Source organism: Herpailurus yagouaroundi, unplaced genomic scaffold (genome assembly GCF_014898765.1).
Source record: "Herpailurus yagouaroundi ecotype Mexico unplaced genomic scaffold, PumYag 210, whole genome shotgun sequence".
Taxonomy (NCBI): Eukaryota; Metazoa; Chordata; class Mammalia; order Carnivora; family Felidae; genus Herpailurus; species Herpailurus yagouaroundi.
In genome coordinates this window covers 27,549,068-27,621,156 of record NW_024412441.1, presented here as the reverse complement: position 1 = coordinate 27,621,156, position 72,089 = coordinate 27,549,068, and the positions used below count along the sequence as shown (strand labels likewise).

The window sequence follows — 72,089 nt, the reverse complement described above, 5'->3', positions numbered from 1 at the left end:
CATCACCTTTGTGTTCCGACATATCCACATGAGGATATGCTACCATGGGTCTTGGGGGGGGGCCGCCAGAACAAACCAACCAAGGGGGAATGGCAGATGACCTTGATGGGGGGTACAGGCAAGGAAAGTTTTCTGTTCCTCCTCCTCACCACTGTTCACTGGTTATGATGAGACTGATGGATGTCAGATTCAGATTGCCTGATGAGCTTATCAGTGTTATGCCTACTGTCCACCCAATGTTCATGCCTACCATCCATGCATTTTCTCTAATAAGACTCTTTCCAGTAGTCTCAGGAATGATGGAAAGTGGTAGAGGTGGAATTATCCACACAGAGGGTAGAAAGAATTGAGGTAAATCTTCATGGCACAGTACCATCATTGGTGCATGTAAGACCTTTCTTTCTTATTTTTTTTTCTTAGACCTCATCTCCATTGCCCTCTTCCCATAGAATTTATGACACTTAACATGTACCTTTTGGGTGTATGTGTTCTTGCAAAATGAATATTTTTGGTTTGAGTGTGTGTATTTTTTAATTTATATAATCAGTATTGGTTTATATGTATCTCATTTGGTTACTTTTTTTCCTCTAAGCACAGTATTTTAGAGATATCTATATACAGCTGTGGGTAAATCTATTGCTTATAATTAATTGTTTTCTGATATCCCAGAATGTGCATCACCACATTTTACCCTATTTACTTTCCTGGAAATGGGCACCCAGATAACCTTCAACTCCCAGCCAGGAAAAATAAGGCCACAAGGACCATGAACATGAGTATCCTTATGCACATCCTTTATGAAATCGCTTATGCATTCATTTGGGGTATATACTAACAGTGGAACTTCTGGGTCAAACAATATTTGTTTACTTATTTTGCATAGGTATTGCCAAATTGCTCTTCTAGGTAGCTGCACTTGTGTACATTTCACCAGCAGTATGTTATCTAACTTTCTAATTTTTGCTTGTTTAATAGATATGAAGTGGTAGCTCATTGTTTTCATTTGTATTGATTCTTGTTTACTAATAATTTTGAGCATCTGTTCAAATGCTTATTAATTTTTTTACTTTCTCTTCTGAAAATTGCCCTCCTCTGGTCTCCTTTGCTCATTTTTCTATTTAGGTTTTATCTTTTTCTTTCTGGTTTGGTAGTTTTATGTATATTGTGACTATTGGTCTTTTTGGTTTTAGATATTACAAATAACTTTTCTCATTCTGTTCTCTTTTTATTAAGCTAAGTTAAAATTTTGATGTATCAAATTTATTAAATTTTTTTTGCCTTACATCTTGTTTCAGTCTCAGAGTTCTTTGTGAATTAAATGAACTTCTATCCTTAGACTTTTACCATTCTTTCACATTTAGTCTTTAATATGCCCAGAGCCTACACTTGAATAAGTTGTTAGATAGGAATTCAGTCTTTTCTTGTCCATGTAGTAAGCCATTTTCCCTACTGTCACCTATTTACCATGAATCCTTTTCCTCTTGATTTGTAATGTCCCCTCCAAGTTCCCATATATTCATCATCAGCCTCTGAGCATTCTGTTCTGTTCCATCAGGCTGTTTTTCTGGTCTGGTGACAATACCATCCAGTGTCATTGCTTTGTCTCTGCAGTTGACCTCTAGTTTGGTCTGGCAGATGCTCCTTTTATAGCTTCTTTTTAAGGTCATTTGTGAGCCTTTTATTTCTTCCTGTACATTTACATAAGATTTTTTAAGTTTGACTGGGGTAATGTTGAATTTTAAATCAATTTTAGAACTGTGCTAGTAGATGTGGTTCTCTTTTTTATAATTCTTAAAATACATTTAGAATTTCTCTTTGGCTGTGTTGTTAAACATGTAGGTTTTTCTCCACATAGGTTTTTCCATCTTTATCCTGTCCAACTCTCTGTGACAGAGCCTTTTCAATTTCACATCCTTTTCTTTAATTTTGGGAACTTTATCTCTACTACTTCATTGAACAATTCTTCCTGTCCATCTTTACTTCTTCCTCATTGTGCAGATATTAGCCCTTTCTACTTCTCTCCTTATCTCAGCTTTTCTTTACACTTTCTATCATTTCCTGCTGTTGTTTGTCTGGGAGAATTCCTCAATTTGATCTTGTATCTCCTTGATAATTTGTTCTTTGGATGTAGCTTATTATACTATTTATTCCATCTGTTGTGTTCTTTACCTCAATTATTCTATTTTTCATAGTTAATTTTTGTTTGCACATGATTTCTCACTTTGTGTGTTCTCATACTTTAGTAAATGCTGTCTGATTGTCTTCCTTTTGAAGTGGCTATATTCCTCAGATATCTGATTATCATGGTCAGTGAGTTCCTGTTCACAGGACTCTGTGTGTGTGTGTGTGTGTGTGTGTGTGTGTGTGTGTGTGTTTGAGCTCTATTGTCTAATGACTGGCACTGTGTTGAGAATGGCTGTAGGCCCTTCTGGGCCTGGGCTCTGTCAACCCCAGTGAGTTTTAGGAGAGGAATCCAAGCTCGGAGCATCTTAAGCTACCTCTAAACTATTGATCCCTCCTATTTACTGACTCCCTTCCATCTTCAGTTTTAAAAAATTCTTCAAAATGCTTTAATTTTATTTTCTTTATGACAAAAAGGGAACTATTTATTTCCCTTATTTCAAAAAGAAATTACATCGGTTAAGAAAATCATAGAGAAATACAAACATACAAACAAATGAGAAAGAAAAGTTGAAAGTCAGGCCTTATCTTAGAAGCCCTCACAGAGAAGCAGCCCGTGGAGGAGGCAGTCTATTTCTGATCACCCAGCAACTCTGGGGGTTTGAAGGCATGGAGGAATGACACGCAAGGGACACTGATCTGTCTGTAGATATTTTCATCAACAACTCACTGCAGCCAGCTTGTGGGCTGTCCTGTGACTTGAAAGATACTGGCATGGTGGTCTGATTGTCACTCTTGAGAGGTAGGCAATGATGGTCTCTGGGCAAAACACAAGAAAGACCAATGCAAAAGATTAGCAGCTTTCCTCTACCAGTTCTTCCCTGTCATTGCTTCCTCCAGCCACCCTTCTGCTCCAGGCTGCTGCCCATCCCTAATCCCTCATCCCAGCTTAAGTCAGCAGAGGGTCTCCCCAAGACTATAGAGTTTGTCCCTGTAATCCACATGCCCATTCACTTCAGTTTTCTGCAGAGTTGGTTTTGAGGGAAGCAGTTGGTGGTCTAGGAAGAACCAGAGACCTTTGGGGATAATTCCTCAGCTGATGGCCTAAGGAATTCATGGAAAAACAAGACTAAAGCTCCTTTTAAACTTAATAATAACCAACATTTTGCCAGTCTGCAAACATGCTCTTAATAAATGGTGTTAGGTCTACTTTTTTTAAATGAGGTCTTCAAAATGTGGTTTTGAATTCCAGCTTGGACACTTTCTATCTGTGAGGCCTCAAAAAAATTATTTAATCTTCTGAGCCTCAGTTTCCTTATCTGTAAAATGGGGATAATATTACCTACTATCTCATGTATTGCTGGAGATTCAAAATGCATTTGAACTTAGACATATTTAAACATCACAGTGTCCAACACATAGACCCCTTATACAATAATTCCTTTTATATGTGGTATAAAGCACATCTCTCTTCTTTCTTTAATGAGGGAGCACTTACCCTCTGTGCTGTTTTCTGTAGATGCCTTGATTATCAGAGCAGGTTTGGCTATTCTGAGCTTACTGGGATATCTGGTTGACACTTCCATGTTCTAGCTTTTATTCCCAGGACTTTCTAAGACTTCTATGAGAGAACCTCTTCAGTTGGCATTCTGTTATATTCTTTTTTTTTTTTTTTTTTTTTTTTTTTGGCATTCTGTTATATTGTTGAGCTCATCTTCAAGTTGAAGCGAATGTTTGGTTGTTATTATGTCATCAAGCCTGGCTTCTGTCAGACGTTAGAAAAATGAACATTAACCTCGTAGAGACAAAGTCTCTGGGACATATTTTCTCTCCATGAAGCATCTGCTGCTGTACTTTCCCTAACCCTGTCAAATGGGCCAGGCGAGGTTGGGAAGTCAGGTCCTATCTTAGGAGCAGAAAATGGCTACTGTGTGTGTTCTGTTTGTTTTAGATTATTATTTTTTAAAAAGTATAGCAAAAATCCATATGGATTATTAGCTGCATTGAAAACAAAATGTTCTTCAACTGCATTGTAGCTGGTTAACGTAAATAATGAGGTTGTCTTTATGACTGGTCTTGATGTTTAGCTTTACTTCTGTGAGCTCTATGCAGAAAGACAGAAAAGTACCAGCCAATTTTTTTTTTTGCAGTTTTCGTTAAATTGTTCATTCTGAACCATTAAGCAGTAATTTTTCCCTCTGCCTCCAGTAGTACCTAAGACATGCCAACAAATGATACTTTAACATGAAAATACATGTATAGAAAAACTTGAAGAATGTATTCCAAAGTGTTAAAGTTATCTCTGGGAGGTGGAATGATATATAATTTAATAGACTTCTGGAATTTTCTTTATATATATATATATATATATATATACATTTATTTATTTTTGAGACAGAGAGAGACAGACCATGAACAGGGAAGGGTCAGAGAGAGAGGGAGACACAGAATCTGAAACAGGCTCCAGGCTCTGAGCAGTCAGCACAGAGCCCGATGCACGGCTGGAACCCACAAACCGTGAGATCATGACCTGAGCCGAAGTCGGACGCTTAACCGACTGAGCCACCCAGGCGCCCCTGGAATTTTCTATAATAAGTATGCATTAGTTTACAATAAAGTTATTCAAAAGCTAAAATAGTTTATAGTTAATTACAATAGAGAAATATTTTGGAGAATTAAAGTATTTTAAAAGTTGATTTTTTCCTAATGCTTTAGTGAGAAAGGAGAAGAATTATTATTAAGTCCCTAAAACATGAAGAAGCATGGGTCAGGGACATTCTGTAACTTTGACCTGGATAAACACATGAGAGATCAGAAGAGCCTGTCATTTTGACTCCTACCTCTGTGTTAATTGGATTTATTTACAGAGGGCCTACAGTATGCCAGGCACAGTCCTGACCTCTTTATAGGAAATAACTGATCTATTCCTCACAACACCTGCTTGAAGTAGATACTAATATTCTCTCCAGTTTATGGAGGACACCACAGAGGGGCAGAGAGGTTGAGTAACTTGTCCAAGGTTATACAACCTGTCAGTGGCAGAGCTCAGATTTAAATACAAACGTTTGGCCTCAAAGATGATAGACTGCAAAATGGAAAAAGGTATATATACAAAATGACGTTCTATTATTCTGCTTTGCATGTGTTTTTGAGAGCAACAAGATGAAAAGGTATGCCTATAACTTTATTTACACTTAAAATTATGAAATGTTTATTATATGTGATATATTTTTTAAAGTTTGTTTATTTATTTATTTATTTATTTATTTATTTATTTATTTATTTAGAGAGTGCACAGAGGAGGGTCAGAGAGAGAGGGACAGAAAGAATCCCAAGCAGGCTCTGTGCTGTCAGCTCTGGGGCTGGATATCATGAATGGTGAGATCATGACCTGAGCTGAAACCAAGAGCTGGACACTTAACCAACTGAGCTACCCAGCTGCCCCTATGTTAGGTATGTTTTAAGGTAATGAGGACACAAGAAGAAGTATGTTGGCATTGCTGCCCTTGGGAAGCTCATAATGTAGTGGGGTAGGTAGCAGTGGAAACAAATAATTGAACATCATGTAATAAACACTGAATATTAAATGATATATGAAGCACATGATCTTACACAGTGACAATGAATTACCCCAAAGCAAAGAGTTTGGGTGTCCTCATGTTAAATTTCTTGGTAGATAAGGAAATAACCAAAAATAACAGTCACATATATTTGGAGTTATTTCTAGAGAGTGTATTGTAAGCCCTGGGAAGGTGAATGGGGCAATTGCTGAAACATTGGCAATGTTCTGGTTTCAAGGCTGTTGAATGTGATAGCACTAGGAGAACAGAGCCCCATGATCTCCCAGGAGCCAGTTAGGGAACAGACCCTCTGTAACTGCCTAGCAGTCCTTGAAACTGCACATCCTCCTGCATGCTTTCATGTAAACACCAGATGTGTGTTTGGTCTATGTCTGGAGGCTTTTTGTGTTTTCCTTCCATGCTTTAACATTCTTTGATGTTTATACCCGGTGAACATGAAATAAAGACTATGTGCAGTTTGATGCTGCTGTTTTACTGGCAGAGGTTGCCCTGTATGTCTGCTCAGTCTAAGTGTCTGAGAACTTTTTCTTCAGTTCATGGCTACACTTATAGTTTAGAAAAGCATTTTATAAATCCAGAAATGGTGAAGTAAATAGTGCTAATAAGAAGGATGTGACAAAAAATAATGGTAAGCCTCCTATGAGTTTATTCCTAGATGGTGGAAATTTAGTTTTTCTATATGCTGGGGAGGTTTTAAAACAATCTATTTTAAATTTATTCAGAAAAAGTAAAATTCAGACCTACTTTTTTGGCGGTGGATACCGCAAGAATGTTTTAGGTCTAAAAGGTACAATGTCAGTATGGTATTTCAGGTGGTACCAAAGGCTAAAGGGGCTGTGCTGGGTTCTTGGAACTGTTACACCAAATCGACACCCTGGGAAGGGGCAAGGCATTAAATTACATCAGCTATGATGATAAAATGTGATATTTGCCCATGTTTTCTTTCTTTCTTTGCCAGAATTCCACATCCATATAGAAAAACATGATGTCAAGGATAACACAGCAGCTACTATAGTGGCTGATCCTATCTTTCCTTGTGAGCTCTAGCTGACAGAGTTGACAGAGTCTTGTCCTATTTGGAGTATGATGAACCATTGTTCTTATAAATGGAGAACAACCATACTGAATGTGCCAGGTAATTTTCAGAGAGGCAATATTGCTGATGCTGTAAGTTGGCCTGACTCACGTTATTTGTAGGTCCTCTGGAGTATGTTGGATCACATGTCTATTAAAAGGCACTAAATGACCCCCTAGGATTTTCCAGCAGTTAATACAGTTTCATAAATAAAATAGAAATTGAACACAAAAAGTAGGATTCCATTCTGGGAAGAAAAATGGCCTATAAGATATTTGAAACATTAGGTTATATTTTATTATTTACAAAATAATGAAACAGAAACATGGAGTAAATAAAAATTTGTTCCTAGACTCTTAGAATTCTGTGACAAATCTTCATGCATCTTTTTTTTTTTTAATATGAAATTCATGCATCTTTTAAAGTTTGGTCTTGATAGTTTTAGGACAATGAAATGGAAGTGAAGAGATTGAAGAAAATGATCTCCAGGATCCATTCAGCTTTAAAATTTTGTTCTTGTGTGATTTGAGTTAGGTGGTAAAGTTCTGGAACAAATTGACTGAAGGATTGAACAGGATAATAATTGTTTTAGGAAACATTTAGATTTAATTAATCTGAAGTTGCTGACTGGATGGCAGTTTACTGAGAAAAGCTAGGGATGCTAAGTCATGTGCAGGTCATTCTTGGTTTCATAGCCATCTTTGGTTCATTCACAGCCTGAATATGGTGCTAGTGAGACAATGGGTCTGACACCTTATAGGGATTCTGAAATTCTTTCCAGGGAGAATTCGAATGTTAGGTATATTTTTTTCTCTAAACTTATCCAACAGTTGTTTTCCCACAATGATGGAAACAATTGTCACACGGGGAATGCATTGCAGGGTCCTTGGGGAAGGCAATGCATTAATTTGAAAGACACAAAAATGGTTTTGGGTTGTTGCCCTTATGTGTTTCCAAATCTGCTGGCAGAATGTGAACACTTTAGAAATCTGGCATCCCTTGGGTCATTCCTCTCATATGTATTGTAATATACTTCATTTGTGAGGCTTTAAAATAAGAATAAAATTACATAAAGAAAACCTTGGGATTTACATATAAAATACTTAATAGGTTCACTTAGTAACTTCACTTTAATAACTTCACTTTAATAACTTAAACTGGTTTTTAGTTATTTCCATCCTAGTAAAATAAAATATCTTCATAAATCTCCTGGAGAAGACAAACTGTTTATCTATCTATCTATCTATCTATCTATCATCTATCTCTCTGTCAATCATCTATCTATTTTTTGTTTGAGTAAAGTTCACAAATTGGCAGGCTACTGCCAAATCAGGTCATACATAAGATGTATCTTTGGACTTTATTAAAATTACTAATATTAAAAATTTGGACATTTTCATGTAAAACGCTGTATTTTTCAGCTCCTCCAGAAAAAAACAGATGGTCTGGGCCCATGAGCTCATGCCAATGGTTAGCTGGAATATGCTCCCCAGTTTGGCACAGCCCTCAGTATCCCCTGTGGTCCTTCATCCAATCAGCTTCATTCACTCCTATTGCTTGCCTGGCTCTTCTAGGTAGTAATATTTGAGTTTGAGAGCCCAGTTCTAGAGCATTACATTGTCTGTGAACATTACAAGTTACACTCTTAATTTTGCTTGGCCAACATAGCCAGTAACATTTTAAAGTAAACTCTAGGTTATTAAAGAATGAATTCTATAAGCTCTTTTCAAAAACAGCATTAGACACAGAAATGCAACACAAATAAATATTAGTAAATTACTTATTTTGACAAAAGTGTGTAACTTATTAAAAAATTTACACATTTTAGGGCACCTGGGTTGCTCAGTTGGCTAAGGATCCAACTCTTGATCTCAGCTCAGGTCTTGACCTCAGGGTTATGACTTTAAGCTGCACATTGGGCTCCGCACTGGGCATGAAGCCTACTTAAAAAAGAAAAAGACAAAGTTTAAACATTTCTCATTCACATTTTGTTTTCTCTTTTTTGGCATTCTTTACAGGAAATTATAGCAGATATATAATTAGGAATTGAGAAGTTTTCCTCCCATTTACATCACTTTTTATTTTATTTCCTTTTTTGTTATTTTATTTATTTATTTATTTATTTATTTATTTATTTATTATAAGCAAGAGAGCATGTGGTGTGGGGGGTGGGGAGCAGAGGGAGAAGGTGGGAGAGAATCTGAAGTAGGCTCTATGTGTAGCATGGAACCTGGCCTGGGACAATCTCAGGACTGTGAGATCATGAACTGAAACAAAATCAAGAGTTGGATGCCTAACTGATTGAGCCACCCAGGCACCCCTATTCTGATTATTGTAAAGAGGTAAGATATGATATTTACTTGTTCCAGCGCAAATTTCCTCCTGCTATTGAAGAATGCCAGATACAGTCTGCTACATGGATGACTCTGTGTGTGTGCTTGAAAATAGCATTAAACTTGGTAAGTGACAAGAAGGCAAAGGTGAAATTAAACTTTGTTCTGAGTCAGCTGTACTCCCCAGTCTTGGCAAAATTTCTACCACGACTCATGCTGTTCTCTTCAAGTTCTTTATTAATTTCCTGATTTTCAACATCATGGTATTATGTACTTTGAACATGGCCAGCCATTGCTGCTTGTACTTGGAGGACAGCCACATTGAAGTTTCCAAAGAGAATACATTGTTGATAACATACTGTAATCTTATTTACCTCACCAATGAAATACTTTTACTTTTTTAGTTTTAAGGAAGATAATGTTCACAAAAACTTTTGGCACCTGGGAAACCAGTCATCTGCTTCACAGAGAGGCAGCATTAATGATTTCTTTCAAGAAAACACTAGAAGAAAGAGCTATACGTGTAGTGAGGAATTATACATCCACTTCCTTGTATTACAAATGGACTAGAAGAAAGAGGGTGGCTTCATGGGATTTTATCATATTTTCTTCAGAAGTTCCTCACATAGGTGAGTTACCCACTTATTTAGAAGCCATTTAAGAGGATTTTGTTTATGGAATTGAATCATAGCTCCCAGGGTCACTAAAGAATGATGAATGTGAAAAAAATTCTAAGAATATTCCTTTATTCTTCTTAGTTTCTTTGCAGCTTTAAATATGGTTTACCACAGTTTCCTAAATAACTACTTCTCTTGATCTATGTGGTATTTGCATTGTCCTGGTTTCCAAAGCTAAATTCTCTTTCTCAATTTTCTCCATACAGCTGACTTCTAAATCAGGTATATTCCTAGGAGCAGACTATCTAGGTCATATGGAAACTCTATGTTTAACTTTTGAAGAACTGCCAAATTCTACTCCTAATTTTCCTTCTAAACATTCACTCAGTTGTCAAAATCCTGTCAGTTTTTCCTGTATCATGTCTCTTGAACCTCTCCTTCCTTTCAGTTTTATTGTCAAAAGCTGAATCCAGGCCCTCACTGACTTGTGACTCAATAATTGTCTTCTAATTGGCCATCATTCCTCCAAGATTTACTTTGTCCAATTCTTTGTAAAATTGTCTTGGGCACTCTGTTTATGCCTTTTTTTCTGCTCAGAAATCTTTAATATTCAGACTCATAAGACTGACATGCAGTACCTTCTGCTTTGTCTATCTTTTTATTTTGTTCATTTATATATAGGTGAAAAAGTTTTAGTTTATTTAAAAAACTTTTATAGTGTAAAATTCAGTGAGTTTTGGTATATTCACAAAGTTGTACAACCATCACCACTAATTTTTATCAACCTCTGCCTCCCCTAGCTGCCCAAACTCTACCCAATAGCAACCATTTCCCACTTTCCCTTTTCTTCCACTCTGGTAACTATTAATTTCTGTCTCTATGGATTTGCCTATTCTGGACATTTCATATAAATGGAATCATACAATATGTAACCTTTTGTGTGTATCCACTTTCATTTAGCATAATAATTTCAGAGTTTATCAATGCTATAACATCTATTTATACTTGATTACTTTTTATTGCAGAGTAGGATCTCATTGTATATAGATATATCATATTTTGTATATCCATTCCTTAGTTGATGAACATTTGGGTTTTTCCCACCTTTTAGTTATTCTAAATATGGGTACCAGTTTTTGTGGACATGTTTTTCAATTCTTTTGGGTATATTCCTAGGAGCAGAATAGCTAGGTCATATGGAAATTCTATGTTTAACATTTGAAGAACTGCCAAATTTTCCAGAACAGCTGTACTGTGGCTCTACTTACTTTGACAGTCTTGTCCTTAAACACTTTCCTTACATATGGGGTTCCCAGGTGACTCAGTCAGTTAAGCATCCGACTCTTGATTTCAGCTGGGGTCATGATCTCATGATTTGTGAGTTCGACCCTCACATCAGGCTCTGTACTGACAGTGTGGAGCCTGCTTGGGGTTCTCTCTCTCCCTCTCTCTGCCCCTCCCACTCATGCTGTCTCTTGCGCTCTCTCTCTGAAAATAAATAAACTTTAAAAAAAACCCACACCTTCCTTACAATAGGCTGTTTTTCAACATGCCAACATGCCATCTACCTGCCTAGAATTCTCTTCCCTTTCTTTATGACTCAAAGTCCCAGGTGTCCCATGAACATTTTTCTGAATGCCCCAGCCTGTGGAGGTTAGATGACTTAGTACATTCTTTCCTTCTTTAATCCAGCAAATATTCATTGAATTCTTCCTGTGTAACAGACATAGTTTTAGTACATGAGAATATCGTGATGAATAAGATAAAGTTACTTCTGTTGAATAACTCTGTGTGTGTGTGATAAGTGATAACTTAGAGGAAGTAGGAACACTAGAAGGGCTCTTGAGCCCAATTATTAAAGGATATTGATGATTTTCAGAAGTAAACTGAGTCTTGATGAAGTAAAAGGTAGCCAGATTAAGGGGAAGGGGGTATGCGAAGAAAGGGATAATAGGATGCAAGGCAGAGGTAGGAACAAGTGCAGAGGCCTGAAGGCAAGTGTCATAACTTTGTGGTCAGTGAGGAATGCCAGTGAGGGTGGTCAGTGGGGAGGGCCAGGGAATAGACTGAAGAGGTAACTACAGCCATGCTGAGGCATTTCAACTATATTCTAAGGAAAATGGGAAGCTACTGAAGGGCTGTATGTGGGAAAATGGGAAAATCAGATTTGTGATTTAGAAATATCATCCTAACTATAGTGAAAAAAATAAACTAGAATGAGGGAAGATGGAGGCAGGGTCCATTGAGAAAACACCTGTAGTGACTCAGCTGAGAGAAGGTGGTAGCAAAGTAGGTGGTGTGAAAAAATATGAAGAGGTAGAATCACCAGTTTCACCCTACACATCATGCCTCACACACTACTGATAGCATTTAAGTTTGGAGTCCTTTGTCATCTCTGAGAATCAGGAAATTTAGTGTTGGAAAGGACATTAAAGATGTTCTAATCCTAATCCTACTTCCCACATGATGTAAGAATTTCCTTTACCATATGCTACAGCTTCTGTTATACTTTTCCAGGTCTAGTAGATTACCACCTAACAAGGATGTCTATTCCATTTCATTTAGCTAGAATGTTCTTCCTTATCCTCAGCTGAAATCCTTCTCATTACAGCATACATCCATTTTCCAGTCTTGTCCTGTGGACCAATCTGCTTTCCATGAAAACTCTTTAGAGAGTTGAAGACAACCAACAGATTTCTCCCAAGTCTACTTATCTTTAAATATTTCTCATGCTATTGGATTTTAGGATCCTCCGCCATTCCAGTTACCCTCCTCTGGACATAATTTAGCAGATCAAAATCCATCTTTAAAAATTTGTTTTAATGTTTATTTATATGAGAGAGAGAGAGAGAGAGAGAGAGAGAGAGAGAGAGAGAGAACAGGCAGGGGAAGGGCAGAGAGTGAAGGAGACACAGAACTCTAAGCAGGCTCCAGGCTCTGAGCTGTCAGCATAGAGACCAACACAGGGCTCAAACCCACAAACGATGAGATCATGACCTAAGCTGAAGTCAGATGCTTAACTGAGCCACCCAGGTGCCCCCCAAACCTATCTTATTCTGAAGTGCCGAGTAAGTTCTTATTTTCTACAGTCTCATGAGGGACACTATTCCCATATTTTTCAGAAATTGAAAAGTAAGTAATTTCTTAGTAGCAAGAAAATCCATGAGGGTAATTATTAAACTATATAATGACTATTGCTCATAGTTCTAAGCTAAATTTATGTGACCATTTTGAGATTTATTATTTACATATTATTAGTCCCTTGTATTCTACTTTGAAGCTGGATGGTTTTCTTCTGCATTTACCTGAGTGATGATATTATCTACATGTATAAGTTAGAGAGAAAACCTTGCCTTCCATGACAGGAATTAAAAGACAATAATTTAGCATATTTAAGTTGGATACTTTTTAAAAACAATGTTTTTTGATTTAGTAAAAAATTTCCCCCTTAAGTATAAACCTGTCACAGACTATGAATCTGGAGTTCTCTTTTGTCCAGCAAGAGAGCAGATGCATAACTGAATATGAGGGAGGCTAATGTCTGGGAGGAGACAAGAGCCCTGAATAGGGGGCTTTGTCTCTGTATTTACTGAGCTCTCAAAATCTTACAAATGTGGTGAATATGCAGCAAAAAACACTCAGGTAGTAATCATTAATTTGTGTGTGTAAGAAGCAAAGGTCTTGTGGGGAGGGGGCAAGTGGAGTTTGAAGTTGTGATCAAAGTATATTGGCACCAGATGGAAAGTAGCTTCCTGCAGGTAATATAACAAGTTCTTGATGATCCCATTATAATATCTCACTAACTAACCTTGGGCGCTTTCACTCTGTGGTGGCAGCTTTCTGTCCTAAGCTTTTTTAACCCATTTATGTAAGTATAAGGAATTCTTGAACCTATTTCCCCACACAAAGCAGATCAGCTCAGCACGGATCAAACTGTGCCTAATTAGATACAACTGGTCTTTCAGTGTTATGCTTATTTTTTTGTGATGCTTTATATTTTTTAATGTCCTTTCCTTTCCTACTCTGCATTTTGATCCTCAATGAATGGCAGCATCAGCTGGAATGTAAAATGAATTTTAATCATTTAATGGGAAGTCATTTTATAGGGTTGTTCCACACCTATAAGATAATATCAATATCATTCAACATTACTCAAGATCTTCAACTAGAATGTGTACCTATCTTGGGTTACAAGAAACTGTGCACTGCAGCTTTCTGACAAATATGACCTTAGTCTTAAACCTATCCTAAGATATTGCTTTTTGGGTCTCATTTTTAAAAAGATTTTTAAAAAATGTTTATTTATTTTTGAGGGCGGGGGGTGGGCAGAGAGAGGGAGACAGAGAATCCAAAGCAGGCTCCACACTGTTAGCACAAAGCCCAACGTGGGGCTTGAAGTCACAAAATATGAGATCATGATGTGATTCAAAATCAAGAGTTGGATGCTTAACCAATTGAACCACCCAGGTGCCCCGGTTCTCATTTTTTAATGTTCTAAGTATATTAATCAGTAAGTTAATGAAATTACTATTCATGTAAAATGAATAAAAGTAGCAGTGTTTGAAGACGTTAAAGGATATGTCAGAACTGCTATTGTTAAGGAAGCTTAAAAAACAGATATAAAAATCGGCAGGGTAGGGAACTGTAAAATTCCAACCTTCCATGAAAGCAATGAAAAAATTGGCAAAAACAGCCACAATCAACTTTCTGGAAACTCTGAAAATTAATCAAAGCCTTGCAGCAACCAGTGAAAGTGCTTATTCAAGAAAAATTGCTGAATCTCAGAACAGCAAATTTTGTGGTGTTTTAACTAACACTAGTACCATCCTCCCTACTCCGTAGCTCAGTGGCAACCTTGAAAATAATAGTCCACATTCCTAGCACTGCTGGAAGGGGGCAGAATGGAGCTTATTTGGAAAGGTTTGTCTTATTTGTTCTGTCTGGTGGCACCCTAGAAGAAATACTCAGAAGGCTTGTCTTTATCTCACCTAAGAACTTTCCCAGTGCTAAAGCTGCAACCCAGGGAACACTAGTCAAATTTTACAGGCAAATGTTTTTAGTCAGTGCTGCCTGAGGCAACGGATAATAGTTGGGGCAAACATTATACTAACCAAACATTAAACTAACTACTAATAGTTGGGAAGGAAAGTTTGGAGAATGAGATGCACATAAGACAGATTTTCCTGGGAATCTGGAGGGCCACACATATGCCTCGGACTAAACGTATGCTCAGGAATGACACTAAGCTTTCACATCTAGCTGACCTTGAGTCTCTGGACAAGCAGGAAGTGAAGGAGAAGGCAGAATTGTAAATTGCCTGACTGAGTGTTGAATGTGTGCCTTAACACACACACACAGTCCCTCTGCAAAAACTGGGATATTTTCGGTTCCATGCATTCAAGGAAATCTCCATCCAGTCATTAGTTGACCACTAAGCTAAAGGAACAGAGATTTCAATGGTTGCACATGACAAAGAATACAGACTTTAGAGAATTATTTCAGGAAAGTCACTAAGCAAACAACAACTACAACAATGAGTAACAACAACAAACCCTGGAGAGAGGGGAGAATATGATTTCCAGAAGTTCCATGTTTTAATATTTGAAATGTTCCATTTTCAACAAAAAATGCAAGGTATGTGAGAAACAATAATGTCTGACCTGTACACTTCAACAAACAATCAATACCAATTGTCACTGTAAACCCACATGTTGGACCTACTGGACAAAGATTTGAAATTAGCTATTTTAAATATGTTTGAAGAGCTAAAGGAAACTATTTCTAAGTAAACAAAGGCAAGAGAATGGTGCCTTACCAAATAAGGAATATTAATAAAGGGATGGAAATCATAAAAAGGAATCAAATAGAAATTCTGGAGCTCAAAAGTACAACAACTGAAATGAAAAATTTACTAGAGGGTCCCAATAGCATATTTGAACAAGCAGAATATAAAACCCAACAAACTTAGGGACACCTGAGTGGCTCAGCCAGTTAAACGTTTGACTCTTGATCTCAACTCAGGTCATGATCTCACAGTTATGGGATAGAGCTCCACGTTGGGCTCCACGCTGAGCATGGAGCCTTCTTAAGATTCTCTCTCCCTCTCTCTTTGCCCCTCTCCCCTGCTATCACTCTCTCTTTCTCAAAAATGAACAAATAAACATTTAAAAAAAGAAACCTTAAAAAAACCAACAAACTTAAAGATAAATTTCTATGAATTAAGGTGTTAATTGTAATCCTCAGGGCAAACGCTAAGAAAATACTTACAGAACATATAGGAAAAGAAATGATAAGGCAATCACAATATCTGCTTAACAAAATAGAAGACAGTGCAGGAGAAATGATAATTCATGCTAACAGCAGCCAAAAGAGAGCTGAAGTGGCTATACTGATATCAGACAAAATAGACTTTAAGAAAAAATTTGTTATGAGAAACAAGGAAGGATATTCCATAATGATAAGAGATCAGGAATATAAGAATAAACATATTAGCACCTGATAAGACTGCTACCAAACTTGCCAGAATTGAATAAATTTTTGCAATTGAAGGGAGAAATAATTCAATAATAATAGTAGCTTAAATATCCCACTTTTAATAATGGATAGAAAAATTAGATCAGCAAAGAAATGGATGGCTTGATGAACACTACAAATCAACTAGATCTAACATATCTGTAGACACTATAGCAAACTGTGACATAGTACACATTGTTCTCAGGTGCACATGGAGCATTCTCAAAGATAGACCATATAGTAGACCCCCCCCCCCACAATCTCAATAAATTTAAGAGGATTGAAGTAACACAAAGTGTGTTCTTCAACCACCATGAAATGATACTAGAAATCAATAAAATTCACAAATATGTGGAAATTAAACAAAACGTGTCTAAACAACCAATGGTTCAATGAAAAAAATCACAAGGAAAATTAGAAAATTCTTTGAAATACATGAAAATAGAAACCTAATATACCTGAACTTGTGAGGTTTAGTGAAAGTAGTGATCAGAGGTTTATTTATAGCTATAAATTCCTATATTAAAAAAAGAAGAAAGTTCTTCAATAACCTAACTTTCCACCTTAAGTAACTAGAAAACTAAAAGCAAACTAAACCTAAATAAAGAAGAAGGAAGGAAAAAAATAAAGATTAGAGTGGATATAAATGAAGCAGAACATGGAAAATAAAATCAATGAAACCAAAATTTGGTTCTTTGAAAATATCAACAAAATTGACAAATCTTTGGCTAGCTTGACCAAGAATAAAAGGACGCAAATTACTAAAACCCGAGATGAAAGAGGGCCCACCTTTTTTTTATTACTACTGACCTCACAGAAATAAAAACAATTATAAGGGAATACCATTAACAATTGTACACCAATAAGTTATATAGCCTAGCTGAAAAGGACAAATTCCTCAAAAAACACACACTATTGAAACAGATTGACAAAGAAATAGAAAATATGAACAGACCTGTAAAAAGTAAAAAGAATATCAGCAATCAAAAAACTTCAGCAAAGAAAATCTCAGGGTAGGATGGCTTCACTAGTGAAATGTTAAAAGAATGAATACTGGTTTTTCTCAAACTCCTCCAAAGATTAGAAGAGAAGGGAAGACTTCCCAATTCACTCTCTGTGGCAAGCAGTACTCCTAATGCCAAAGCCAGTGAAAGACATCACAAGCAAATATCCTTATTAATATAAGGGTGTAAAAATCTGCAACAAAATAATAGTAAACTGAATCCAATAGCATATCAAGATGATTACACACCATGACCAAGTAGGACTTATCCTAGGAATGCAAGATTGATTCAAATGTGAAAATCAATCAATGTAATATACTATATTTATATAATAAAGGGCATCTTAATATATGCATAAAACTCATTTGAAAAAATCCAACACTGTTTCATGATAAAAAAAAATATAACAAACTAGGAATAGAAAGTATGTTAGGCTGAATAATGGTCCCCCCAAAAGCTATCCATATCCTAATCCTTGAAACATGTAAATGTTACCTTGTATGACAAAAAGAAGTTTGGAAATGTTATTTAATTAAGGATCTTGAGATGGGAAAGTTATCCTGAATTCTGAGTGAGTCCTAAAATATGGCCACATTTATCTCTATGAGAAAGGAAGAGGGAGATTTGTTTACAGACGAGAAGAAGGCACTGTGACTATGGGGCAGAGATTAGAGTGTTGTGGCTACAAACTAAGAAACGTCAGTGCCTATAACAGGCTGGAAGATCCAAGGTACAGATTTACCCCTACAGACTCTGCATGGAGTGCAGCCATGTTGAAGCCTTCATCTCAGCCCAGTGAAACTGATTTCAGACTTTTGACTTCCAAAGAGAATAAATGTGTGTTGTTTGAAACCACCAAATTTGTAGTAATTTGTTAGAGCAGCCACTGGAAACTAATTAAGCATGTCACAAAATCCAATATTCTTTCATGATGAAAACTTATTCAAAGTCTAGGAATAGAAAGGAATTTGCTAAACCTGATAAAGGACCTTTATGAAAATCCTACAGCTAATATCATATCTACTGGTGAAACACTGAAATGTTTGCTTTTAAAATCAGGAACAAGGTAAGTGTCTGCTCTCAATATTTCCATTCAGCATTGTATTGAGGCTCAAGGCATAGAAATTAGGCAAGAAAAAGATATAAAATGTATATAGGTTGGAAAGGAAGAAGTAAAACCATTTCTATTTGCAGATGGCATGATCTTATATATAGAAAACTCTAAAGAATCCACAAAAAAATTAGAGCTAATAAATGAATTCAATGAAGTTACAGATCACAAGGTCAACATGCAGAAAACTTGTATTTCTATACACTAGTAATGAACAATCCAAAAATGAAATTAAGAAAACAATTCCATTTATAATAGCATTAAAAGGAATAACATATTTAGGTATTAAACTATAAAACATTGTTGAAATAAATTAAAACCTAAATATGGAAAGATGTTCCATGTTCATGGATTGGAATGCTTAATGTTGTTAAGATACCATTGCTCCCCAAATTGATCTACAGATTCAATGGAATCCCAATCAAAATTCCAACTATCTTTTGTTGCAGAAATTGATGAGCTGATCCTAAAATTAATATGGCGATGCATAGCCAAAATAATCTTGAAAAAGAAAAAATTGGAGGACTCACACTTTCTGACTTCAAAACTTATTTTGAAGCTACAGTAGTAAAAACAGTGTAATAGTGACATAAAAATAAAATATAGATCAATGAAATGGAAGTGACAGTGCAGGTGTATAAACCCATATAAGTATGGTTAATTTATCTTTGATAAGGGTACCAAGACTGTCCAATGGGTAATGTCTTTTCAACAAGTGGTGCTGGGACAACTGGATATACGTGCAAAAGAAGAAAATTAGATCCTTACCTCACAGCACATAAAAAATTCACTTAAAATGGGTCAATGACCTAAGTGTAGGAGCTAAAATTGTAAAACTCTTAGAAGGAAGTAAGTGTAAATCTTTGTGACCTTAGATTAGGCAAAGATTTCTTAAATATGACACTAAAAACACAGTACAAAAATAAAAAAATAGGTAAATTTTTCTTTATCAAAACTAAAATATTTTGTGCATCAAAGGACACTATCAAGAAAGTGAGCAGACAATCCACAAATAGGATAAACTGTTTAAAAATCATATATCTGAAAATGAATTTGTGTTCAGAATATATAAATGACTCTTATAACTCAACAATAAAAAGACAACCCAATTAAAAAACAGGCAAAGGATTTGAATCAATGTTTCTCCAAAGAAGATATTGTTGGGGGAGATCATCGAAAAGACATGATCACTGATTGACCCATGAGCCAGATTCAGGTGATCTGAGGTTCCTTTACACTGTCCTTAGAATATGGGTTCCGCTTGTCTTTCCCACTGCCAGAGGCTGCTCTAAGGACATAGCCTTGGGATAGTGATGTGGTGTTTACAATACCTGCACGGTGACTAAACCCAGTGAGGACCTCTATATAAACTTTCAAGATTTGATAGGTGGGGGTGGGGATCCATTCATCTTGATGCTGCCTAAGACAAGTCTTGTATGCAAATTTTCTTTGCTTTTTAAAACTGTACCTACCAACTTGAAATGGCCTGCCTGTCCAAGTTTTTGGTCTTACCTCTCTGCCTTTTGCATTTGGGGGCCGATATCAGAAGCTCCTGAGAGGGTTGCAAACCACCAGATATACAAATAGCCAATAAACACATAAAAATTCCTCCTCATCATCAGTCATTAGGGAGATCCTTATTGAATATAGAATATGCGTATAGAATATAGGATACAACTTTATATCCACTAGGATGACTAATTTTTTTTAAAAAATGAAAGTGTTGGCAGGGACATGGAAAAATTGGAGAACTCAGTACATTATGGTGGGAATGTTAAGTGGTGCAGCCCATTATAAAACAGTTTGACAGCTTCTCAAAAAGTTAAACATAGAGTTACCATATGACCCAGCATTTCCACCCTTAGGTATAATCTCAAGAGAATTGAAAGCATATGATCACACAAAAACTTATATATAAATGTCTATTGCAGCATTATTCATAATAGCCCCAAAGTGGAAACAACACTAATACTCATCAACTAATTTACAGGTCAACAAAATGTGATATATGCATACAGTGGAGTATTACTCAGCCATAAAAACAATGAAGTACTGACAAAACTTGAAATATATCAAGCCGAAGAATCCAGACCAAAAATTCCTTCTATAGTATTATTTCATTTACATAGAATATCCAGAATATAAAAATACTGGTATAATAGGGCATATTATATATAGAGAGGGTATATTAATTTTTGCTGGGGGATGGGATTTGGGAATATTGCTAAAGTTTATGGATTTTCTTTTGGGGATGATATATGATATATGGGGAAAATAATAGTGGTGATGGTTGCACAATATAAAAAAACACTGAATTGTGCTACTTAAAATGGTTAAAATGGTGAATTTTGTGTGTTGTGTGAATTGTATCTTAACTTAAAAATTGCAGAAAAATGGAGAAAGGTTGAAAAAATGGCAGTTGTTAATGTCAGAGTTTAGATATTTAATAAATTAAAAAGTATGATAAATTTAGGTATTTCTGTTTAGTAGAATAAATGGATAAAATATCTGCATGTTTTTCTGATACCTAGTTAATCCATCCTTGATGCCAGTGCTCAAAATTATGGCTCAAGTGGATTTTATTTGTTTTAGATATGCTTATTCTCCATGATAGCATGACCATAGATCCTAGCTTTAGCCAATAGTTTACAAAATTGTGCTCTTAAAGTTGTATAACTTCAAACCCATTGTAGTTAATTGTAAATCCCCCTCAACGTATATGTTGGAAAATCAAAGCTTTTTGAAAGGTCTCCAAGGAAAAATGGCAGAGAAACTTTTATGTTTGTGTCTCTATTTCACCTGGACAGTTCAGCAGAGCACCTATCTTTCAGCACCAGGTCCTGATAAGTTTTTACCACTCCCTTACCTCTGGGTTTTCTCCTTAATACTATCAGCATACCAAATTCACATTTTCCTAACATACACTGACAAAATTTGAAACTTTTCAAAACTAACTTTATTTTATAAAAGGAAACAACAACAAAATTTTTTTAAGAGAGAGAGAATGAGAGAGAGAGAGAGAGAGAGAGAGAGAGAGAGCATGAGCAGAAGAAGGGCAGAGGGGGAGATAGAGAGAGAGAGAATCTTAAGCAGGCTCCATGCTAGGGGCTCGATCATGGGGCTCCATCTCATAATTGTGAGATCATGACCTGAGTAGAAATCAAGAGTCAGATGCTCAACCTACTGAGTCACCCAGGTGCCCCAGGGAAACAAATATTTTAAAATAACTCTGACTCTCAGGGCACCTGGGTGGCTCAGTTGGTTGAGCATCCGACTTCGACCCAGGTCACGATCTCACGGTTTGTGAGTTCAAGCCCTGCATTGGGCTCTGTGCTGACAGCTTGGAGTCTGAAGCCAGCTTTGGATTCTGTCTGTCTGTCTCTCTCTGCCCCTCCCCCACTCATGCATGCACATGTGCATTGGTTTTTGTTAATCTAAAGTTATGTTAACCTCCATTGGCTAGGGAAGCTCACTGCACCCAAAGCTTTGGATCAAGCCAGATGTCACAGAAACCCCTGAACCATCCTCAGCACAACCTGGAGCTTCACTTACCTTGGAGATCTGAATTTCCACAGAGGTGCTGAGTATCCCCTGGCATAGGCCTATAAGGGGTCTAACTGAAATGACCTTCCTCTCTTTGCATCAGGAATTCAGTGTGGGCCACCCATATCTCCAGGAAGATGGCTTGCTGGGCTGAGGAGGTGCATGTTTGCACGTGCCTAAATTTCCTGGAAATCTGAGGGCCAGAGGTGCCTGGGGAGCAGTTCTTATGTGCCAGCTGTTCCAACCCTGCAGCCAGGCTTCAAAGGATTGGTGTCTGAGTCAGAAACATATAAGGATAGTTGTGTGATGGTTGGGGAATTGTTTGGGGGACACAAAGCCACCAGGGTCTATCCTGCTCCAAAACAGAGTAGCTAATTCTAATGATTCCAGATCTCATGGGATTTTGTAGGCCATTCTGGACTTGACATTGTTAGGTGGAACAGGAGACATGATTGCCAGATAAGCTCCTAGTTTCATAAGCAAAGCAGAACCACACGGGGTCTGACGGTAACTTTTGTTTGGGGAGGCAAATTAATGCTCACCAACTGTGCTTGTCATCAGTTTATTTACTTATTTAACAACTTATTTATTAAACGGGTTCACCATAGGAATATCACAAGCCAATAGCCTATAGGATATTGTCTCTTAATAATCAATAAGAAATAACATATTTCAAGTCATTGATGGAGTAATCACACTATTGTTTCAGGCAAGGGGAGATTAAAGAAATAAAGTCCAAATTTAGTTGGGATGTATACAAGCTGGTACTTAGGAGAGATGGCTTAGCCAACCTTGGGCCAGTACAAGGCCAGTCCAGCTACCAGTGCAAAAGCAAAAGTCCCTTATTGCTAGATCAAGTTGCTAGGAAACATGGCACTGGTGCTGACGGACAAGATGATCTTCCAACCGGCCATTGTCAGCTTTCACTACTGTGGGTAAATTTGCCTTTACTGTGGTAGGAGATAATTGCCCAAAAGTCTTTGGAAAGCTATTTTAGATCAGCAAAGCATTGCCTTTGCAGATCTAACACTCTGGTAGTCCTCATAAACTCTTGGTATTTATAGTCTAAATGTCCCCTTGATATAGTTGTTTCTTCATGTTTTTTTATTGATAAGCCCACAGCAGAGATACTTAGCAGTTGAACTAATGAGTTCTTATCAGTGAGAACAGGTGACATAATGAGATTCTGACACAACTCAATTCATTCTCATATCAAAACAACTTTTTTTTGTCTTTGCCATAAACAAATGGATTAAAATAGCTTGATATACATTATAAACAAGTGATTTAAAGTTATATCAAATCAATACACAACAATCCACCCTGTGATTGCAAATCACTCACCCACTAATTAATTCTAAGGGCTTAAAACCTTCTTCCAATCTAAGTTCACAAAAATACCAATCGAACCTGTGTGATTGTGCATCACTTACAATCTTAATAGCAAACAATCATATTTTAGGAGCATTTTTCCTTTGCCACACATTCTTTTACACCATGATTTAATGGCCAGTTTAAGCAACAAAATTCCTAATATTAACAAAAGCATAACAAAGAACTTTTTCATATGGTACCATATCCAATTGCCAAACCACCAAAAGTTAAACTTTTTAAACCACTGAGTTCAGCTTCCTTGACCATTGTATTTCCATGTAAAAGATATTTTTATAAAGCTTGAGGAGGTACAGACTTGCATAGAGCTATCAAGCATGTGTTTAATTGCCATAATGTTAGAATTCAAGGTTGCCATTATCTTAGGGAGTGTATGGATTTGTTCTCTTTTTGATTCCTGCAAAGTTATTTTCACTTTATTATTTGCATCTTCTAGATGTTTTTTTACTCATCTTAAGTTTTTAAATGTATGACTTACATGTATTAAATTAATTTTAGCAGGCTCAGCATGAAATATTTCTCCAGTTATTTTAATAGTTCTTCTCTCTTTTATTGACCTTGAGTATCTTTTTTCTTCTACTGTCATATTCATTATTTGTTCTATTTTGCATATCCCATCATATTGTGTTCCTTATTATCCCCTTGACTCTAATAGGTTAGGGTAAGATTTGGCTTAGAGCATATTATCACAGTTCAATTTCCTGTATCATACATAACTGGGTTGAGGAGGCATCAAGACCCTAGTTTTAGGTACTTGTACCATTGGTCTATCCAAAAGTCCAGAAGTAATAATAGTGTTTTGGTTCCATTCCACTAACATGCCTTAGAAAAAAATATTTTCCTTCTATCATAGGGGTCTTTCTGTGGCCTTTAGGTTTCAGCCTCTCTTTTGGTATTGGAGAACCACAGAAGTGTGATAACCCAATGACATGTTTCCTCCTTTAAGTGCCAGTATGTTAATTTCACAGTTGTTCAAGGAATCATAGCTATTAGGATGTGTTGTATCTACCTTCTTTCTGGTTGTTTTTCTGTTATCTTAGGTGACCAGTGTTGGCCACAAGATTATAGTTGTTCTAAAAGTATTCCACATGTCAACCAATCTTAACTGCAAAAACTGATAATCTACACTTAGAGAAACATACTTTATGTTGTTTTTTAATGCATTTTGTTATTTTTAGTGTTTTTTTTCCAACTGCTGTATGGAGAATTTCCATGGTTCTATTTATTTCTGTGTGAAATTTATTTATGTTTTGTAATATATTGCTAATTTTATCCATCTATGAGCTCAATGATGACAAAGCTTCCATTGTATATGTGTTAAATTGAGATTGTGTGGTTTCAAAATTTTAAAAATTTAATGTGATTTGATCAATTTGGAATTGAGAAAAAGCAGTTGCTATTGCTTCTCCAATTGGGTTTCCTTCCTTTTAGTGACTCTGTTTTTGGAAGAACTTGTAAGTTGGGAATAAATGAGGATGGATAAAACTAGGCACAGTTTGGGAATCTGTATCTGGCTTGAATGTTCTGTATATTAAATTTCAGGGCATAGACCACTTTAATTAGCAATTTAGACACCACCACTTCAGGCCACTGTCAGAGAATATAACCTTGAATCACATACTCTGGCTCTTTTAGAACGCCTTGTTAAGAGATGCAAAGTTTAAAGATCAGTTCATTAGCTGTTGTTCTTTCCTGGAGATTCTTTAGAGGGGAATTCTTCCGTTTGGTCATTTTGGATAGTTCCTGGAGTGGTGAGGAACTGCAGGGCACTTCCTCTGAGCTGTGGTGTATAACTGGAGTTGGTGGGCGGGGCCACAGTCAGACCTGATGTCTGCCCCAGCCCACTCCTGGGGCCACAGTCAGACTGGTGTGTGCCTTCTCTTCCCCTCTCCTAGGGGCAGGATTCACTGTGGGGTGGTGTGGCCCATCTGGGCTACTTGCACACTGCCAGGCTTGTGGTTCTGGGGATCTGGTGTATTAGCTGGGGTGGGTAGGCAAGGTGCACGGGGGCAGGAGGGGCAGGCTTAGCTCCCTTCTCCTTTGGTGATCCACTTCAGGAGGGGCCCTGTGGCAGCGGGAGGGAGTCAGACCCGCTGCAGTAGGGGTGGCTCCGCAGAAGCACAGCCTTGGGTGTTTGCGTGGAGCAAGCAAGTTCCATGGCAGGAACTGGTTCCCTTTTGGATTTTGGCTGGGGGATGGGTGAGGGAGATGGCGCTGGTGAGTGCCTTTGTTCCCCGCCAAACTGAGCTCTGTCATCCCGGGGTTCAGCAACTCTCCCTCCCGTTGTCCTCCAGCCTTCCCGCTTTCCGAGCAGAGCTGTGAACTTATGACCTCCCAGAGGCTAAGTCCTGCTTGCTGTGGGAACACACTCCGTCTGGCCCCTCCACTTTTGCAAGCCAGACTCGGGGGCTCTGCTTGGCCGGCGGGCTGCCCCTCCGCCCCGGCTCCCTCCCGCCAGTCTGTGCAGCGCGCACCACCTCTCCACCCTTCCACCCTCTTCCGTGGGCCTCTCGTCTGCGCTTGGCTCCAGAGACTCCATTCTGCTAGTCTTCTGGTGGTTTTCTGGGTTATTTAGGCAGGTGTAGGTGGAATCTAAGTAATCAGCAGGACGCGCGGTGAGCCCAGCGTCCTCCTACGCCACCATCTTCCCTCCCAAACCAAAGTTTAAAGAAAGCCTAGAATCAGTAGGGGCCAATATGGCAGAACAGCATGGAAGTTTTTTTTTTTTTTTTTTTATCTTTCATCCCTGAACTACAGCCATCAACGCTAAACCATCCTGCACACCTAGAAAACTGATTTGAGGATGAACACACCAATCTGAAAACCTGAACCAGAGAACTCAGCAGGTACTTAGGACAGAAGTGAACTGGGGGAGACAGAAACTGAAGAGAGGAGGGAGCTGTTTTTGCTTGAGGAGAGAGGACAGAGATGGGGGAGAGTATGGGAAAAGCACCCCTCCCCCAAAGCAACTGGAGAGAAAGTGGAAAAGTGGAAACAGCTGCAGGGACTGAACTAAAAAGGGAGAAAGGAGATGAGAGGGTTTACATTCCAATATTCCCATAAGCAGGGGGAGTGAAGAGTCTGAAACTCCCCAGCTTGATACCTGGAGGTGCTCTGGTAGGAAGAGTGAATCCCCAGGAGCAGAGCAAGGTCTGAGGGGTCCTTAGGCCACAGGGAAATATGGTTCCCCTGCTGGGAGGACATTTAGTAGAGGCTGCACAGCAACCCCACAGCCAAAGGTCCCAGTGGACTCTGGAGAACAACCACATTTGTTGGTGTAGGGACAAGAACATTAAGGGGGGAACCTGGTGCTAGATGTGTGTTGTGATTTTCCAAAATCCCTGCTGCTACATGATCATGTGAACTTTTTCTGGGGTAGGCTGGCACCCAGCCACAGTCTCTGGGCATCAGCAGCAGCATGGTTTAGCAAACGTTCTTGGGTGTGGGTGGCACCTGGACATTGCTCAGTGAGATCCTCCCACAGAAGGTCTGAGCAGGTCAAAGCTGTAGTCCCTCAGAAGTGAGGGGATGGGAAACACAGCTGCATCTGAAATAAAACTCAGGAGGGAGGTGCCAGATGGCAACCTGATGGCTTGGTCATGGACATTGTAAAAGCTGGGAGTGGATGCAAGCTGGAGACAAAGGAGGGGTGAGCGATTGCTGGTTGGGAAGAGCACAGAATTCTGATACTAGAGACTGGGTAGCTGGGTGATGCCATTTTCACCCCTCCTGTGCATGCGCATACACACCTACATACACCACTACAATCTACACCAGTAAGCTAAGCAGGGCCATCTAGTGGAAAAAGAGCCATTACACTATGCCCCACCCAACTTAGTGAAGAACCTTGTTCTTCAGGAACACACCAATCCTCTCCACCTGCTTAGTTTATGGACTATAAAGTGGTTCATAGTTTGACCTCTAGGGGAAAACGATGCAATTTCAATTGTATTTCAGTCTGTTTGCTCATTCTTCTGTCAATTTTTATTTATTTTCTTATTCTTGAATACAGAAAGAGAAAAAAATTATTTTTATTTTCCATTTCTGTTAAAAATATATTTCTTTAATTTTTTTCTACTATATTTTTTACTTTTTTTGTAAATTTTTCAAATTTTATTTTAACTTACATCATTTCATTTTATTCTATTTCATTGTATTCATTTTTTCAAATATTTTTCTTTTTTTTTCCTTTTCTTATCTTTCCCCTTTTCTCTAACTTATCAAGCTCCTTTAACAAACAGACCAAAACACACCAAGGATCTAGCATCCTTTATTTGATTTTTTGTGTTTTTTTTAATTTTAATTTTTTTACCTTATTAATTCTTTTTCTTCCTTCAAAATGACAAAATGAAGGAATTCACCCCAAAAGAAAAAACATGAAGAAAGGACAGCCAGGGACTTAATCAACACAGATACAAGCAGGATGTCTGAACCAGTATTTAGAATAATGAAAATAGGAAAACTAGCTGGGGTTGAAAATAGATTAGAATCCCTTTCTGTGGAGATAAAAGAAGTAAAAGCTAGTCAAGATGAGCTAAAATGCTATAACTGAGCTGCAATATCAAATGGATGCCACGGTGGCAAGTATGGATGAGGAAGAACAGTGAATCAGCAAAATAGAGGACAAACTTATGGATAATAATGAAGCAAAAAAAAAAAAAAGCGAGACTAAGGAAAAAGAGCATGATTTAAGAGCTGGAGAAATCAGCGACTCATTAAAAAGGAACAACATCAGAATCATAGCAGTCCCAGAAGATGAAGAGAGAAAAAAAGGGGTAAAAGAGTTATGTGAGCCAATCATAGCAGAAAACTTTCCTAACCTAGGGAAAGACACAGACATCAGAATCCAGGAAGCACAGAGGACTCCCATCAGATTCAACAAAAAACAACCATCAATAAGACATATCATAGTCAAATTCACAAAAAACTCAGGCAAGGAAAGAATAAGTAAATGGCAAAGGAAAAAAAGTCCTTAACTTACAAGGGAAGACAGATCAGGTTTGCAGCAGACCTATCCACAGAATCTTGGCAGCCAGAAAGGAGTGGCAGGATACATTCAATGTGCTGAATCAGAAAAATATTCAACCAAGAACTCTTTATCCAACAAGGCTGTCATTCAAAATAGAAGGAGAGATTAAAAGTTTACCAGACAAACAAAAATTAAAGGAGTTCGTGACCACTAAACAAGTCCTGTAAGAAAATTTAAGGGGGAGTCTCTGAGGGGAGAAAAGACAAAGACCAAAAGGAACAAAGACTAGAAAGGACCAGAGAACACCACCAGAAACTCCAACTCTACAAACAATATAATGGCAATAAATTCATATCTTTTAGTACTCCCTCTAAACGTCAATGGACAAAACGCTCTAATCAAAAGACATAGGGTAGCAGAATGGATAAGAAAACAAGATCCCTCTATATGCAGTTTACAAGAGACCCACTTTAGACCTAAAGACACCTTCAGATTGAAAGTAAGGGGATGAAGAACCATCTATCATGCTAATGGTCTCCAAAAGAAGGCCAGAGGAACCATACTTATATCAGAAAATCTAGACTTTACAATAAAGACTGTAACAAGAGATGAAGAAGGGAATTATATTGTAATTAAGAGGTCTATCCACCAAGAAGACCTAACAATTATAAACATTTATGCTCCAAATGTGAAAGCACCCAAATATATAAATCACAAACATAAAGAAACTCATTAATAATAATACCATAATAGTAGGGGACTTCAACACTCCACTTGCAGCAATGGACAGATCATCTAAACAGAAAAATCAACAAGGAAACATTGGTTTTTAAATGAAACACTGGACCAGATGGACCTAAGAGATATATTCAGAATATTTCATCCTAAAGCAGTGGGATACACATTCTTCTTCTCTGCACTTCGTACATTCTCCAGAATAGATCACATACTGGGACATAAATCAGCCCTCAACAAGTACAAAAAGATCACAATCACACTGTGCATATTTTCAGACCACAACACTATGAAATTTGAAATTAACCACAAGAAAAAAATGTAGAAAGATAACAAATAATTGGAGACTAAAGGACAGCTTACTAAAGAATGAATGGGCTAAACAAGAAGTTAAAGAGGAAATTAAAAAGTACATGGAAGCCAATGAAAATAACACCACAACCCAAAACCTCTGGGACGCAGCAAAGGCAGTCATAAGAGGGAAGAATATAGCAATCCAGGCCTTCATAAAGAAGGAAGAAAGGTCTTAGCTACACAACCTAACGTCACACCTTAAAAAGCTGGAAAAGGAATAGCAAATAAGACCCCAAACCAGCAGAAGACAGGAAACAATAAAGATTAGAGTAGAACTCAAATCTATCGAAACAAAACAAAAAAACAGTAGAACAGATCAATGAAACCAGAAGTTGATTTTTTGAAAGAATTAACAAAATTGATTAACTCCTAGCCAGTTTGATCAAAAAGAATAAGGAAAGGACCTAAATAAATAAAATCAAGAGTGAAAGAGGAGAGATAATAACCAACACAGCAGAAATAAAAATAATAATAAAAGAATATTATGAGCAATTATATGCCAATAAAATGGGCAATCAGGAAGAAATGGACAAATTTATAGAAACATGTAAACGACCAAAATTGGGACAGGAAGAAATACAAAATTAGAACAGAACCATAACCAGTAAAGACATAGAATTAATAATCAAAAATCTCCCAAAAATCAAGAGTCCAGGGCCAGATGGCTTTCCAGGGGAATTCTATCAAACATTTAAAGAAGAGTTAACACCTATTCTCTTGAAAGCTGTTCCAAAAAATGGAAATGGAAGGAAAACTTCCAACCTTTTTCTATGAAGCTAGCATTACCTTGATTCCAAAACCAGACAGAGACCCCCTAAAAAGGAGACCTATACACCAATTTCCCTGATGAACACGGATGCAAAAATCCTCAGCAAAATACTAGTCAAAAAGATCCAACAATACATTAAAAGAATTATACATCACGACCAGGTGGGATTTATACCTGGGATGCAGGACTGGTTCAATATCCACAAAACAATTAATGTGATTCATCACATCAATAAAAGAAAGGATTGAGAGGATCATGTGGTTCTTGAACTACATCAATAGATTCAGAGAAAGCATTTGACAAAATATAGCATCCTTTCTTGATAAAAACCCTCAAGAAAGTAGGGATGGAAGGATCACACCTTGATATCACAAAAACCATATATAAAGACCCAACGCTAATAGCATCCTCAATGGGGAAAACTGAGAGCTTTCCCCTGAAGGACAGGAACAAGACTAGGATGTCCACTCTCACCACTGTTATTTAACATAGTATTGGAAATCTTAGCCTCAGCAATCAGACAACACAAAGAAAAGGCATCCAAATTGGCCAGGAGGAGGTCAAACTTTCACTCTTCACAGATGACAAGACACTCTATATGTACAACCTGAAAGATTCCACCAAAAAACTGCTAGAACTGATCCACGAATTCAGCAAAGTCACAGGATATAAAAACAATGCACAGAAATAGGTTGCATGTGTATACAGCAATAACGAAGCAATAGAAAGAGATATCAAGGAATCAATCCCATTCACAATTGCACCAAAACCATAAAATACCTAGAAATAAATCTAACCAAAGAGGTGAAAAATCTATACACCGAAAACTATAGGATGCCTATGAAGGATATTGAAGAAGACACACAAAAAAGGAAAAAAAAATATTCCATGTTCATGGATTGGAAGAACAAAGTTTGTTAAAATATCAATACTACCCAAAGAAATCTACATATTCAATGCCATACCTATCAAACTAACACCAGCATTCTTCACAGAGCTAAAACAAACAATCCTAAAATTTGTATGGAACCAGAAAAGATTCTGAATAGCCAAAGATATTGAAAAAGATAACCAAAGCTGGAGGCATCACATTCCCAGAGTTCAAGCTATACTACAAACCTGTAATCATCAAGACAGGATGGTACTGGCACAAGAACGGACACTCAGATTAATGGAACAGCATAGAGAACCCAGAGATGGACCCACAAATGTATGGCCAACTAATCTTTGACAAAGCAAGACAGAATGTCCAATGGAATAAAGACAGTCTCTTCAGCAAGCGGTGCTGGGAAAACTAGACAGCGACATGCAGAGAAATGACCCTGGACCACTTTATTACACCATATACAAAAAATAAACTCAAAATGGATGAAAGACATAAATGTAAGACAGGAAGCCATCAAAATCCTCAAGGAGAAAGCAGGCAAAAACCTCTTTGACCTCGGCCGCAGCAACTTCTTACTCAAAACATCTCTGGAGGTAAGGGAAACAAAAGCAAAAATGAACTATTGGGACCTCATCAAAATAAAAATCTTTTGCACTGCAAAGGAAACAATCAGCAAGACTAAAGGGCAACTGACAGAATGGGAAAAGATATTTGCAAACGACATATCAGATAAAGGGTTAGTATCCAAAATCTATAAAGAACTTATCAAACTCAACACCCAAAAAACAATAATCCTGTGAAGAAATGGGAAAAAGACATGAATAGACACTTCTCTAAAGAAGACATACAGATCTTCAACCGATAGATGAAAAAATGCTCAACATCACTCATCATCAGGGAAATACAAATCAAAATCAAATCAAAACCACCATGAGATACCTCACACCTGTCAGAATGGCTAACATTAACAACTCAGGCAACAACAAATGTTGGCAAGGATGTGGAGAAAGAAGATCTCTTTTGCACTGCTGCTAGGAATGCAAACTGGTGCAGCCACTCTGGAAAGCAGTATGGAGTTTCCTAAAAAAATTAAAAATAAAAGTACCCTAGGATCCAGCAATTGCACTCCTAGGTATTTATCCAAGAGTTACAGGTATGCTATTTTGAAGGGGCACATGCACCTCAGTGTTTATAGCAGCACTATCAACAATAGCTAAAGTATGGAAAGAGCCCAAATGTCCATCCGATGGATGAATGAATAAAGAAGAGGTGGTATATACATACAACGGAGTATTACTCAGCAATGAAAAAGAATGAAATCTTTCCATTTACAACTACATGGATGAAACTAGAGGATATTATGCTAAATGAAACAGCCAGTCAGAGAAAGACAAATGTCATATGACTTCACTCATATGAGGAATTTATGATGCAAAAGAGATAAACATAAGGGAAGGGAAACAAAAATAATATGAAAACAGGGAATGGGACAAAACATAAGAGACTCTTAAACATGGAGAACAAACGAGGATTACTTGAGGGGTTGTGGAAGGGGGAATGGGCTAAATGGGTAAGGGGCATTAAGGAATCTGCTCCTGACATCATTGTTGCACCATATCCTAACTAAATTGTATGTAAATTTAAAAATAAGTAAATTGTTAATAAAATAAATAGTTAATATAAGATTAAATTGCAGGGCATAGACTACTATTATAGGTTCCAATATGACCATGATAGGTTTTATTAGTACAGGTTCCCATATTTTGGGGTGGAAATCTGATGATAGAAGCCTGGTATATACTAACAAGGTTAATGATATGTGTTATATGCTAAATTTCCTATGTGTTTCTATACACCTTACAATGTGTCCCTATTCTTTTAAAGTCTGTACATAGTGTCCACAGATCTATTGTTAAGTTTCTAATAGTTAAGTATTAATTAAAAAGCATAAGTTGGGAGTATAGTAAATGATCAATTTTTTGGCCTATTTATATTTAAACATATAATTGCCCAGTTATCTTCATGTGGATGTGTTGTGACAATGTGTATTCCTAAAATATCATAACTACCCATGGCTGAAGCTACATATTTAGTATTACATATGGTAAAGTTAATGCTGTAATTTTTAAATGTTTTTTCTTGGTTTTCCCAAATTTTTGAATTTAATATTTTTCTTTTTACTCTTGTTTTTCACCAGTCACCTATTGATTCTTCATGTGTTCTGTCCCTTAAATAGGGCACAATTTTGCTCCAATTGGCAGTGTTTTTGATATATTATTAGTGTAATAAATGTTTCTACACTGATATGATCATATTCTTGCCCCCCGTTTAGTAGTGTTTATATCTACATTATTCTTTGTACATCCCAATACATATATTGGTTTAGAGATTCCTGTCTCTTCAGTAGAGGTTCAATCTGTCTGTGGTTCATGCCTGTAATATCTGTATGTTGTGTCATATGTTCCACTCAAGAGCATGTTGTTTGCCTGGAAGTAGAGGTATTTTTTTTTTTTTTTTTTTTTTTTTTTTTTTTTTTTGTGGAATCAGTAAGTGCCTTATTAAATATATCAGTTGGTATGCCCAGTATTTGGTATGGGTATTGTCACCATAATTTTCATCATTGTCATAAAAGTCATCATCATCATCATCATCATGGTTCCCCTTCTTATGCGATGCAGATATCCACTGCCAGGTAGCTAAGTGATATCATCCTTTGTGTGATGTTTCTAACTACCAGTCATATGTCTAATGAATGTGCTTCTCTATGTGTCATTAGCATTACCATTTTTGGTACTGCCTGCTAAGAAAATGAGCATCCTGCAAGGGTGAAACATCGCTGCTTTTCTACAAATGCATCTTTTGGGTTGGTGTGTAGAAAGCACATGTAATGTCTCATTTGTATATATTTAGTAGGTCTGGTCATATTCCACCAATGTGGTAGATGAAAATTTCTTCTTATTGCATGTTTAATTCTTTCAGAGCATGGGATATTAAATTGATGGTTTTACATGAATAGGCACTTCTCTAAAGAAGACATCCAGATGGCCAACAGGCACATGAAAAGATGCTCAACGTTGCTCCTCATCAGGGAAATACAAATCAAAACCACACTCAGATATCACCTCACGCCAGTCAGAGTGGCTAAATGAACAAAACAGGAGACTATAGATTCTGGAGAGGATGTGGAGAAATGGGAGCCCTCTTGCACTGTTGGTGGGAATGCAAACTGGTGCAGCCGCTCTGGAAAGCAGTGTGGAGGTTCCTCAAAAAAATTAAAAATAGACCTACCCTATGACCCAGCAGTAACACTGCTGGGAATTTACCCAAGGGATACAGGAGTACTGATGCATAGGGGCACTTGTACCCCAATGTTCATAGCAGCACTCTCAACAATAGCTAAATTATGGAAAGAGCCTAAATGTCCATCAACTGATGAATGGATAAAGAAATTGTGGTTTATATACACAATGGAATACTACGTGGCAATGAGAAAGAATGAAATATGGCCTTTTGTAGCAATGTGGATGGAACTGGAGAGTGTTATGGTAAGTGAAATAAATCATACAGAGAAAGACAGGTACCATGTTTTCACTCTTGTGTGGATCCTGAGAAACTTAACAGAAGACTATGGGGGATGGGAAGGAAAAAAAAGAGGGAGGGAGCCAAACCATAAGAGACTCTTAAAAACTGAGACTAAACTGAGGGTTGATGGGGGGGTGGGAGGGAGGGGAAAGTGGGTCATGGACATTGAGGAGGGCACCTGTTGGGATGAGCACTGGGTGTTGTATGGAAACCAATTCGACAATAAATTTCATATTAAAAAAATAAATTGATGGTTTTACATTTATCTTTTAAGTATCTTTCCTAATATATCCTTATTAGTATGTGTGTATGCAGGCAATTTTGCAATTTCTTGCAGTCATACTTGGTCTTTTGCTAAAGCCAGACATTTGCCTTTATATTGCATAATATCTTGATCTGCTGGGTAGGCACAAGTGGTATTGCTGACAGGGTTAACTTGAGATGTTTCAGTTACAGATAAAGTATGTATGGGGGCATGTAGGCTTTTTCCTATTAAACATAGGATAATTAGCAATTTAAGCAACACACAGCATCTGGGGATACCAAATGGATGAATAACTAGTCTTCAGATTCTAAAAAAACAAGAACAGCAAATTGCCCTAGTATATGAGTGACCATGAGGTTTGCATAATGTCTTGGCTGTCCAAGTCCCCTTTCTGTATGTTCTGCAGCTGCCTTACTGCAATAGTGTGCTAAAACACTTACTAGATCAGGAATCAGATCTAGGTTGTCCTCACATATTTTCTGCCATGTGTCTAATGCTGCACTTAATTCAGTAAGCCAAGGCAGAGGTAAGGAATAAGATACAGAACTTGGTTGACTTGGTATATACACTGAGTTAAAATACCAAGAGTCAATTAGTAGGTCAAGCCATTGTTTGTCCTCTGAGTTGGAGTCCAATAGGGGGCATCAAGATCCACATTGATTCTCGTGAGGAGATTGAAGTAGATATTTCTGCTACTTCATCAGCTTCCCTAAATATTCAGTTTCTCCATTGATTAAAGGTTTCCAAGCTAGTAAGTGGTGATTATGGCAAGTGGTGGGGTGAAGAGGTTGGGATTAGTGATGCTGGTGATGCTGGTGAGAACTCAGTTGCATTAAGGTGACCAAGATGGTGATCCATAAAGGAAATAGAGGATGTCACAGACAGTAAAGTTTTATCTGGACCACAAGGTGGTGTTCCAATTTGGAATGGCAGCACAACTGTTGTTGGAACTGTTTGATCCATAGCAGCAATGAATATGTACCCAATACTGAGTAATAAACAAAATAGTATGGGCAGTAGACACCTTGCCACAATGACCCATTTAGCAATATTTGTAGAGTTCAGGATGCATAGTGGATCCATGTCTGCAAAATAAAGATAGTCTCCTATACATTTCTAATTCTTGCCACTCAAGGAAATCTATAGTTGTTATGGCCATTACTGCCAATATTGCCCCAAGGATAATCATCCTGCATCATGCTAGGCTAAATATTAGGCATCTAGTGTTGATATAATAAAAGATGGTGTTCTTCATGCCTGAATTTGTTTTCCAATTTTTTTAATTTTTATTTTTTAAAGTTTATTTATTTTTGAGAGAGACAGAGAGTGAGCAGGGGAGGGGCAGAGAGAGAGGGAGACACAGAACTCAAAGCAGGCTCCAGGCTCTCAGCTCTCAGCACAGACCCCAATGCGAGGCCCAAACTCACGAACTGTGAAATCATGACCTGAGCTGAAGTCAGAGGCTCAACCAACTGAGACACCCAGGTGCCCCATGCCTGAACTTTTCATAGCGGCATTATATTACTTTCCTTAATTTGATGTAATATGCCTTTTCCTTTGGTAACCTGATAGGTTATATTAGTGGGAGTTAGCAACTATAGCCACTGCTATACATATATAGCAACCATTATGTACCATGTATATACCATTATGTTTTTAAGTAATACTTTTAATTTAGAGTCTGAGGTGTTGTCAGTGCTAATTCTTATTTCTGTAAGGACCTGCAGTATTAATTCAACATGAGTTTTCACATCTTTGGAGTATCCATGGTTTGGAGATCTCTTTGTCTCCCAGATTGCTTTAGTTATAGTTTTCATATCTAGATTGTTAGTAAGCAACCTAAGCTTTTGCTTAAGCAAGCTATTATACGTTTCAGTTGATCCAGAGGCATTAGGTTATAGGGTAAGTAGAATTTCCGCATTATGCCCTGTTCTTTGACCCATTCTTGTATTAGTTTTCTTGTAAAGTGGGTTCCCCTATCTCATTTAATCATGGTTGGGATACCATAGCAAAGAATCCAGATATCTAATGCTCTGATTGTTAACATATATATGTACTTTTTCCTGCAAAGTTAGCATAATCTTATTTCTGACCATGTATCTACAATGATGCATGCATATAGTTTATTCTCTGATATAGGCAGGGATCTTATATAAACAGTTTGTGTAATTTGGACCCTTCTGTCAGCTTTGACCTTATCTGAAGTATTCATTAATAACCTCCAAGCTTTAAGCTTTTAGCAACTCTCACATCTCTTAATTTGAAATTGGAGGCATTTGGTATAGGTGTATACGTGTTTCTTTAACCATGCTTTAGTGCTGTGTATGCCAGCATGACCTGTTTGGTGATGTGCCTGTGCAATGATCCTATCAATTGGCATATTTGTTTATTCAGGTTTTATATTTTATTGTCCTTGTTTATACAAGGTTATATTTGGAATTGGTTTCTTCCTTTTCCATGAATTACTGTTTTTAAGATAAATTTTAGATGTGCTTGCTTCATTAGTTTTCTTAGTGAGTTTTCTGCTTGGTTACTAAGTTTAGTTACTTCAGAGTTATCCTTCTGATGTACAGAAACAGATTATGGAGATGTCAGCCAGTGCTATTTTCTGCCACATGTCCTTTCACTGTATGTCCTTATTCCCTATTTTCCAGTAATTTTTCCACAATGTTCCTGACCAAAGAGCTATTCCATTAACTACCGTCCATGAGTCTGAGAAAAGATACACCTCACTCTGATTTTCCTTAACAGATTGCCCAATCACCAATTTTATGGCTTTAGGTTCAGCATATTGTGCTGATTCTCCTGAGACTGATGCTGTCAGGGTCAGACCATCATTAGTCCTCAAGGCTGCAACCAGGTTGCATATTCTGGCTGATGTCATGGAGGCTGATCCATGTGTAAACAATGGATTTTTGAGTGCTGTGGACTAGGATGATTCCCATCGCCCAACTTGAGCTCAGATAGGCTCATCCATTGTAAATTCTGACAAATCCACTCTTGGCATTGCTGAAATTTTCTCAGTTAATGCAGAGGGCTGACTGTCCATTCCTATATCCCACTTGGAAATGTACTATTTTCATGTTAGGGCTTTATAGTCAGGACTAGTTCCCCTCTGTTTGTCAACAGTATATTTTACACATCCAAAATAATTGACTTATTTTCTGTTAATGGCTCTGTATTTTGTAGGGCATCTTAGAGTGCCCAGACGAGCCTTTCAGCTGGTTGATGTCTATTCTCAGAACATGAAATTTCTTAGTCCAAAAATCAATGGGTAAAATTTGGTGTCCTGTGGTGTTTTAGTTCACAGTGACCATGTTTGAAACCCTTTTGAGTATAGAAACTCAAGTTCTGAAGCATTTTTCAAATAAATAAAGGTTATCTCTTGAGCCTCTGTCCTTTTAAATATCTGGCTCTTTGCAGTTATTTTAATATTATCCCTATATATGGTATGTGCTGTTTGCCATATTCAAACAATCCTACTACTTTTTGGGCTTCTTCTAAATTGAACTAGTAGTATATTCTTGTATCATTGTTATTTGGGACATTGTATCTGACAACATAGTAGTATATGTAGTATTTTTATTTATAAAAGTTTTTTTTTAATTGATATGGCCATTCTAACTTATGGGCAATTGTCTCTGGTTTGTGCCAAGATGGATAATGCTGAGTCCCTATATGGCTTATGGGGCTTTCCTCTACTTCGCCTATCATTGCCTTTTTTATTAATGGGGTTGGATTTATGAAGGGGTCAATATTTACAGTAAATGAGTTGGTGTGTCTATATGTGGGTTTATTTTCTGTAAGTGTGTTTCCTCTCAGATTGGTTATTTCTATTTCTTTACCACTATAAGTAGTTTCTGGGGTTTCTAATTAGGTTTCTATTTTGATAATTTGGATTAAAGGGTGGTGGTCTAAATGGTTTATGTGACCAAAGGGGCCTTATAGATTTAGATCTAGATAATATATTTTTATTGGGTTTATTTGGATTAGGTGTAAGCCTGTTTTGTCTATATACATTAGTGTTAAAGCTATAGTTTTTTTTTTTTAAAGCTATAGTTTTTATGTTGGCTTAGTTCCTCAGATGTTCTTATTAAGTCAATAAGGTCTTCTGTGTTTCTGGTGCTTGTAAATAGTGCTGTTCTGTCCCATGGGGGTGGTGAAGATCTTAGGATGATCTTTTAAATTTTTTCTGTTGCTTCCACATGTAGTGATGAGGGTACCTATCCCCTATCATAAATCATAGTCAGTAGTCCTAATTTCATCAGTAGCTTCCCTGCTATTTTCCATAGAGATGTTTTAAGGGATAATATATTAGGTATAGGACATCTTAATCTCCAGGTTACAACTACTCAGTTGAATAAAGATCTGTGTATATTAAGATTTTCTCCAATTGTTCTAAGGTGCTGATAAAATTTGGCATCAGTAGTAATGGGTCCATGTTGCACAACCTCTGCTCCTGTGAAGGTCAAGTATGTCCTCCTCTGGACCATAAATGTAATAGCCACTGGGTTTCTATGTTGAAATAAATTTGTTGAAATTCCATTCTAATTTTTGTCATTTCTTGTATAGTACAAGCTCTTTCTTTAGTAACTCTGAGTGGTTTCATATTATCATTTGCTGTAGTTTTGCCTATTTTCATGAACCTAGCTTCTAGTAGATTAAAATTACCAGGGTCAAAAAGATTAAAATAATCATCTTCAGGGTGTGAAATGGTGTCCTTATGAGCAAAAGGGTCTGGGTTTTGTCCACTTTGGAGATTATTTTTTGTGCTAGCACTTTTCCTTCCTGCCTTTTGGCATCTATGTTACTTAATGTTCCTAATAAGAGCTCTGGAATTTACTACATATTTTTTTTTTCTTTTTAATATGGAATATAACTCATTGGGTTGAGTGATCAGGCCAACATCTGGAGTTTCTTTAATTTTAAGTTTTGTCCAAACTAAATCTTAGATATGTCTCCAGGTTTCCTCAGAAGTTAATATATAATATTTCTACCCTAAATCACCTCTTCAGTAATTTTGATTCAGTTAAGTGAGTGAGGCATGTTTGCTATTGTTCTCTTGCCTTTCACAACAGTGTTAAAAATGTTTTATTTATTTATTTTATTTTATTAAACAAATTTTAAATGTTTATTTATTTATTATAATGTTTATATTTATTTTTGAGACAGAAAGAGACAGAGTGCAAGCGGGGGATGGACAGAGACAGAGGGAGACACAGAATCCGAAGTAGGCTCCAGGCTGTAAGCTGTCAGCAAAGAGCTTGTCACAGGGCTCAAACCCATGAACCTTGAGATCATGATGTGAGCTGAAGTCAGATGCTTAGCCAACTGAGCCACCCAAGAGCCTCAAAAATATGTTTTATTATAAGGATGCTTAATAGAGCATTCCAACTGGCTTATAATATGGCAAAGCATTATTAAGATAATTACTGTGGCCAATGTTAGCATCCAAACTATAACAGCTCTATCAATGGTCCATTCACAAGCTGTTTATAATGTCAGGAGGTTGCCATAAATATCTAGTAGTATATTAAGTTTAAGTTTCTCATTCTAGTAATGGACTTTATAACATTTTGGTTAGTTATAAATTTAACATAATTTATTAACCTGTATGTCAAATTTGGCATGAAGTATGATATATCCCACAGCAGCAACCAGTTTTAATGATTGTTACTTTGGGTTGGGTTTCTGACTATGCCTGAAACAATGTTCTGTTTTGGGAAGCACGTTAATGCTCAGAGACTGAGTTGTCTTTGCCAGCAATTTATTAACACAGGTTTGTTGTGGGAATTTCACAAGCCATAACATACAGGATAATGTCCCCTAATAGGCCAACAAAGAAATAACATACTTCAAATCAATGATATTTTAATCACACTATTGTTCCAGGCAAGGTAGAATGAAAGGAATAAAGCCCAAATTTAGTTGAGGTGTACCTTTATAGTCATTTTGAGAGATGGCTTAGCCACATAGAGCTGACCACCAGTTGCCAGCACAAAAGTAAAAGTTCCTTGTTGCTAGAGCACGTTGCTAGTGAATGATGGTACCAGGGCTGACAGGCAAGGTGATACAGAGCTGCTGCATGGTTTGCCACTTACCATAAAAAAAGTCACCTTTACTATGGCAGGAGCTAATGCTCCAAGGTCTTTGGAGAACTATTTTGGATCACAAAAGAATCACCTTGCCCAGACCTGCACAGTAGGATAGTCCTACAATTCTCAGTATAGTCTAAATCTCCCCTTACCATGATTGCTTCTTCATATATATATATATATATATTTATATATATATTTATATATATATTTATATATATATATACACATGTATATTATAAGTCATGGCAGAGACACTCAGCAGCTGAGCTACTGAGCTCTTTTTGGTGAGAACAGGTGAGATTGATGACATTCTGACACAATTTACTTCATTCTTAAATCAAAACAATTCTCTTTTTTTGTCTTTGTTATAAACAATTGGATTAAAGCAAATTCACTTAAGTCATAAACAAATTGACTTGAAATGATATCAAACCAATACACAACAGTAATCATCATTTATTTAAACCTCCTTTTCAGTGCAGCAGTGTAGAGAAATGCTGCTCCAGGGGGATTGCTGGGTGGACCAGAACATCCAACAGACTAAGAGGGCTTGCTGCCTGTGGGCAGGTGTGTGGGAGAAAATGTGCATGTGTGAGTCACTGTGACTCAGCATTCAGACAGCCTGACATGGGTCTCAGGTCTGGGACTTGTGGGAATTGAGCAGAGATTTGGGGACACTTCCCAGGGATTCACAGGGTGCCAAATTCCATCCCTCCCCCCAAATTTTCCTGTTCCCCTGAAGCCAGATCTCACAGGAACCCCTGAGCCTTGCCATCCTGGGCTTGGTAAGTTCACTGATGAGAGACACCTGGGAGATCTGACTCTCACCGAGGCTCTGAGTATTCACCTGGCACAGGGCCATGAGCATTCCAACTCAAATTACTTTCTCTTTTTCACATCAAGAGTGCAATGTGGGACACTGCTAGCTCCAGGAAGATGGCCTACAGTAATGAGGGGGTGCTTGTTCACATATGCCTAGAGGTCCTGGAAACCTGAGGACAGGAGGTGCCTAGGGAGCCCAGGGTGGGAAATGTTGCTACAGGAAGACAGCTGAGTAGGGGGTAGTTCCTGGGGACTGACAGCAGTGTCAAATACCCACTTGCTCCAAAACAGTTTCCTGCACAGAGTTTTCTTGCATTGGTCCTATTAGAGTTTTATTCTTTTATATTTATTTATTTATTTTTTATTAAAAAAAATTTTTTTTAACGTTTTGTTTTTGAGACAGGGAGAGACAGAGCATGAACAGGGGAGGGTCAGAGAGAGGGAGACACAGAATCGGAAACAGGCTCCAGGCTCTGAGCTGTCAGCACAGAGCCCGATGCGGGGCTCTAACTCATGAACTGTGAGATCATGACCTGAGCCGAAGTCGGCTGCTTAACCAACTGAGCCACCCAGGCGCCCCAAGTTTTATCCTTTTAGATAGGATTTTTGAATTCCAACCACACACTCTGAGGTAGGAGTCATATATTCTATTAGACTTAACAACTTCAGTGTCGCAAGGGCAGTGTACAGTTATGGAACTCTGAAGACTGTGTCCACATTGGAATCCTGGCCCTGTGTGCTGGAGATTGGGAGTTTATGGGATATCTGATTTTTACATATTGACAACTAGCTTAAATTAAACACAAACACACACACACACACACCTGCAAGCCATACTCACTTGTTAAAAATTTTTCAACCAATTATATTCAAGGATATAATTGGCTTTATTATGTGATTCATGAAGTGGGTAGCATCCCATCTAGCAAGTAGAGGGGAGTTTCACTGAGCTGCAGAAAGGGAAAGATTTTTAAGGTAGAGAGAGAGGGCATTAAAAAAATTATTAGCAAGGAGTGCATTGTTTAAGGTCAGTCCTTAAGAGGGAAGAGTCTCCCAGGGTATTGTCTCCAGGAAATTCCAGTTTGACTAGTTTAAGGTTACATTCCTGAGGGGGTTGAAACTGCAGTTAGGTTAGATATTAAATCTTGATTTACTAACATGGGGCCTTATCAGAAGTGACTCCTTTATGTGTTTGTGTTTTTTCTTTTTGACAATTCTCCCTTTTGATATGACTCAGTTTAACTGAGAGATATAATCAAAATTTAAGGCATTAGAACCACTCTCAGCTACTGTTCTGTAGTCCTTGCAGCTTTTGTTGATCCGTTGGTGGTATTCACAGGTCATGGCATTTTTGTTTAATCTCTGTGATATTCACAAGTTACAACTTTATGTCCATAATTTTTGAGTCAGTGGTCCTTTTCATTCCTTTTTTGATGTTTCATTCTCTAGGGGATCATCTGTTTGTGGCACCTGTGAGCATCATTTAAAGCTTTTGAGACAATCTAGCACACCAGCAATATTATTTTAATTATTGTAAGCAGGATAATTTCCAACATTTTGGGTACACTCTGGAAACCTGTTTCCCAAGACCCAAACCAATAAAACTCAAATAAGTCAAAGAAAGGCCCCATGAAATGAGCCATTTTTTAAGGCAAGTGGCTTGTTTGATCTTATGTAATTGAGTTTCAACTTCCCCCAGAAGTGTTAATTTAGGTGCAGCATGTGGTGTTGGCTATAGCACAGACACCACTTTGCTCAGCTAAAAGATAATCATATCAAGAACAACTTAGGTCAGAGAATCCAAGGATCTTTGTTGGACAGCCATTGTGATAGCAATGGATTCTGTAGGAGGTTTCTGATCATATTCTCATTTGCATTTACTCTTGACCAGGAGTAAGGAAAGGAAGCAAATCTTGAGTTATGAATGCCTCTTGGTAGATTTCTTCTAATTTGATTATGTAAATCCAGGAATTGACCAATGAGATGTCTTAGTTTGCTTGTGAAAAGTTAGAGGCACAGTTACGTAACCTAAGAGGCATTGCCTTCCTGTGTGCCAGATATCTAGGCATTAATAGGTCCAAACGAATGATAACCATCACAAAGACAACCCCTGCCATGTCACAAACCATTTCCACTAACGTGACACTGTTATAGGATGACAAATCCAGCGGTCTGAAAGGCAAAGTTTACCCCTTAAGCAATGGCCTAGGAGATATGGATGATGGTGTTATCTTTACAGGCCATTGTCAGAATAGAGGAAAGAAAGGGAAGAAGAAAAGTTTTCTGCTTAAAATATGAAGGCTTGGGGCGCCTGGGTGGCGCAGTCGGTTAAGCGTCCGACTTCAGCCAGGTCACGATCTCGCGGTCCGGGAGTTCGAGCCCCGCGTCAGGCTCTGGGCTGATGGCTCAGAGCCTGGAGCCTGTTTCCGATTCTGTGTCTCCCTCTCTCTCTGCCCCTCCCCCATTCATGCTCTGTCTCTCTCTGTCCCAAAAATAAATAAATGTTGAAAAAAAAATTAAAAAAAAAATATGAAGGCTTGATCACATATCTCAGATGGAACCGATCTACCTTGATGTCAGTTACTTCTCTTACTAGTCAATCTGATTGAGAAATCTCCACACTTGTACAGGACCAAATGTCAAGTGGAGCCTTTTTCAGCTGTGAAAAACTCCCTAAAGTTAGACTGCATCTGGGTAGTCAAGAATACGTGGTATAGTCCCTTCCAAGGAGATTCAAGGCTAGTCTTTTTTGAGAGCCAAAATTCTGGAGGGATCAGGTAGGGAGAAAAAAAAAGTGTTTCAATTTATCACAAAGGTATATTTTATCAAATTGCTGTAAATAAGTTAGCTTAAGAGGAAATGTTTTCTTAAATTTAGAAAAACAAAACTTTCAAAAGTTGGCACTGTTTCAAACAAAAAAAATAAAAATTAAAATCATCCTCTTTAGTGCATTTAGTTTTATGTTATTAATTATTGTTCTGCTTACATCCAGCCTTCCCACTAGTTCCAGAAATTCTTAAAATTATGATCTTAAAATTTTCAGAGTTCAATTTTATGATCTTAAAATTATCAGAGACATATTTGTCAAAAGTTCTTTCCATGAATACCTCTGAAGATGAAACACATTTGCACAAGCATCAGAGTAAAACAATAATTGTCTGTAAATGACAAAAGACTTAAAAATGGCATGGCTACGGATGCTGCTTAGAATTAATTACAGTGCAATTGACAAGGAAATTTTTGTTATTTCTGTGATACACAATACTTTAAGATAATAAAATGGTGGGGGACATCCCAGATTTCTATGAGTTTATTACTATTTCTAGAACAATGATTTTAACAACATTTATCTACATAAATATAATCAAAGAAGGTTTTGTATCACTTATTTGACAATGTTTCCCATGTAATTTAAGATACCAAATAAGCCTGATTAACTTTCTGTTTTATGAGGAGAACAAACCTTTTGAAATGTTTGAGGAACCCTCTGGAAAAATTCAAAGTTATATTCTGGTCTAAATACTATTTTAGAAATTGATTTTGGAAAGTTTGTAAAAAAAAATCCAAAGATTTGGAGAGGAGAAGATGGAGGAGGAGGACACTAGGTTTGCCTTGTCCTGCAAACACAACTAGATAGCTATTAAATCCTTCTAAATACCTTAGAAATAGACCTGAAGACTGGAAGAATAAACTCCACAACTAAAGACATTAAAAAGGACACATTGAAGAAGGTAGAAAGCACAGAGACAGGGTTTAGGGGAAAAATAGATCAAGGGTGCTATGGAGGAGAGGGAGCCATGGCTGTGGAGAAGGGTGAGAGAGAGAGAGGAGCACACAAAGGAATGCATAAAGGAGAACATTTGCCCAAAGCTATTGGCTTGGAAAATGAGAGGGGCTGAACTACATGAATTCTTGCAATAAGCAGGGCTTGAAGACTGGAGTTTTAAAGGTCGGGGGCTTGACTGGGATAGAGCCTAGAGGGGACTATGCTACCCTGGAATAAAGGAAGACTACCCAGATCCAGATAGTGTGGAAAGAGTGATCTGAAGATTGCCTGGGGCACATAATAGGGAGATTATTTGGTCTTCTCAGAGTGCATCCCTGAGAGGCAGGTTGTGGAGATACCTCTCCAGGAACTAAGGAACTGGTCAGCACCATTTCCTTCCCCTACCCCTCACCATAAACACACAGCCACCTACAAGAAGTCATGTAGCACACATACTGGCTGCCTAACTTGCGTACACCAAGCCCCACCACCCTATGCTCCAGTAGAACTTCCCTTCTCAGCCATACTTGCTTCAGTCCCAGTGCAGTAGGTACCTCTGCCAGAAGATCAGCACAAACCCCTGCCCACACCTGGTCTTCTGACCAGAAAGTTCTGCAGGGCCTTGTTCTGGTGGAGTGACAAGTCTCATGTCACAAGCAGATCAGAGCACACCTAGTTAAAACTCACTACACTCAGACCAGGGACCAAACTGGCCCCTGAAGGTTAGACTATCCAAAACACAACAGCAGAATGCATGCAGGACACACAGGAGACACTCCTTGAAATGTCAGACCTTGCACACCACATGACCTCTCTTTCATAAGGCCAATACTTTCAGAAGCAGTAGACATAATGGGCCTTTATAACACAGAGAAGAAGGCAGAGAATTAGAAGATGGAGGAATTTATCCCAAATGAAAGAAAAAGATAAGGTCATGGCCAGAGATCTAAGCAAAAAAGTTCTAAATTCTCTGATGGGGATGCCTGGGTGGTTCAGTTGATTGAGTGACTGACTTTGGCTCAGGTCATTATATTATGGTTTGTGAGTTCTAGCCCTTCATCAGGCTTGCTGCTTTCAGTGTGGAGCCTGCTTTGGATCCTTTGTCCCCATCTTTTTCTATCCCTCTCCTGCTTGCATTCTCTCTCTCTCTCTTTGTGTCTCAAAAATAAATAAACCTTTAAAAAAATAAATTATTTGATGAAGAATTCAAAGCAATAATTGTAAGCTACTCACTGAGCTTAAGAAAAAAATAGAAGACATCAGTGAGACCCTTATCACAGAGATACAAGAGTTAAAAAAGAATAAGAGATGAGGAATGCAATAAATGAGATTAGAAACATGTTTGAGGCAATGAACAGCAAGAAAAAGCAGAGGAATGAATTAGTGACCTACAACAAGGTAATGGAAAGTAATAAAACTAAATAAAAGAGACAAAGAAGAATTATGCAACACAAGGTAGAATTAGGGAGCTCAGTGACTCCATTAAACATAATAACATTCATATAACAGGAGTTCCAGAAGAAGTGGAGAGAGAAAAAAGGGCACAGAAAATTTATTTGAAGAAATAATAGCTGAAAACCTTCCTAATAAAGGAAGGAAACTGACATTTAGACCCTGGAGGTACAAAGAGCTTCTATCATAAACAAAATCAGGCCAACACCGAGATATATTGTAATTAAAATCACAAAATATAGTGACAAAGGAAGAATCTTAAAAGCAGCAAGACAAAAGAAGTCCTTAACTTACATGGAAACCCACAAGGATAGCTGGAGATTTCTCAACAGAAATTTTGCAAGGCAGAAGAGAGTGGCATGATATATTCATTGTGTTGAATGGGAAAAAATCCTGCAGCCTAGACTACTCTGTCCAGCAAGGCAGTAGAAGGAGATATCAAGAGTTTCCCAGACTAATTAAAACTAAAGAACATTGTTCATGACCACTATACCAGCCCTGCAAGAAATATTAAAGTGGACTCTTTGAGTGGAAAGGAGAGATAAAAAGTGAGAGACTAGAAAGGAACAGAAAGTCTCCAGAAATGATGACAAAACAGGAATAAAATGGCAATAAATTTGAATGTAAGTGGATTAAACACTCCAATTAAAAGAAATAGAGTGTTAGAATGGGTAAAAAAAACCCAAAAAACAAAAACAAGACCCATCTTGGTGCCATCTATGCACCCATATGCTGCCTAAAACACACTCGTTTTAGACCTAAAGACACCTGCAGATTGAAAGTGAGGGGATGGAGAAACATTTATCATGTAAATAGATGTCAAAAGAAGGCCAGAGTAGTGATAGTTATACCAAACAAAACAGACTTTAAAGCAAAGACTGTAGCAAGAGACAAAGAAGGGCACTATATCATAATAAAGGGAACAAGCCACAAGAAGATATAACAATCATAAATATTTATGCATCCATCATGAAAACACCCAAGTGCATAAAACAATAACAAACAAAAGGAACTAACAAATAGTAACACAATAATAGTAGGGGACTTTAACACCCTACTTACATCAATGGATGGATCATCAAAAAGGAAAATCAATAAGGAAACAATGTCTTTGAATGACACACTGGAACAGATGGCTTTAACAGACATTCCATCCTGAAACAGCAAAATACCCACTCTTTTCAAGTGCACATGGAATAGTCTCCAGAATGCATCACATATTAGGTCACAAAACAAGCCTCAACAAATACAGAAGGACAGAAGTCATACCACGTACCTTTCTGACCACAATGTTATGGAACTAGAAGTCAACCACAAGAAAAAAATCTGGAAAGACCATGAATACAAGAAGTTTAAATAACATGCTACTAAATAATTAATGGGTCAACAAGGAAGTCAAAGAAATTAAAAAGTGCATGGAAACAAATTAAATGAAAACACAGTGGTCCAAATCTTTTGGATGCAGCAAAACAGTCCAAAGAGGGAAGTATATAGTAATACAGGCCTACTCAAGAAGCAAGAAAAATCTCAAATTAAGTAACTTACCCTTACATCTAAAGGAGATAGAAAAAGAACAGCAAATATAGTCTAAGGCTAGCAGAAGGAAGGAAATAATAAAATTTATTGCAGAAATAAATAATATAGAAACTAAAAAAAACCCAATACAACAGATCAATGAAACCAAGAGCTAGTTCTTTGAAAAATTAATAAAATTGATAAACTTCTTACCAGATCTATCAAAAAGAAGAAAGACCCAAATAAATAAAATCAAATGTGAGAGGAGAAATTACAAGCAATACCACAGAAACACAATTATAAGAAAATATTATGAAAGCTATATGTCAACAAATTAGACAATATACAAGAAATGGATAAATTCCTAGAAACATATAAACTACCAAAACTGAAACAGGAAGAAATAGAAAATTTGAACAGACTGATAACCAGCAAAGAAATTGAGTAATTAATAAAAAAACAGCTGACAAACAAAGTTCAGAAGATGGCTTCATAGGTGAATTCTACCAAACATTTAAAGAAGAATTAATGCCTATACTTCTCAAACTATTACAAAAAGATAGAAAAGGAAAACTTCCAAATTCATTCTATGAGGCCAGCATTAAGCTGATACCAAAACCAAGTAAACACACCACGAAAAAAGAGAATTACAAGCCAATATTCCAGATGAGCACAAATACAAAAATTCTCAATAAAATACTAGCAAACTGAATTCAACACTACATTAAAAAACACAAAAACAAAAAACCAATACATTAAAAAAATAATTCACCATGATCAAGTGGGATTTATTCCTGGGTTGCAAAGGTGTTCAACATTCACAAATCAATAAACATGATACATAACATTAATAAAAGAAAAGATAAGAACCATATGACCATTTCAATAGACACAGAAAAAGCATTTGACAAAGTACAATATCCATTCATGATAAAAACCCTCAACAAAGGAGGTTTAGGGGAACATCCCTCAACATAATAAAGACCATAAAAACTCACAGGTAATTTCATCCTTAGTGGGGAAAAACTGAGAGCTTTTCCTTTATGGTCAGGAACAAGACAAGGATGTCCATTCTTACCACTTTCATTAACATAGTCCTAGCCACAGCAATCAAACAACAAGAAGAAATAAAAGGCATCCAAATCAGCAAGAAAGAGGTCAAAATTTCACTGTTTGCAGATGACGTCATACTCTATGTAGAAAACCTGGAAGACTCCAACAAAAATCTGGTACAACTGATAAATGAATTCAGTAAAGTACCAGCATATGAAATCAACATATGGAAATCTATCATATTTTTATAAATAATGAAGCAGCAGAAAGAGAAATTAAGGAATGAATCCCACTTACAATTGCTCCAAAAACCATAAGATGCCTAGGAATATACCTAACCAAACAGGTGAAGGATTTGTACTCTGAAAGCTATAAAACACTGATGAAAGATATTGAAAATGACACAAAGAAATGGAAAGATATTCCATGCTCATGGATTGGAACAACAAATATTTTTAAAATGTCTATACAATCCAAAACAATCTATGCATTTAATGCAATCCCTATCAAAATACCACCAGCATTTCACAGAGATAGAACAAATAATCCTAAAATTTTCATGGAAACATAAAAGACCCCATATAGCCTAAGCAAACTTGAAAAATAAAAGTAAAGCTAGAGGCATTACAATTCTGGACTTCAAGTTACATTACAAAGCTGTAGTGATCAACACAGAATAGTACTGGCACAAAAATAGACACATAGGTCAATGGAACAGAATAGAAAACCCAGAAATGAACCCACAACAATATGGTCAATTAATCTTTGAGAAAACAGGAAAGAATATCCAATGGGAAAAATACTGTATTTTTTAATATGAAATTTATTGTCAAATTATTTTCCATACAACACCCAGTGCTCATCCCAACAAGTGCCCTCCTCAATGCCCATCACCCACTTTCCCTTCCCTCCCACCCCTTATCAACCCTCAGCTTATTCTCAGTTTTTAAGAGTCTCTTACGGTTTGCCTCCTTCCCTCTCTAACTTTTTCCCCCCTCCTTCTCCCCCATAGTCTTCTGTTAAGTTTCTCAGGATCCACATAAAAGTGAAAACAAATGGTATCTGTCATTCTCTGCATGACTTATTTCACTTAGCATAACACTCTCCAGTTCCATCCACATTGTTACAAAAGGCCATATTTCATTCTTTCTCATTGCCACGTAGTATTCTATTGTCTATATAAACCACAACTTCTTTATCCATTAATCAGTTGATGGACATTGAGGCTCTTTCCATAATTTGGTTCTTGTTGAAAGTGCTGCTATAAACTTTGGGGTATAAGTGCCCCTATGCATCAGCACTTCTGTATCCCTTGGGTAAATTCCTAGTAGTGCTATTTCTGGGTCATAGGGTGGATCTCTTCTTAATTTTTTGAGGAACCTCCACACTGTTTTCCAGAGTGGCTGCACCAGTTTGCATTCCCAACAATAGTGCAAGAGGGTTCCTGTTTCTCCACATCCTCTCCAGCATCTATAGTCTCTTGATTTGTTCATTTTAACCACTCTGACTGGTGTGAGGTGATATTTCAGTGTGGTTTTGATTTGTATTTCCTTGATGAGGAGTGACATTGAGCATCTTTTCATGTGCCTGTTGGCCATCTGGATGTCTTCTTTAGAGAAGTGTCTATTCATGTCTTCTGCCCATTTCTTCACTGGATTATCTGTTTTTCGGGTGTGGAGTTCGATGAGTTCTTTATAGATTTTGGATACTAGCCCTTTGTCCGATATGTCATTTGCAAATATCTTTTCCCATTCTGTCGGTTGCCTTTCAGTTTTGTTGATTGTTTCCTTTGCAGTGCAGAATCTTTTTATCTTCATGAGGTCCCAATAGTTCATTTCTGCTTTTAATTCCCTTGCCTTTGGGGATGTGTCAAGCAAGAAATTGCTACGGCTGAGGTCAGAGAGGTTTTTTCCTGCTTTCTCCTCTAGGGTTTTGATGGTTTCCTGTCTCACATTCAGGTCCTTCATCCATTTTGAGTTTATTTTTGTGAATGGTGTAAGAAAGTGGTCTAGTTTCATTCTTCTGCATGTTGCTTTCCAGTTCTCCCAGCACCATTTGTTATAGAGACTGTCTTTTTTCCATTGGATATTCTTTCCTGCTTTGTCAAAGATTAGTTAGCCATACTTTTGTGGGTTCAGTTCTGGAGAAAACACTGTCTTTTCAATAAACAGTGTTGGGAAAACTGGACAGCAACATGCAAAAGAATGAAACTGGACCACTTTCTTACCCAATACACAAAAATAAACTCAAAATGGTTTAAAGGCCTGAATGTAAGACTTGAAACCACAAAAATTCTAGGAGAGAATACAGGCAGTAACTTTTTGACATCATCTGTAGCAACGTCTTTCTAGGTATGTCTCCTGAAGCATGGGAAACAAAAAACCAAAAATGAACTATTGGGGCTTCATCAAGATAAAAGGCTTCTGCACAGTGAACAAAACAATCAACAAAATTAAAAGGCAACCTATAAAATGGAAGAAGATATTTGAAAATGATATCTGATAAAGGGTTAGTATCCAAAATATATAAAGAACCTATAAAACTGAACACTTCAAAAATGAAAATCCAATTAAAAAATGGGCAGAAGACATGAATAGACATTTTTCCAAAGAAGACATACAGGTGGCCAACAGATACATGAAAATATGTTCAATATCACTGATCATTAGGGACATACAAATAAAAGCTACAATGACATATCACCTCACACCTGTCAAAATGGCTAAATTAGAACCCTCTTGCATTGTTGGTGGGACTGCAGACTGGTACAGCTACTCTGGAAAATAGTATCGAGTTTCCTCAAAAAGTTAAAACTAAAACTACCCTATGATCCAGCAATTGCACTAGTAGGTACTTACCCAAAGAATATAAAAATACAAATTCAGAGGGAAACATGTATCCCAATGCTTAGAGCAGCATTATCTACAGTAGGCAAATTATGGAAAGAGTCTAAATGTTCATTGACTGATGAATGGTTAAAGAAGTATTTCTATCTTTATCTCCATCTCTATCTATCTATCTATCTATCTCTCTACCTATCATCTATCTATCTATAATGGAATATTACTTGACCTAAAAAATTAAATCTTGCCATTTGTAATGACATAGATGGAGCTAGAGAGTATAATGTTAAGCAAAATATGTCAGTTAGAGAAAGACAAATACCATACAATTTCACTCATGTATGAAATTTAAGAAACAAAACAAATGAGCAAAAGGGAGAAAAAGAGAGAGGCAAACCAAGAAACAGAGTCCTAACTATAGAGAACAAACTGATGGTTACCAGTAGGGAGGTGGGTGGGTGGATGGATGGGTAAAATAGGTGATGGGGATTAAGGAGTGTACTTGTGATGAGCACTGGGTGATATTTGGAAGTGTTGAATCACTATATTATACACATACAACTAACACTGCATGTCAACTAACTGGAATTTAAATAAAAACTTTAAAACATATCATATGATTTAAACATTTGATTAAATAGGATCACATATCATTATGATACATAATTACTATGTAACCAAAATGAGTTTAAACTTTTTTATTTATTTATTTTTTTTTTAATAAATTTTTTTTCAATGTTTATTTATTTTTGGGACAGAGAGAGACAGAGCATGAACGGGGGAGGGGCAGAGAGAGAGGGAGACACAGAATCGGAAACAGGCTCCAGGCTCTGAGCCATCAGCCCAGAGCCCGACGCGGGGCTCGAACTCACAGACCGCGAGATCGTGACCTGGCTGAAGTCGGACGCTTAACCGACTGCGCCACCCAGGCGCCCCGAGTTTAAACTTTTTTAAAGACAAATACAGAAAGTTACATATTTGTGAGTAAAACTTAGCTCTTTCAATATTAAGAAGACACAGTTTTTTGAAGTAATTATAGACCTGATGAAGAGAAAGCAAAGAATCTTTGTTTTTTGGGGCAGATTTTATTAAAGGAAAAAAAAACCCACCTTTGGTTACAATGTCCTATTAGAGCAGGCCAATAATCTAAGAGAGCTTTGTTATTTTAACAGAGAGAAAACCAAATTTTAATTTTGCAAAAGTGTACTTTTGATATGAAATCTTATTTACTTAATGAAATTTATCCCAATCACAGACAGGTCTGAGCATACATTAAATTCCTTTTTAAAGGTTTCTTTTCAATACCTCCTTTTTTTTTTACATTAGGTTTTGTACTATATTTTACTTCCTTCTAATAAGTAACCTCACTTTATGTAAAATACTTTCTTTTTCCCCCCTTACAACCAAAAAGTATTTCATTCCTCATACCTTCTTTTACTGAAAGCACATATCCTACTTTTTTGTTATAGGGAGTTTCATTATTATTTTTAGTAGCTTTAACCACATATAGAGTTTTTTAACCCTCAGAAACTTTAAATTCTAGAGAAAACTAAGTAATAAGCAATTGTTAACTGTGTGTTACACCTGCATTCTTTAGTTTGGCAAATCTAACAGTGTATAGTAAAACGTTGGTTTGTCAGCACAGTTCGTCCTGGAAATATGCTTGTAATCCAAAGCACTTTTATATCAAAGTGAATTTCAAGAACCATTGTCTCAGTTGTGATCATGTGACATTTGGTGTCACGTACTACTCATATTGCAACACGTTGCTCGTTTATCAGGTGAAAATTTGTTAGAAATGTTTGTTAATCTTGCAGAAAACATTATTTTCAATCCAAGGCTTTACTGTATTTCATAATTTCTACATATGTGTTTTTTACACTACAATCTTTCAATAAAGCACACAGACCCTGAACTGTCAGCACAGAGCCCAACGCTGGGCTCAAAACCATGAACTCCGAGATCATGACCTGAGCTGAAGTCGGACGCTTAACCGACTGAGCCACCCAGGCACGCCTCAATGAATTTAACTTAATGCATCACTTAACAAACTTACTTAACGTTTTAGGTTACCAAAAAGATTTTAGAAACTATTTTCAAGTAGAGGTTTTATTATGTCAAATTATTGGTGGCAAATTTTGTAACAGGGATAACATGAGCTTATTTTAGTAAATTTATGTAGAATAAAACTTTTATATTTAATGTTGATAACTCTAAAGACATGTCAATTTTAATTAATCCAACAGACTTAAATAAGCTTTAATACCAGATCGTGCGAACCTGAAATCCCTTTAGATTATGTTTCTTTTAGATTATTTTCTTAGATCATTTTATTTTTGAGAAATTTTATGAGTACTAAATTTATATAAGCACTTAATTTTCTTTAAGCCAATTAAATAGAACTCTATTACAAAGGTAGAAAATGCCATATATTCACAGTAGACATATACAAACATACAGACAGATGCAGAGAGTTTCTGGTTATTAATTACTGTGGAGAAGATTTCATAGATTTGTATTTTTGCCTGTAAGAAATCTTAAGGAGGATAAAGTCCAGAATTTGGACAGGTAAGCCCTTCTAGCAGTTAATATTTGAAAAAGTCTTCTTTCTTTTTTTAAATCCTTAGTCTCAGGAGATTGTAGGCTGTTTACATTTCAAAAACATGGTAAGATTTATAACTTTAGGAAACAGAGAAAGAGTGCAAGTTTCTTCAAGAAGGATTTGGTTTACAGGGTGCCTGAGTGGCTCACTCAGTTAAGCATCCGACATCAGCTCAGGTCATGATCTCACGGTTCATGGGTTTGAGCCCTACGTTGGGCTCTGTGCTGACAGTTCAGATTCTGTGTCTCCCTCTCTCTCTGCCCCTCCCCTGCTCAAGCTCTGTCTCTCTCTCAGTCTCTCAAAGACAAACATTAAAAAAAATTAAAAAAAGATAAGTATTTGGTTTACAAAGGTCAATAATTTACAAGCCATTTGAGATAAACAGAAGTTTTAGGATTGGTAAAGGAGTAGGTGAACTTTGAATTGCCTCTAGATCTGCATTCCTAGTTTAATAAAGATTTGTAAGATAAGGACTGTTACTTTAAATTCCTCAAAGCATTGAGTTGTAGGCTGGATGTTGAAGGATTGACATATCCATCTACCTAAGTTGGATTTTTTTTTTTAATTTTAGTTTTTCCTTGGATGTTTAAGAAATAGCAGTTTAGAAGAAATCCCTGAGTCTTTCAAGTCTGGGAGGAGCTCATAGGAACCCTTCTGCAAAGGTAGATATGGGGGTATCTCCAAGGTCATTAACTGGCAGCTTATTTATGGTAATGCAAAGGCAGTTCAGATGGAGGATAACTAGAATGGATATTCAAATAATGAAGGCTCCACTGGTAGGTTATTTAAATGTATTAAAGCCTTCAACAGTACTTTAGTCCACCTGACAAAGATGGTTTTGCTTTACTATCCCATTTTACTTTGCTACTTTAATATCCCATTTTTCCTTTCTACCAACCCTACTACGTGTGGATTATACAGGAGATGAAAACATCATTCAGTGTCATGTTATTTTCCCCAGTCTTTCATGTCATGACTTTTGAAATGTGATCCTAAATGATTATTTGGTGGGGGTATCTATACATGGTATTAGGTTCTCTAATCCCTAATAATGGCAGCCTGGTTTGCATGGCAGCAGGGAAAAACATGGATTAGGTTGTGATTAAGTGTTTACACAAACCTAGAAATACTTAGAACCCTCACTCAGAGGGAAAGGATCAATATAATCAATTTGCCAATCCCTCATCAGCTGGGAAATCCAATGGATAGCCCTAGATTCTATTAGCAGTTGCCTTGGGTATTGTTTAGAACACACAAGAAGTGCTGTTGATGGGGTTTTGGACTGGTGGGTGTCCAGAGCTGATGGCCAAGAAAGAATTCTTAAGATGTCTTTGGTGCAAAAAGGTGATTTTATTAAAGCACAGGGACAGGACCCATGGGTATAAAGAGCTGCATTATAAGTATGAGGGGTGACTGATTATATACTATGGAGTTGGGGCAGGTAAAGGCAAAAGGGAGGCCTACAGAAGGAATTTCATATGCTAAAGAGGGCTCATAAGAAACTGGAGGCCTTACTGTTGTCAAGCTAAGGTTGTTTTCCTCTAGTAACGCATTACATTAAGATGAGGTGGGAGATGGTTCCTAGACAAATGTTATACTCTGTATTGTCTCAGGTATTTGTCAGTGGGCTACAGGTTATAGAGAAATTTAATTTTATCTATCATTTCCTTCTAGTATTTGTTCCCTACATCACTATGGAGGGGAAGGTGATGTTGGGAATCCAGGAAACTGAGTTTTTAGGTTTCTGGAGATTAGACTATTGATAAGATTGCCCTTTTCTTGTAATTTACTAAGAATATGTAAACTTGGTGAGGGAGCATAAGGCAAGCTGAGGGCAAAGTACAAGCTAGCACACACCCCCATGCCCCATGTGGGATATGTGTGATATTCCTCAGGCACTCCTAGATGCTCAAGAACAAAGGAAAGGGGAAAACAAATGGCTAACTGATAGAGATCATAGTCATGTAGGACATGAGTCTCCATCAGTTTACAAATATCTTAGTAAATTATAAGCAAAAGGCAATCTTATCATTAGCTTAATCTCTAGAAATCTATAAACTCAGTTTCCTGGAACCCCTAATATCACCCTCCCCTACATAGTGATGTAGGGAACAAAGGCAAGAAAGAAATGGCAGGTAAAATTAAATTCCCTTATAACCTGCAGCCCATTGATAAATACTTGAGGCAGGCAGAGTATAACAATTCTCCAGGAACTCCCTACTGTCTTAATGTTAGTGCTTTGCTAGAAGGAAAAACAACATTAGCTTGACAATAGCTAGGCCTCCAGTATCCTGTGAGTCTTCTTTAGCATATGAAAATCTCTTTGGAAATTTCCCCTTGACTTTACCTGTCCCAACTCCATAGTATATAACCAGTCACTCTTCACAATCTCACTGCAGCTTTTTCTGTCCACAGGTCCTGTCCCTGTGCTTTAATGAAATCACCATTTTGTACCAAAGATGTCTCCAAGAAGTTTTTCTTGGCCATCAGCTCTGAACTCCCCAACCCCCCCCCCCCCCACCATTCCAAAACCTCATCAAACTGTTGGAGATTCATGTCCTGTATGACTGTGGTTTCTATCAGTTAACCATTCGTTTTCCCCTTTCTTTTGTTTTTGGGTAGCCAGAAATGCCTGAGGAATGTCACACATATCCCACTGGGGAGGACGGGGTGGTAGTTGCTAGTTGTGCTTTTCCTTCAGCTTGCCTTATACTCCCTCATCACTCTTACTCCATTAAACAAGTCATTGTACTTCAAGGGCAATCCAGCATCCCTGGCAGTATGCCATGCTACTTGGGCACTGTGGTGGCCTCTCTTCCTATGTACCCAATCTGCTGTATCTACTAAAGATTTAGTAGCTAGGGTTTGTATCTGAGCTAAGATATCAGCTTCCTGATTGCCAGAGGATGTCAGTGTTGCAGGATTTTTTTCACGTCAATACCCAGGGTTCCTTGTCTCTTTGCTTCGAAGAATGACGAGGTGGACACAGAATAAAATGAGCAGTAGGCAAAGTTTATTAGAGTATAAATTAGAAAGTAAAGATAGTATGAAAGCTCTCTTTGCAGAGAGGGGCAAAAGTGAATGCTTGCAACTGTAGGCAAGTGACTTTGTTTCTTGGGGTTTTGGTTGGCCCCCTTCCTTTCCTCCTCGTTGCTTTTCAGGTTCTACCTTCAACGGCTAGGTAACTCTAAATGCCTAATTGTTTCTTCTTCTTCTTCCTCTTCTCCTTCCCCTCCTCCTCCTTCTTCTTCTTTTTTTAATTTACTTATTTAAATTCAAGTTAGTTAACATACAGTGTAGAATTGGTTTCAGGAGTAGAACCCAGTGATTCATCAATTACATGTAACACCCAGTGCTCATCCCAACAAGTGCCCTCCCTAATTCCCAACACCCATTTAGCCCATTCCCCCCCACCACTTCCCCTCCAGCAACCCTCAGTTTGTTCTCTGTATTCACAAGTCTTTTATGGTTTGTTTCCCTCTCCATTTTTATCTTATTTTTCCTTCACTTCCCCTATGTTCATTTGTTATGTTTCTTAAATTACACATATGAGCGAAATCATATATTTGTCTTTCTCTCACTGACTTCACTTAGCATAATACACTCTAGTTCTATCCATGTTGCTGCAAATGGCAAGATATCATTCTGTTTGACTGCCAAGTAGTATTCATTGTGTATGTGTATATATATGTGTGTATACACACACACACACACACACACACACATACACACATTTTATTTATCCATTCATCAATCGATAGACATTTGGGCTTTTTCCATAATTTGATTATTGTCGATAGTGCTGCTATAGCATTGAGGTACATGTGGCCTTCAAATCAGCAGTTTTGTATCCTTTGGATAAATACCTAGTAGTGCACTTGCTGGGTCATAGGATACTTCTATTTTTAATTTTTTGAGGAACCTCCATACTGTTCTTCAGAGTGGCTGGCTGCACCAGTTTGCATTTCTACCAAAAGTGTAAAAGGGATCCCCGTTATCCACATCCTTTCTGACAACTGTTGTTTCCTGAGTTGTTTATTTTTAATGATTATTTAATTTTGAGAGAGACAGAGAGACAGAGTAGAGGAGGGGCAGAGAGAGAGGGAGAAACAGAATCTGAAGCAGGATTCAGGCTTTGAGCTGTCAGCACAGAGCCTGATGCAGAGCTCACACTCACAACCCGTGTATCATGACGTGAGCTGAAGTTGGAGGCTTAACCGGCTGAGCCATCTAGGTGCTCCTCATGATTTGTTCATTTTAGCCATTCTGGCAGGTGTGAGGTGGTTTCTCATTGTGATTTTGATTTGTATTTCCCTGATTATAAGTGATGTTGAGCATCTTTTCATGTGTCTGTTAGCCATCTGGATGTCTTCTTTGGGAAAGTGTCTATTCATGTCTTTAGTCCATTTCTTCACTGGATTATTTGTTTTTTGGGTGTTGAGTTTAGTCAGTTCTTTATAGATTTTGCATACTAATCTGATATGTCATTTGCAAATATCTTCTCCCATTCCATTGGTTGCCTTTTAATTTTGTTGATTGTTTCTTTTACTGTGCAGAAGATTTTATCTTGAGAAGGTCTCAGTAGTTCATTTTGCCTTTGTTTTCCTTGACTTTGGATACATGTCAAGTAAGAAGTTGTTGCGGCCAAGCTCAAAGAGATTTCTGCCTATTTTCTCCTGTAGGATTTTAGTGGTTTCCTGTCTCACATTTAGGCCTTCCATCCATTTTGCATTTATTCTTGTGTGTGGTGTAAGAAAGTGGTTCGGTTTTATTCGTCTGCATGTCACTGTCCAGTTTTCCAAGTACCATTTGCTGAAGAGACTGTCTTTTTTCCATTGCATACTCTTTCCTGCTTTGTTGAAGATTAGTTGGTCATACATTCATGGGTCCATCTCTGGGGCTCTATTGTGTTTCATTGATTAATGTGTCTGTTTTTGTGCCAGTACCACACTGTCTTGATGATTATAACTCTGTAATACAGCTTAAAGTCTGGAATTATCATGCATCTAGCTTTGGTTTTCTTTTTCGTTACTTTGGCTATTTGGGGTCTTTTGTGGTTCCATACACATTTTGGGATTGTTTGTTCTTGCTCTTTGAAGAATGCTGGTATTATTTTAATGAGGGTTGCATCGAATGTGTAGATTGCTTTGGGTAACATCAACATTTTAACAATATTTGTTCTTCCAATCCATGAGCATGGATTTTTTCCCCCATTTCTTTGTGTCTTCTTTAATTTATTTCATAAACTTTTTATAGTTTTCAGAATACAGATCTTTTACCCCTTTGGTTAGGTTTATTGCTAGGAATCTTATGGATTTTGGTGCAATTGTAAATGGGATCAATTCCTTGATTTCTCTTTCTGCTGCTTCATTATTAGTGTATAGAATTGCAGCTGGTTTCTATACATCGATTTCATATCCTGCAACTTTGCTGAATTCATGGATCAGTTTTAGCAGTTGTTTGTGGAGTCTTTCACATTTTCACTGTAGAGTATAATGTCATCTGCAAAGACTGAAAGTTTGAATTCTTCTTTGCCAATTTGGATGCCTTTTATTTCATTTTGTTTTCTGATTGCTGAGGCTAGAACTTCCAGTACTGTGTTGAACAACAGTGGTGAGAGTGGACAACCCTGTTGTTTTCCTGACCTTAAGGGGAAAGTTCTCAGTGTTTCCTCATTGAGGATGATATTAACTGTGGGCCTTTCATATATGGCTTTTATGATATTGAGGTATGTGCTTTCTGTCCCTACTTACTTGAGTTTTTTTTTTTAATTAAGAAAGGATGCTGTATTTGTCAAATGCTTTTTCTGCATCTATGAACCGTAGCATATGGTTCCTTTACTTTCTTTTATTAATGGTGTATTACATTGATTGATTTGTGAATATTGAACCAGACCTGTAGCCCAGGAATAAATCCCACTTGATCATGGTGAATAATGATTTTAGTGTATTATTGAATTTTATTTGCTAGTATCTTTTTGAGTATTTTTACATCCAAGTTCATCAGGGATATTGTCTGGTAATTCTCCTTTTTAAGGGGGTCTTTGATTTTGGAATAAAGGTAATGCTGGCTTCATAGAATGAGTGTGGAAGCTTTCCTTCCATTTCTATTTTTTGGAAGAGTTTGAGAAGAATGGGTATTAACTCTTCTTTAAATGTCTGGTAGTCCCCTGCAAAGCCATCTGGCCAAGGACTCTTATCTGTTGGGAAATTTTTGATTATTGATTCAATCTCCTTACTGGTTATGGGTCTGTTCAAATTTTCTATTTCTTCCCGTTTGAGTTTTGGTAGTATGTGTGTGTCTAGGAATTTGTTCATTTCTTCCAGATTATCCAGTTTGTTGGCATATAATTTTTCATAGTATTTTATAATCATTGCTTGTATTTTTGTAATGTTTGTGATCTCTCCTCTTTCATTCGTGATTTTATCTATTTGGGTCCTCTCTCTTTTCTTTTTGAGGAGTCTGGCTAGGGGTTTATCAATTTTGTTTATTCTTAAAAAACAGCTTTTAGTTTCATGGATCCATTCTACCTTTTTTTCTTGTTTTTTTTTTTCTATATAATTTATTTCTGCTCTAATACTTATTATTTCCCTTGTTCTGCTGGCTTTGGCCTTTATTTGCTGATCATTTTCTAGCTCCTTTAGGTGTAACTTAGGTTGTGTATTTGGGACCTTTCTTGCTTCATGAGATGAACTTGAATTGCAATGTACTTTCCTCTTAGAACTGCCTTTGTTGCATAGCAAAGCGTTTATACTCTTGTGTTTTCAATTTCATTTGCTTCCAGTTTTTTAAATTTCTTTTTAAATTTCCTGGTTAACCCATTCATTGTTTAGTAAGATGTTCTTTAACCTTCATGTATTTGAGGGCTTTCCACAATTTTTCTTGTGGTTGATTTTAAGTTTCATGGCATTGTGGTCTGAAAATATGCATGGTATGACCTCGATATTTTTGTAGCTGTTGAGGGCTGATTTGTGACCCAGTATGTGATCTATTCTGGAGAATGTTCTGTGTACACTTGAGAAGAATGTGTATTTTGCTGCTTTAGGAAGAAATGTTCTGAATATATCTGTTAAGTCTATCCAGTCCAGTGTGTCATTCAAAGCCATTGTTTCCTTGTTGATTTTCTGCTTAGGTGATCTGTTCCTTGTTGTAAGTGGGGTATTAAAATCCCCTAATATTATCATATTGTTACCAATGAGTTTTTTAATGTTTCTAATTAATTGGTTTATATATTTGGGTGCTCCCAAATTGGCATATTTACAATTGTTAGGTCTTGATGGCTAGACCCCTTAATTATGATATAATGCCTTTCTTAATCTCTTGTTGCACTCTTTGATTTAAAATCTAGATTGTCTGATATAAGTATGGCCACTCTGGCTTTCTTGTGATGTCTGTTAGCATGATAGATGGTTCTCTGTCTCCTCACTTTCAATATGCAGGTGTCCTTAGGTCTAACATGAATCTTTTGTAGGCAGCTTATAGATGGCTCTTGTTTTTTAAATCCATTCTTATACCTTATGTCTTTTGTTTAGAGCATTTAGTCCATTTACATTCAGAGTGATTATTAAAAGATATGAATTTAGTGCCATTGTGTTACCTATAGAGTTGGTGTTTCTGATGATGTCCTCCAGTCCTGTGTAGTCTTTGATGTTTTGGTCTTTTTTTTTAATTCCCCGTTCAGGGAGTTCCCTTTAAAATTTCTTGCAGGACTGGTTTAGTGGTCATGAACTCCTTTAGGTTTTGTTTGTTTGGGAAACTATCTCTCCTTCTATTCTGAATGACAGACTTGCTGGATAAAGGATTCTTGTATGCATATTTTCCCTATTTGTCACATTGAATATTTCCTGCCACTCCCTTCTGGTCTGCCAAGTTTCAGTGGACAGGTCTGCTACTAATCTTATGTCTCTACCCTTGTAGATTGGGACATTTTGTCCCTAGCTCCTTTTAGAATTCTCTCATTATCCTTGTATTTTCCAAGTTTCAGTATAATATATCATGGTGTTGACCTATTTTTGTTGATTTTGAAAGGAATTCTCTGTGCCTCTTGGACTTGGATGCCTGTTTCCTTTCCCAGATTAGGGAAGTTCTCAACTATAACTTGTCCAAATAAACCTTATGCCCCCCCCCCTTTTTCACTCTTCTTCATCTGGGCCTCCTATGGTAGGGATATTAATTCATTTTATGGAATCACTTAGTTTTATAGGTCTCCCCTTGTGATCTAGTAATTTCCTTCTTTTTTTCAGCTTCATTATTTTCTATAATTTTATTTTCTATTATACCTATTCTCTCCTCTTCTTCAATCCTCACTGTCACTGTATCTAGCTTATTTTGCATCTCACCAAAGCATTTTAAAATTCTTTCTGACTAGTTCTTAGGTCTTTGATCTCTGCAGCAAGGGATTCTCTGGTATCTTCTATGCTTTTTTTCAAGCCCATCTAGTAGTCTTATGACTGTTGTTCTAAATTCTTGTTCAGATTTATTGCTTATATCTGTTTTGAGCAAGCCCTTGGCTGTGATTTCTTCTTGACCTTTCTTCTGGGGAGAATTCCCCCATCTTGTCATTTTGGCTAAGTTTCTGTCTTTTGTGTGTTATAAAAGCTTGCTATATTTCCTGAACCTGAGAGTATTAAAAAGGGGTCATACGCTGTTCAGGGCCTGGCACTACAGGTTTCTGGTGTATGTTGTGTACACTCTGCTATTGGTTTTGGCTGCTCTTTCCCACTGGTCAGACCTCTGCAGAGCTCCTCCTTGCTTGTGGTGGTGGAGCGCTTAGACCTTTAACTAGGTGTACTTTGATTTGTTTGTTGAAGTAACCCTGGGATAAAAGGGGTGGGGGTGGGGGAAGCCTGATACCAAAAAAGAGAAAAGGAAAGGGAACAAAAAAAACCAATCAGAGAATTAAAAAACTATAAGGCTGATTTCAAAGAAAAAGAAAGGAAAAAATGGAGCAAAAAGCAGAAGAAAAGAAAAAAGAAGGGGAAAGAAAAAGAATAAAAAGGCCTGATCCCAAAAGGAGAGAGAGAGAGAGAGAGAAAGAGAGAGAGAAGGAAATGAAAAAAAAAGAAAAAGAAAACCCAAATAAAGAACTATGATCCTTATTCCAAAAGATAAAAAGAAGGAGGAAGAAAAAAAGAGAGAGCGAGAGAGAGGGAGAGAGAGAGAGAGAGAGAGAGAGAGAGAGAGAGAGAGAGAGAGAAAGAGCTGTCTGTTCATGCCTGGGTGGTGGTGGCTGTGTGTTGGTCTTCTTGAGGGGAGGCTAACTGCTTTGGCTCAGAGTCACTCTTGCCCCAGTCAATAAGTAGTTTCCAGGCACAGTGGGGCAGGGTTTGGTATAAGTGGTCCCACCTCCACTGGGGGATGCTATGCTGCTCTCTGAAGTTCCACCATGTTGGGAGGAAAAATGTTGCCACCCCAATCTCTCACTCTTGGGTCAGGGATTTTAACCCCTGATGTTCAGGTATCCCTCACAGAATAGAAAGGGAGGTTAGCTTGCCCTATGCCAAAATTCTCTAGCATTTTTTTCTTCAGTGCGTGGCTGGGGATTTAAAACCCAAAGTCTTAAAGGACCCAGCATGGCATGGATACACTCTCTTTCTCCAGAGTAGACCTTCTCCATCCTGCTGTTGAAAGGACTTTGGCTAGCACCTGTAGGGTCTTTTGCCTTGGGGAGGCAATAAACCCTCTTCCAAAAGTACTCCAGGAAGGAGACTTTTCTCTCCCGGTGCATTCCAGAGATTGCTACACCATGCTATGCTCTCTAGACCCCTTCTCCCAAAAAGTGTGCACACAGCTCTGCTCCAGAGAAACTCGCACACTCCAAAACCTGAGTTTGAACTCCAAAAGCTGTTTGCAAAAAAGAATTGGGACACTCAGCACTTCTTGCTCCCCAGTCTGTGGTTCAGAGAAGTTTTCCTCTTGTGCTAACTCAATGCTGCACTATCTCAACCCCTCTCTCTTTCTCTCTCTTTTGCCTCTCCACAAGAAAGGGTTCTCTTCCCTCTGTGGCACAGCCATTTTTCTCTCCCCCAATTCACACCCATGCACCTCGCACCTGCCAGGCTGTCTCCCTCTAACTGTGAAGATCCTTGTGCCACTCAGAAGACCGATTTCCTAGGTCCAAGTAATCTGACTTCAATACAGCTGTGTTTGAGGGATGAGGAAAGACAAGGGTCCCTCTACTTCTCCACCATCTTAACTCTTCTCCAAATGCCTAGTCATTTCTTTTTGATTGGCTCATTTCTATTGTATGAAGGGTGGTCTATGGTCATACTGTTCCTTGTGGATCATATATTTTACGTTCTACTTATTTATTGTCAGGTCTTTTGTTTGTCAAATTCCTGAGGGAAACCTGAGGGGAAGTAGGTGGTGTCTGTCATATTTTCAAGAGGAACTTTATGCCTGAGGGAGTTTGCTTGAGGTCAGACTTTCCCACAAGAAATGTTTTAAAATAGTATTTTTCCTCACCCAAGGATCTCAGGTCCTAACCTTTCCCTTTCTGCCTATTTTATCCTACCTTTCCCTATCATATCAGTGCCTTATGAGCTGCAAAATGAAAACCAGTGAGGACTGCTTCAGGCTCTTTCAGGTGGATCCAAGTGTTTTTCCACATATCCCGACTCCATACAGGCTTATCCATAATCATTCACTCCTTAAAACAACCTAGCTAATCAGTGCAAAGGGTTAAAGGTTAGGGCTCATGAGTAATCACTAGCCAGACCACTCTGAGCTCAACCCACTGCTGCTCAACTGGCTACTATGTGAGAGGTTCTACCTGGAGAAGTGCTGTGTACACTGCTAGGAGCAGTTGCTCTGTGGAGCTATATCAGGCTTTGTCCACTTCCAGAAATGGGACCAAAATCCTAGGGGCATTCTCATCTTCATTTTTCTGTGCTGTATTGCATACCTCATTCCCTATGCCTTCTATAGTCACAGAAATATATAACTTTAATGGTAGTCCTGCTTGGGACATGCCCAGAACTTTAATCTGCTTTACTACTTTTTGCCTTCTCAAATGCCTCTTGCTGCTCTGATCCCCATTTTCATACATATACTTTCTTTACCAGGCAGCATAAGAAACAGAGGCACTGTGCAAGTGGGGAATAAAAGTCCTCCCAGAACCCAAAATCCCCACAAGGGCTTGTAGCTCTTTCACATTTTTAGGGGTTGGGTAGGCTTGTACCTTATCAATTACAGCTTTGAGGACAACAAGTCTTACTTGTACAGATGACACCCAAAACCTCACGGTAGTGCTTGGGCCTTGAATTTTCTGTGGTTTCATTGCCCATCCTCTCTCTTATAAATGCTCCAGCAAAGCCCGCCTGGTGTTTTGCAGCAGAGGCAAATTGTTACATGTTAACATCATATAATAAATATAATGGGTCCATTTTACTTTTTGTGAGGAGGGTAAACAGGGACAAGTCCCCAGATACCATTCCATTACATATCATAGGACTATGCAGGTAGTCTCGGGGGGGAGCACTTGAAAGTTTCATCATGTCCCTTCCACACGAAGGTAAATTGATCTTAGTTATCTGTGCTTGTCAAAGTCTTTTCCATGAATCTCCTTGAAATGAAGACTTTTGCAGGAACACGTTTTTGGCAAAGCATCAGAGTAAAACAATAACATTTCAAATGACAAAAGATATATATGTCATATGATATGTCATATATGTCATATATATAACATATATCTCTTTACAATGGCCATGGTTAAAGATCTGATGAGAGTTTATTATAATGCAATTGACAAAGGGATACCATTATAACAGGACATATAAGATTTTAGGAATTTCAGGGGTGCCTGGGTGACTCAGCCAGTTAAGTGTCCGACTTTGGCTCAAGTCATGATCTCATGGTTCAAGAGTTCTGGCCTCATGTCAGGCTTTGTGCTGATAGCTCAGAGCCTGGACCTACTTCAGATTCTGTCTCCCTCTCTCTCTGTCCCTCCCCTGCTTGCGCTCTGTCTCTTTCTCTTTCTGAAAAAATAAATAAACATTAAAAAAAGATTTTAGGAATTTCATACAAATATATCCTAAAAGAGGTTTAGAATCACTTTATTTGACAATGCTTTCCATGAAATTTAACATATATAAAAAGTTACATTGTTGTAAAAAACTTAGCTCTTTAATAGAGAGGGCCCAATTTTCTCATGTAATCAAAAACATGATAAAGACAAAACACAGAATCTTTTTCTAGGCAAGTTACATGAAAGGTAAGGAAAAACATTTGTTTACAATTTCTTATTAAGAGCAGACCAATAATGTAGGAAAACATTGCTCTTTTAACAGAGAGAAAACCATATTCTAATTTCACATCAGTGTACTTTTGATCTTAAAATTCTTTTTTTTCCTTTTTAACTTACATGAATCCATTCCAGTTGTAGCTTGATCACACATAAAATTCCCTTTTCAATATGTCTCTTCCACAAAATGTTTGCAACTTTCTATATACATTCAGCTTTCATTTAAAAACCCTAGTAATGAATCTGGTACCCACTCCTATAGCTAAAGATTTTCACTGATATCTATGATCTTTGGAGGCTGTGAAGTGAATTCTGGGCATGGGAACTCCTGCAGAAGTCTGTATTTTATTTTATTTTTTAAAATCTCTATAACCAATGTGGGGCTCAAACTCACAGCTCTCAGATAAAGAATCGAATGCTTTCTTGACTCAGCCACCCTTGCACCCCTACAGCAGTGAAATAAGTCACTGAGAGAAAGACAGATATCATATGTTTTCCTCATATGTGGAACTTGAGAAACTTAACGGAAGACCATGGGGGAAGGAAAGGGGAAAAATAGTTTCAAACAGAGAGGGAGGCAAACCATAAGAGACTCTTAAATACAGAGAACCAACTGAGGGTTGATGGAGGGGTGGGGGAGAGGGGGAAATGGGTGATGGGCATTGAGGAGGGCATTTGTTGGGATGAGCACTGGGTGTTGTATGTAAGCGATGAATCACGGGAATCTACCCCCAAAACCAAGAGCACACTGTATATGCTGTATGTTAGCTAGCTTGACAATAAATTATATTAAAAAAAAAAAAAAGCTCTCCTCCTACCTTTTTTTTTTTCCTGTCTCTGTGGGCAATGTTTTGGTTATCTCTTGGGATGTTTACATTTCAAAGACATGATAACAGAGAAAGAATGCAAAGTTTTTTCTTAGGAGTTTGGGGGTAATTGTTATTTAAAATTTTCCTATGTATTAGGGGTCTGAAGTCATGGAGCATTTTGTCTGTTTTCTCACCAGTTACCTCTTCATTCTCATCATCTTCCCACAGATTTCACCTCTTAGAGTCCTAATCAGGCTTTGTCATAAGTGCCTGGATCTTAATCAGAGACATTTTTTGTCATTCTAGTTTTGCAAAATGGCATGAAGGTCTCCAGTTTATTACCCTGCTCTCCCACCTTGTCTGCCAACCCGAGGCTAGCATGGTAGTAGACATTCCCACATCCTTGTCTAATCTCAGCTTTTCTTCTAACTTTCTAATTTGAGCTCTAGGTGGGCATCAGTGGCCAGCCAAACCGCTCACGTTAGAGGGCCCACTGCCGCAGCCACTTATTTCCCTCCTTTGCTATAGTGTGCTGTGCACAGTTTTTCAAATGTGCGCATCACAGCAGTCAGCAGTTTTGGAGTATCCCTGTATTTACTTGGAGCTCCACAAGCATCTGACATACAGTACACTCTTCCCTACAGATAGGTCAAGAGGTTGATGGCCAACGAAGGATTTCCCCCATGAATGTCCCTTTCCCAAGGTTAGGGAACTTACCTAAGAGAATATGTAGGCTACCCCTCCCCACATAAAGGTTTGCTGGCCAAGTTGGAATTTCCCCACAGATGCCTCATTTCCAAGGCCCATGTCTTATCTCCTGCCTGGCTCACAAATTGTTGGTTCACAGACCTCTTGAAGCATCCTGGGTATAATCTGAGACTGGCCCTTGTACTGAGAGGGCAGGGAGAGACTATAGCAGGCAACTCCAGCTTGGGATATGGAGGTTTTAACAAGCAAAGGGGACTTGCATACTAGGCTTGTCATGGGCAGCTGCAAGATGAATGGATCCCAGCACCCCCCTGCCAAATCTTAAAAGTTTATAAAGAGGACTTAACAGTGTTCAGTCACATAAACTGTGCAGGTGTTCTCAGGACCATATCACTATCTCAAGGCTATGTCTTTGGAGCAGCCTCTGGAAGTGGGGAAGGCAAACAGAACCCACATTCCAAAGACAGGGGAGAGCATGCTGAGCTTCAAATTGCCCAGGTCCAGCTCACAGGTCAACCAGTGTCCATGTGTTTTTGATGCCCTTCCCAACAGAATCCCATTCTACTATCTGTTATTTATTTATTTATTTATTTATTTATTTATTTATTTATTATTTTTCTCTTAGCTTTGTATGCACGTTGATAGAAACCAGGTAGTCACCGAGAAATGGCGACTACACCCTGGATCTGGGGAAAGGGATTCCAAGGAACTCGGGAACTGAGGACTGAATTAAGTGCTAAGGACTAAGAACTCTGTTAGAGCCCCTGTCAGTCCAGATTGATCTGTTAACCCTGGATGGGAAAGCCAATTAGATATGGAGCTCAAATGGAAAAATCCCACACTGAGAGAGACTTACAACAGCCCTTAGAAATGTTGAGAAAGTGAACTCAGAGAGGCTCAAGGGGTGCCATGCTTGTGTCTCTAATTGTCCTTGGATTCTGTCAGAAGTTTTCTTTGAATTCTGGTGCTGCTACTAAATCTGTTAAGAGAAAATGCAACCAAGAAAATTTGAAGATCTAATTGGCTTTATTTTTATGTTTCATGAATTGGGCATCATCCCATCTAGCAAGTAGGGGCTCCACTGAGCCACAGGTTTTTAAAGGCAGAGAGAGAGGGCATTAACAAAGGATTTTATTAACAAGGACTTCATAGCAAGACCCTTCTAAGTTGGAAGGATCTCCCAGGGGATTGCCTCCAGGAAATTCCACTCTGGCTAATTAATGGTTACATTCCTGAGAGGGTTGAAACTACAGTTAGGTTAGGTATTAAATCTTGGTTTAGTGACATGGGGACTTAAGTGATTTCACTGGAGATTTTTTTTTTTCAGCACACCCTAAAGCTACTAGTTGGAAACCTCTGCTCTAAGTGGAAGCTAGGTGGAACTATATCTTCAAGACCAAAGCCTGATAAGGAGTCTTTCTAGACTTCTCTCTGAAGCTGACTTTAGCCTAGTTCCCATAGTCATGATGTTACTTCACTTAGCAAAAAGTACTGGTTTGTTTTTTCTGGGTCTAACTCTGCACTAGATCTTGGTTGGCCTCCTTAAGGACAGAGTCTAGAAATTTCTAACCGGTATCCTCCTCAGTTCCTGTGGTAAACATGATTTATAGAAATTGTGAAAATGTACTTTAGGAAACAGACCCCAAAATGTGCATTCCAAAGCATTAAGAAGACATATTAATTTCTCTCTGTGGAGAGAGCAGAATATTGCCTTATACATCCCCTTCCTAGCATTTTTAATTTTTTTTTCAACGTTTTTTATTTATTTTTGGGACAGAGCGAGACAGAGCATGAATGGGGGAGGGGCAGAGAGAGAGGGAGACACAGAATCGGAAACAGGCTCCAGGCTCTGAGCCATCAGCCCAGAGCCCGACGCGGGGCTCGAACCCACGGACCGTGAGATCGTGACCTGGCTGAAGTTGGACGCCCAACCGACTGCGCCACCCAGGCGCCCCAGCTAGCATTTTAAAGTAGATTACATGTGACAGTGTCTGTGGAAATTTCAAAGTCTCTATGGAAGAAGTCATTAGTAACACAGGACTCTGTTTCAAAAAATTTATATATGAAATTATAATTATTTATGCTACTTAATTTTAAAGCTAAGTGATAAGACAGAAAGCAAAAACTAAGAATGAGAGTTATAATTTATTGGTTTTATGTCTCTCCATGAAAGCACCTGAAGGGCAGGGACTGTGTCTAATTTTTCCTTGATGTTCTGGTATCTACAGCATTAAATGGGTATATTGCTTTGGATAGTATAGACATTTTAACAACATTTGTTTTCCCAATCCAGGAGTAGGAATGCCTTTCCATTTATTTGTATCATCTTCAATTTCTTTCATCAGTTTTCATCTGAAAACTTTATAGTTTTCAGAGTACAGATCTTTTACCTCTTTGGTTAGGTGTATTCCTTGGTATCTTATAATTTTTGGTGCAATTGTAAATGGGATTAATTCTGTAATTTCTCTTTCTACTCTTTCATCATTGGTATATAGAAATGCTACAGGTTAATGCCTGTAGATTTTGTATCCTATGACCTTACTGATTCATTTATCAGTTCTAGCAGATTTTTGTTGGAGTCTTTCAGGTTTTCTATATAGAGTATCATGTCTACAAATAGTGAAAGTTTTACTTCTTCCTTCCTGATTTGGATGGCTTTATATCTTTTGGTAGTCTGCTGTGGCTAGGACTCCCAGTACTATGGTGAATAAAAGTGGTGAGAGCATACATCATTGTCTTGTTCCTGACCTTAGGGGAAAAGCTCAGTTTTTCCCCATGGAGGATGATATTCGCTGTGGGTTTTTCATATATGGTCTTTATTATGTTGAGGTATGTTCTCTAAACCTACTTTGTTGAGTGTTTTTTATCATGAATAAATGTTGTACTGTGTCAAATGCTTTTTCTGCCTTTATTGAAAGGATCATATAGCTTTTATCCTTTTTTTATTGATATAATGTATCATGTTGCTTGACTTGTGAATATTGAACCACACGTGCAACCCAGGAATAAATCTCTGACCGTAGTGAATTATTTTTTTTAACGTATTGTTGAATTCAATTTGCTAGTATTTTATTGAGAATTTTTGCATCTATGCTCATCAGGGGTATTCACCTATAGTTCTCTTAAAAAAATTTTTTTTTTAAGTTTATTTATTTTTGACAGAGACAGAGTGTGAGTGGGGGACGGGCAGAGAGAGCAAGGGAGGGAGACGCAGAATCCAAAGTAGGCTCCAGGCTCTGAGCTGTCAGCACAGAGCCTGACGTGGGGCTACGAGATCATGACCAGAGCTGAAGTCAGATGCTTACCCGACTGAGCCACCCAGGTGCTCCT

At 37.7% G+C, this 72,089-nt stretch overlaps 1 long non-coding RNA gene across 1 annotated transcript; it reads right to left on the bottom strand.

Moving 5' to 3' along the window:
* Positions 1–38,948: 38,948 nt before the first annotated feature.
* Positions 38,949–58,942, bottom strand: LOC121016216 (uncharacterized). Its single transcript, XR_005784171.1, has 3 exons — positions 58,824–58,942; positions 55,131–55,137; positions 38,949–38,988 (listed from the first exon to the last, which is right to left on the bottom strand). It is a non-coding gene; the product is annotated as an uncharacterized LOC121016216 (long non-coding RNA).
* Between the last annotated feature and the right edge of the window lie 13,147 nt (positions 58,943–72,089).